Consider the following 69,573-nt stretch of genomic DNA (forward strand, 5'->3'; position numbering starts at 1 on the left):
CTGGCCGCATGGCGCACGAGGGCTGGCGGGGTGAGGGGGGGACGTTGGCAGCTAATGGATGCACCTGGGAGCAAGTGGTGCTGAAGTGAAAAGGGGTGTGGGGCAAAGGGGGTGGCTTTATTGCAAGCCATCAGGGCAATGGCTGTCGGGGATGCGGGGGCGGGGGGGGGGCTTCTGGCTGCCGGAGATGGTGGGGGGGACCATGTTCTGCATCTGGGAAGGAAATTGCATCTCTAGGCAGCTGCAAAGAAAGCATAGAAATGCAGAAAGGGAGGGGAGGGGGGATATTGGAAGGGAAGGGGCCTTGTGGAGGGGCTGACTAGCAGGCCAGGATCTTTGGGAGGAGGAGATATTTACACGCACAAACACCTCTTGGCAACCCCCTACTTCGGGCAGCAGGTTGGTTAAGTGTGTATCTCTGTGTGATGTTGTCTGTTCTGTCTGTGTCTTGGTGCTGGGGTGTGTGTGTGTATGAGTGTGTGTGTATGGTGTTGCCTCTGTGTGTGACATGATGGTATGTGTGTCTGGGTGTGTTGTGTGTGTGTGTGTGTTCTGCCTGAGTGTGTCTCAGTGTGATGTTGTCTGTGTGTGTGAGTGTGTGATGTTCTGTGTGTGTCTGGGTGTGTTGTGTGTGTGTGTGTGTTCTGCCTGAGTGTGTCTCAGTGTGATGTTGTCTGTGTGTGTGAGTGTGTGATGTTCTGTGTGTGTCTGGGTGTGTTGTGTGTGTGTGTGTGTTCTGCCTGAGTGTGTCTCAGTGTGATGTTGTCTGTGTGTGTGAGTGTGTGATGTTCTGTCTGTGTCTGTGTGTGTCTGTGTGTGTTGTGTGTGTGTGTGTGTTCTGCCTGAGTGTGTCTCAGTGTGATGTTGTCTGTGTGTGTGAGTGTGTGATGTTCTGTCTGTGTCTGTGTGTGTCTTGGTGTGATGTGTGTGTGTGTGATGTTCTGTCTGAGTGTGGCTCAGTGTATCTCGGTGTGATGTTGTCTGTGTGTGTGTATGTCGGTGCGTTGCGTGTGTGAGGTTCTGTCTTGGTGTGTCTCAGTGTGACGTTTGTGCGTGTGTGTGTGATGTTCTCTGAGTGTGACCCCCATTTTACACCCTTAGACAGGAGCCGGGACTGGGCGGACGAGGCTGGGGTTGCCAGTTGGGAACCGGAAGGGAGAGAGACGTGGCTGGAGTGACACGCACACGGGTGTTCTAGCCGTGATTCGTGGCAGGTGCTTGTGTAAATGACACACACACACATGCATGGGTGTTCTAGCCACGGATAGAGGCAGGTGCTTGTGTAAATGACACGAACATTGGTGCGCTCGCTGTGAACTGTGGCTAACGTGCGGAAATGGCACACGCCAACACCGCACCCCTGACCCCATCTTCCAGGAGCTGACAGAGAGGATAAGGGGTCAGGGCGGGGAGTGAGGGGGGATTCATGGGGGCTGGAGGCGAGGGCAGGGGGAAACTGATGTGGAGGAATATAGACCTAATGCATGGCGAGCGGGCAGGGAAGACACCCAGACATGGAGGCAGATCCCTGGGGTGTGGGAGAACCCAAAGAGACCCCCCCCCCCGGCTGAGGAGTTAATACCGATTCAAGGAGAGCAGGGTGGGTCGGGCTTGGATGCCTCTGTCTGTCTGTCCAGCCCCATGCACCCTGTCTGTCTATCCCCATACACATCTTCCTGTCTCTCCATCCATCCCCAAATCTCCATCCGTCCATCCCCATATACCTTATCTATCTATCTATCTATCTATCTATCTATCTATCTATCTATCTATCTATCTATCTATCTATCTATCTATCCCTAGCCACCCCATCTATCTATCTATCTATCTATCTATCTATCTATCTATCTATCTATCTATCTATCTATCTATCTATCTATCTATCTATCTATCTATCTATCTATCCTCCCCCCATGACAAGGCATCTGGGTCTCTCTCCTCCTCACTCCTTTCCCTTGTTTCGGGACATCACTCTTTCAGGGTGTCTAAGTGTCTCTCTACTGGGATGCTGGGCAGAGCTGGCTCGGAGGTGCAGCTCCACTGTGGGCCTCGGTTTTTGCCGGCAGCTGGTCCTTTGATCCACAGGCCTGGCTGAAGGCGACCGGCTGCGCTAACCAGATGCCAAGCCCCACTTTTCCTCTTCTGGTTTTCCCAGTTTCCCCCGGGCTCCATAGGCTTCTGCCCTTTGGTGCCTGGAAGAGTCACTGAAATTTGGGGCCAGGCCGGATGCGGCGGTACCAAGTGATCATGCTCCAGACACAGGAATATCGGGCTTGGGGTGGGTCTTGCTTTGTCCTTCGAGGCATTCGATGCCCGGGGGGAGCATTTATGGACCCCAATACCCTGCCCATCTTCATCTTCCCGTGCTGGTGGGGTGCAAACAGTGTTTGCCTTAGTTTCCCTCTGTTTTCAATAAGGCTAAGAGAGGGAAAGAGACAGGCCCAAAGTCACAGAGCCAATAACAGAACCCAGAAGTCCTGGCTCCCAGCCCCCCCCTTCTAACCACTAGACCCCACTCCCCTCCCAGAGTTGGGGAGAGAACCCAGGAGTCCTGGCTGCCAGTCTCCCACCCCCCCTCCACAGCAGCGCAGGCTGGGGCGGGGGAAATCCGGGAGGGACTCCTGCCAAGGGGGATGCAGGCATCCGCAGGGGGTGGGTGGGGGGGTGTACAGGCCATGGGAGTGGATCAGGGAAGGAGGTGGTGTTAGGAGCACAGGCTGGTGTGGGGGAATGGAATACTGTGATGGGGTTGGTGCTGGGTGTCAGAGGGGTGTGTGTGGGGGGGTGCTGGGTGTCAGAGGGGTGTGCGGAGGGGGTGCTGGGTGTCAGAAGGGTGTGCGGGGGGGCGCTGGGTATCAGAGGGATGTGCAGGGGGGTGCTGGGTGTCAGAGGGGTATGCGGGGGGGCGCTGGGTATCAGAGGGATGTGCAGGGGGGTGCTGGGTGTCAGAGGGGTATGCGGGGGGGCGCTGGGTATCAGAGGGATGTGGGGGGGGTGCTGGGTGTCAGAGGGGTATGCGGAGGGTGCTGGGTATCAGAGGGATACATGGGGGGTGCTGGGTGTCAGAGGAGTATGTGGAGGGTGCTGGGTGTCAGGGGTGTGGGGGGTGCTGCGTGTCAGAGGGGTGTGGGGCGGTGCTGAGTGTCAGAGGAGTATGCGGGGGGATGCTGGATGTCAGAGTGGTACATGGGGTGTGCTGGGTATCAGGGTTGTGCGGGTGCTGGGTATCAGAAGGGTATGCAGGGGGTGCTGGGTGTCAGAGGGGTGTGGGGGGTGATGGGTGTCAGATTGTCTCCTTGCCAATCCCCCGCTGACCTCCCCCCTTCTCCATTTCTCTCCCACCCCCAGGTCGGCTGACACCGCACCCCACGCTGAGGGGAGGCCGGGTGCCAGGTGGGCTGGCGTCACCCATGGAATCGCCCCTGGGGCTGCCAGTACGGGCGCCAGGACCCCTCGACCCGCTCGGCCTCCAGCCAAGAACCAGGGACTGAAGCCGAGGAAGGAGACACCTGCTTACAGAAGAAGATCTGTGCTCTGGGAGGGGAGTGGGGTCTAGTGATTAGAGCAGGAAGCCAGGGCTCCTGGGTTCTATCCTGGGCTGTGGGAGGTTATTGGGGTCTAGTGGTTAGGGAGTTTTAGGACCCAGGACTCCTGGGTTCCAGAGTCGATCCCCAGCCGTGAGTAGGGAGGAGGGTGCAAGGAAGTCTCTGTTGTCAAGTTGGGTGGGTGGCCCCACCCCATCCCCCTGTCAAGCTGGAGTCCTTGAAGCGCTGGAATGAGGAGAGGGTGGTGTGGTGTGAGAAGGGGGTTCAGATCCTCCTCACCACCGTCGGGGCCTTCGCAGCCTTCGGCCTCATGACCATCGCCATTGGCACCGACTACTGGCTCTACGCCCGCGCCTTCATCTGTAACACCACCAACATCTCCAGCGAGGAAATGCCCCACAAGGACAAGAAGGACCCAGGGGGCCTCACCCACTCCGGCCTCTGGAGGATATGCTGCCTGGAAGGTACCTTCATTTGAGGATCCCAGGCTGGGCACTGCTGTGGGGAAGCTTGCAGCATCGATGTCCCCACTGGGGCACTGCTGTGGGGAAGCTCGCAGCATTGGCGTCCCCATCTGGGCACTGCTGTGGGGAAGCTTGCAGCGTCGGTGGCCCCGTCTGGGCACTGTTGTGGGGAAGCTTGCAGCGTTGGCATCCCCATTGGTCTGAGCTGGGTACTGGGCGGGAGACAGGCCCCAGATTCTGATTTCTCCATCTCCGTTGCAGGCCTGAAGAGGGGTGTGTGTGTGAAAATTAACCACTTCCCTGAGGACACAGATTACGACCACGACAGCGCCGAGTATCTCCTGCGTATGTATCCATCGGGGTCCCCAGCTGCACTGCTGGCGTGACCCGCAATGGCCCTGTGCCGTGCTCAGGTGCCAGAGCGGGAAGCCTGCTTAGCGCACAGAGCGGCATCTTCCTGGGGGCTGAAATGCATGAGGGGATGCAGGGGCATCTCAGTTTTGGGGTTCCCGACAGCTGTAGTACAGGCGGGAAGTTGACTTGGAAAGGAATTGGAGTCTAGTCCGGCTTTGTCCCCATCTCTAGCTAAGGTTGCCTGAACTTTCCCATTCCAAGCCCCCTTTTTTTAAAGATGCTCATATTGTTCCCCTTTCAGGGTTAAATACCCCAGACCCGCTCTGTGCTCCCGGCCCAACCTCGTTTGCCGGTCCAGGCTGTGACTTAAAGCAGTTTGGAAGTGCAGAGGCTGTGGGCAGCATAGCCCAGGATAGAGCCCAAAACGACACAAACTTTGATGTCTTTTTTTGAACGTGGTACTGGCACCCACACCAGCTGGGGAGCCGGAGTGGAAGCGTGGCAGCGAAATTGCCCTTGGGCCAGTTTTAGTTCTTTTCCCCGTCTCTGTGCAAATCCATTTTGATGTGGCCGGGAGCAGCCTACCTGGAGCTGGCTTAGCTTTCGGGCTGTGTCTCCTTTTCCCTGCCTGGTGGTGGAAGCAGATGGTTCGGATTGCGGCGGGGGCGGGGGGGATTTCAGAAGGAAAACCTGGGAAATTCCGTTTCCACATGCACAAGAAAAAAACCAGTCTGTGAAGAAGCCATTAAACGTGCCAAGTCAAGGGCTCCGAAGTAGAGGTAGGAATACTTCCTTTCTGTCCATATAGATTGTAAGATGCTTGGGTGAGGTTCTGTCCCTTGGTTTGTGCAGGGCATGATGGAGTGCCAGTCCTGGTGACTCTGTGTCTGGGCAGTGCCCCGCATGACAGAGCCCTGAGCTCAGCGATTCTGTTTCTGGGCAGCGCGTGGCATGATGGGCCACCTGTCTCAGTCACTCTGTGACTGCAGCCCCTGGCACGGCTGAGCCCCAATTTCGGTTAAAGCTTCTAGTTGCTACTTAAAGATACAAATAAATGATAATAGTGAGGCAGGTTCAAGGTTTGATGGTCATCATTAGGTTTCAGAGTTAACAGACCACTCAGCATGAATAGGGGAAGCTCACGCCTCTAAGAGCTATTATCAAAGGCTCTCTGTATATGGATAGTGTGTAAACCACACACTCTATGCCACCCCACCTTTACCCTTCCATGGACTCAAGAGGTAATCCAATTAATGTAGGCACTCCCACCCTTACCCAGTTCCTAGAGCTCAGGGCCTAATCTTCTCCAGGTTTGCGGGGCCTTTTACTAGTGAAAGAGTCTTACACAGTAATATCCTTAACTTCTATTTACTAACAGTTACCAAAAGAGAATGCACACGGTAAGCATACAGTGATCACCACTCCCAATAAGGCAGACAAACTTTTCCTGGTGGCCAGTCAGGATCAGGTCGGCCGGGGACTCCAGATTCTGATCAGGTGTTGAGGTCTGGCAGCCCTGATCTTGGGCTGTGTCCTGGAGTTACGTTCTGAACTTTCCTTTGGACTCCAGTTTATACAGTGAAACTGGGGTCCTGTTTAGCTGTACCTTAACCAATTAGTTTAAATGAAAGTCCTCCAAACCAGTATTTTCACCAATCCTCGCCGGGGGTACCACAGGTGCTGGGAGGGGGACAGCCCGGGGGGGCGCTGCGGGTGCTCGGGGTGGCCAGGGGCCAACACGGCTGCTGATGGGGGGAGCAGCCCGGGGGTGCTGGGGGATGTGGGCGGTCGCGCATGGCCCAGGACCCCTGCTGCTGCAGGTGTTGGGGGGGTGTTGGCGGGGCTGGCAGGCTCCCTGTCTGGCTCCGCACTCTGCCTCCACCCTGAGCGCCGGCTCCGCAGCTCCCATTGGTCGGGAATAGAGCAGAGCCGTCTGCTAGGAGCTGAGGGATGGATGGATGGATGGGTGTGTGTAGGAGGATGGATGGATAAAGGGGTGCGGGGCTGGATGGATAGGTGTATATCAGGATGGATGAAGGGGTGGGGGGGATGGATAGGTATGTATGAGGATGGATGGACAGAAGGGTACATGTGGGGACAGATAGCAATATCTATCTGTCTGTCTTGAACAATCAATGTTTAAGTGATTTGATTCAACAGAGAAATACTGTATTATTTTATTTCATTCGGGCAGACACCTGGCCATTCAGTACGCCCTAGCCCTTTCTCCCTCCCATACGCTGAGCGAAATGAGCCCTCTGCTGAAGGAATAGCAAGAGGTGGCGTCCTTAGAGACTCTGTTTTTTCCAAGGGGGCAGAGTTAAGGGGGTTTAGGCATTTTTAACACCAGCCATTCCTGACTTTTGGCTTCCTTAATGTCCTTCCCCGGGCTGGGAAATCCCAGGCTCCCAATGGCTAAGAGCTTTAGAAATGTAAATGGACCCAGATGCTGACTGACTGGTGCATTTCAGACTGCTGAGTGACACCAGATGCTGATTGGCTGGTGACATTAATATGCTGGGAAATCCCAGATTCTCACTGGCTGGGAGTGTCAGAGCATTGGGACATCCACAGCTCTGGTTGGCTGCTGGCCTCACCGGGTCACTCTGCTTGCCAATTGGCCTGAGAATGATGGGAAACCTTGAATGCTGATTGGCTGGCAGCCTCAGAAGTTGAATGCTGATTGGCTGTGACACCAGAGCATAGGGAAATCCGTAACCTGTGTGATCCTGTCACGGAGTCCCCGGGCGATGCTCTGGATCTGCTCCCCACGCAGCCAGGCAGGACTCTGGGGAAGTCTCCTCTCTGGGAGCAGCCTGTCTGCAGGACACACAGCTCACCCGGCTCCACCTTCCTGGGTCTGACCTCGGAGCATTCAGCCTCCTCTGCCCCTCCGTGCGCTTTCCCCAGCGAGTCCGCCCAGGCAGGGTCTTGGGGAAGCCAGAGGGTCCTGCCCCCCAACTCCGCAGTCAGACGTGACTCTCAGCCAGCCAGTAAAGCAGAAGGTTTATTAGACGACAGGAACATGGTCTAACACAGAGCTTGTGGGTGCAGAGAACAGGACCCCTCAGCTGGGTCCATTTTGGGGGGCAGTGAGCCAGACAACCCCATCTGCACTTCACTCCATGTCCCCAGCCAGCCCCAAACTGCCTCCCCCTCCAGCCCCTCCTCCTCTGGGCTTTGTCCCTTTCTGGGCCAGGAGGCCACCTGATTCCTTTGTTCTCCAACCCTTTAGCTCTCACCTTGCAGGGGGGAAGGGCCCAGGCCATCAGTTGCCAGGAAACAGGGTGTCAGCCATTCTCTGTGTCCAGACCCCTGCACACACCTGCCCTCTAAGTCTCTGCAATGATCATACACCCTTACCCCACCCCCTAGATACTTAAGAACTGCATAGGGGAAACTGAGGCACCCCCACACTATTCAGAGGAAACATTAAGAACAGTCCCGCTTCGTCACATCTCCCCCCTTCGAGACTGAACTAAGCGGGGTCACTGTAGCCGGTGACCTGGGGAAGTTTGAACCCACCAGCGTTCCCATGGATGCCCCAGGATCTCTCCCATTTCTCGGTGGGAGTTACACCAGGCCCTTCCAGTTTTATGCCCTTCCAGTGTCACACCCTCCCTTAGGTCGGGGTGGTCGATAGCACTCGCATGCCGCATATGGGAAGGTTTATGCGGCCTGTGCCCTTTGGCCACCCCAAAACCCCCGGGGGTCAAACTGGGATCAGGTCTTCTCCCAGCGCTCCAGTCTGGAGGGCTGCAATTCGGGCTCTCTTGGTTAAGAGCCCCCATCTTGACCTGGGCCACATACTGTTCACTTACAGAACTAGCATGGAGACATTCCTCTCTCAACAACCTTGTCTCTTCAACAAGCTGGCCAAACACAGCCACTTGGTTAGAGGACTCTTTAACTTTCTTAACAGCTTTCACCCCATCTGAGACCTTCTCAAAGCTCTCCACACTGGATCCTTCAACAGGAAAGTCAGTGGATCCATTCACAACAGAAAATTTCTGGCTGTTAGGAACTGAAACTGTCTTGATTAAATCACTTTCACACCCTTCAGTTGCGGTAAACTGCTTGCAAAGACCATGAGGATTCCTTTCCCTAGGGCTTTTCTATGCAACAATTCACCCCTCCCAGAAATTCTGCTCTTACCCTCTTTACCTAGGGCTTGCTCTAGAGGAACACTTTCCAGAGCAACAACAGACTCTCTCTGGGTCTCTCTTACATCCAGAATTACCTCTGGCCCATCCGGCGGATTCCTACACAATCCCCTTTCAGGCAAACTTACAGACTTCCTAGATAAATGGTCAGAAGCATTCTCCTTCCCTTTGCCACACACAAGTTCAGGAATCTTTTCCTTCTTGCTACAGTAGGTAACACAATCAAATCACTTTTCTGCTCTCCTTGTGCCCTGGCTAGGATCTCACCCTGATCAGACAGAGTTGCTCCACCCTTTCCCAACAACACACTAGCAACAGGCAAAATACAAGCACCAGAATTGTCTGGCCTCTGGGGTTTTACATAGACACTAACTGGATGCGACCTAGTTACAGGGCCATTCTCCCGAGCAGACACAAACTTAGGACCCTTCCCTTCCTGGGCTTTAGCTGAATCCAGAACCAACTCTGAGACAACTGCAAGACCATCAACCATCACAGGCTGAAAGGCCCCTTCTGTCTGCTCCACAGACAAAGAAGAGCCGGACACACTTTCTCCTTTACCAGACACCGAGCTTGGGATCTCATTCCCCTTGTCCCAGCACACAAGGCTGGTCACAGACAACTGCTTGGAGATCAGGGTAGCTCCCTCCATAGGCAAGTCAATACCCCTGACAGACACAGGCACGTTTCCTTCACTGTCCCAATTCTCCACCCAGCTAACAGGTACGGTCCAGGGACACTCATCTTCCACTCTCCTCGCCTTCCCACCCTGCTGACTAGACACAGCCATCAGCTCACAAGGCTGCCTAGGCTCATCCAGACTTTCCTTACCCAGCACCTTGCCACTCCCCACAGATCCCCTGCCCTGCCTGTGTCTCCCCCCACTCAGCTGGGGTCTCAGCTCCCACTGTGCTCAGCGCTGCCCTTGCTGTCCCAGTGGGGGTAGGCAGCGAGCTCGCTGCTTTCCTCACTGCATCAGAGCCAGCCTGAGCCCCCTTTCTGGTGTGCAAGGGGGCAGGGAGCATCTCTCTGTCCCACCCAGCCCCAGGGGTCTGGTTACAGGCAGGCAGGTAGCCTGAGCCTAGCCGCTCCTCCCGCCTGCCAGCCTGGTCATCTGCATTTTCACTGACCATTTCCCTCTCCACCGATTGGTTCCCTGGATTCAAATTCAAACCCTTGGCCGTTACCGGAGCATGGCCTGGATCCTGTCCCAAAGAGACACAGTCACCCCACAACAGGGTCTCACAGCTGGTATCCTGGTGCACCCCAACAACCAGCCAGCCCCACCCCTCATGGGTCTGCATAGGGATCTGGGCCATAGGCAGGGCGAGGGGCTTCGTCCCTGGGACCCTCACCCAGCTCACCCAGCCCCTCAACATCTGAGGCTGCACCACCCGGGGCCTGACAACAGTTCTCTCTGTCCCATGGTCTCGCCACCCCAGAAATGTCTCCCCATTGACCATCACCTTCCGCTCCCACTGGAGGTCCGAGGGGCCTGGCCCCAGGAGACATATAGGTTGGGGTCAGGAGTGGGAGCCTGTCCACCTCCCCACCCATCTGGCTGACGGAGTCTGTGGCCTTGGGACCCAGCAAGGGAGCTAGACACCGGGGCTTTTCCGCAGGGTCCCCCTGGTTCAAATCTCCAGCCTGCTCAAAGGCAGTGGGGTGGCATCCACATCCCCCCCTCCTTAACCAGGGGCAGCAATTTAGTCTCAAGGTTCCCTGCGGAACTGGCCCCCCGGGGTCTGTCCCCACTCACCCCGGGGAGGTCCCCTAGGCCTCTCCGCTCCCCCACCACCAGTTTATGCTGCTGCTGCTTCTGCAGCTCTTTCTCGGGCTCTTGCTGTCTCTCACAGTCCTCTTGCTCTCTCGGACTCAGCTCCAATCCCGTCCGTCTCCGATCCCCCGATGGGGAACCCGATCATGAAGACCCCCGTCTGGTCGGGGACAGGAGACTTGGGGATGCCTGGCTCCCACTCCAGCTGCTCCCAGATCCTGCTATAGCCCCATTTGGGGTCAGGAATCTGCTCCTTAGAGCGGTCATCCTCCTCCAGCTGCACGATTAACTGTGCTTTGGTGAACTTTCCAATGCTCAACCCTCTCTTTTTGCACAGGGTTACAACGTCCTTCTTAAGGAGACGGTGACAGGCCATCACTCCGCTCCTCCCAAGTTGTTGGGGACTCACAGGCCTGTGTGCTCTCAGCTCCCCACGGTCTCCAGGGAGAACCCCTAGTGTGCCAACCCTTCTCGAGGTCACCACCTCTTTGCCAGGGTCAAGTGGCAGACTCCTCCTCCCCTGGGACTGCTCGCTGCAATCCCCAGGGGATCCCTGTTACTGCAAAAGTCCTTCTCTCTCCCAGGGCCAAGCCGCAGGCTCCTCCGTCCCTGAGACTGCTCACCGCAGTCCCCAGGGGGACCCCATTACTGCACAGTCCTTCTCGCTGGTCACACGCTCCCAGGGGTTAACCGCTCCCTGAAACCGCTCCTCTCTGAGCCTTCAGCACGCCTGGTCCTCGTCAATCCCCCTTCGTTTTACTGCTCCCCAGTCACTTACTACAGGAAGCGCCATCCGCGGGGTGCAGTACATCCCACCGCTGCCACCAGTTGTCACGGAGTCCCTGGGCCATGCTCTGGAACTGCTCCCCACGAAGCCAGTCAGGACTCTGGGGAAGTCTCCTTTCTGTGAGCAGCCTGTCTGCAGGACACACAGCTCACACAGCTTCCACCTTCCTGGGTGTGACCTCGGAGCATTCAGCCTCCTCTGCCCCTCCGTGCGCTTCCCACAGCGAATCCGCCCAGGCGGGGCTCCTGGGGAAGCCAGAGGGTCCTGCCCCCCAACTCTGCAGTCAGACGGGACTCTCAGCCAGCCAGTAAAACAGAAGGTTTATTAGATGACAGGAACATGGTCTAACACAGAGCTTGTAGGTGCAGAGAACAGGACCCCTCAGCTGGGTCCATTTTGGGGAGCAGTGAGCCAGACAACCCCATCTGCACTTCACTCCACATCCCCAGCCAGCCCCAAACTGCCTCCCCCTCCAGCCCCTCCTCCTCTGGGCTTTGTGCCTTTCCCAGGCCAGGAGGCCACCTGATTCCTTTGTTCTCCAACCCTTTAGCTCTCACCTTGCAGGCGGGAAGGGCCCAGGCCATCAATTGCCAGGAAACAGGGTGTCGGCCATTCTCTGTGTCCAGACCCCTGCACACACCTGTCTTCTAGGGCTCTGCAACGATCATACACCCTTACCCCACCACCTTAAGATACTTAAGAACTGCATAGTGGAAACTGAGGCACCCCCAGAATATTCAGAGGAAACATTAAGAACAGTCCCGCTTCGTCACAGATCCTTTCAGATCTTTGAGTAATCCTGCTGATTGGCTGGTAGGTTGAGAACGTTGAGCAATCCTGTTCTCCGATTGGTTCTTGACCTCAAAGCAGTAAAAAACTGGAGACTCTGATTGGCTGTTGACCTACCCTGTGTTGTAATTGTCTCTTGACCTCCGAGTGTCAAAAAAATCACAGATTCTGATTAGCTGTTGGCTTCAGAGGGCTGAAAGTCCTTGGATTCTGATTGGCCACTGGCCTCAGCATACTAGAATACCTGAAACTCTGATTGGTCCCAGAACGCTGCCACTTGCCCATTCGCCAATAGGCCAGGCTTGGGGATCCCTCCTGCCACCCAGCTTGACTCATCTCTTCTGCCCCCCTCCCGCCCCCAGGTGTGGTCCGTGCCTCCAGCATCTTCCCCATCCTCAGCGCCATCCTGCTGCTGCTGGGGGGGTTCTGCGTGGCCGCCAGCCGGGTCTACAAGTCCAAGCGCAACATCATCCTGGGCGCTGGGATCTTATTCGTTGCTGCTGGTGAGTGGGTGGGGCTTGTCGGGGGCGGGGCTTAGGGGGCGGGGCTTTTCCAATCAGGGCTTGCTTCCCACCCACCCTCTCTGGCTCAGTTCATGGGGCATCTTGGGCTGGGAGGGGGGAACCACTGGGAACCTGGAATACGCCCCCCCCCCCCCGCAAATGGCACCAAGTCAGGGGACTTGCCCAGGGCCATAGGAGTGGGAGGAGCCAATGGGCACAGCTGAGGGGGGGTGGAGAATCAGTGCAGAGGGGGCCCAGCTTTAGGGGAGTTTTCGCCTCCCCTCACCTTGTCTAGGATAAGTCAGTCTCCTCCAGCCATTGGGGGGTGCTGAACCTGGTCTGAGACTCCCCGGGGACTGGGAAGAAAGGAAGAAAGAAATCCAGACCCAATCTGTGGGGGGGTGGCGGAGGCTGGGCGTCTGGGCTGTGGGTCCGGGGAAGGCTTCCCTTGCCCCACACACGGGGACGATCCGGCTTTGGTGGTGTGGGGTGGGGGGGCGAGGGGGCTAGCTGGTCCCTGCGGGGGCTTCTGAGTGGGGGAAGGGCTCCGTGGTTGCTTCCCTAATAGCTCTCTGTGCCCTCCCCCCTCCCCCTCCTGCCCCCCCCCTTCCTGCCCTGGCTACTCACCTCCCCCCTCTGCCCTCTCCCCACCTTTCTCCCCCTCCTCTCTCCCTTCCCCCATTCCCCGCAATCTGTCCCAATCCCCTCAAAATCTGCCCCATCCCCATCCCTCCACCATCCATGGCCCCAATTCCCACCCGGCCCCTCCCCCGAACCCACCCCGTCCCCACCCCTCCTCCATCCACCGCCCCATCTCCTCCGCCCCTCCCCCGAATCCACCCCATCCCCACCCCTCCTCCATCCACCGCCCCATCTCCTCCGCCCTTCCCCTGAATCCACCCCGTCCCCACCCCTCCTCCATCCACCGCCCCATCTCCTCCGCCCTTCCCCCGAACCCACCCCGTCCCCACCCCTCCTCCATTCACCGCCCCATCTCCTCCACCCCTCCCCCGAATCCACCCCATCCCCACCCCTCCTCCATCCACCGCCCCATCTCCTCCGCCCTTCCCCCGAATCCACCCCGTCCCCACCTCTCCTCCATCCATGGGCCCCATCCCTCCCCCCAATGCCCCTCCCCAGGCCTCAGCAACATCATCGGGGTGATTGTGTACATCTCGGCCAACGCCGGGGACCCGGGCACCAAGCGGGACGACGAGAAGAAAAGCCACTACTCCTACGGCTGGTCCTTCTACTTCGGGGGCCTGTCCTTCATCCTGGCTGAGATGATCGGGGTGCTGGCCGTCAACATCTACATCGAGAAGAACCGGGAGGCCCACTGCAAGAGCCGCACCGAGCTGCTGAAGAACCCCTCGTCCTCCTCCAGCGCCATCCTGCGCCTGCCCAGCTACCGCTTCCGCTACCGGCGCCGCTCCCGCTCCAGCTCCCGTTCCACCGAGCCCTCGCAGTCGCGGGACGCCTCGCCCGTGGGCCTCAAGGGCTTCCCCTCCACCGACATCTCCATGTACACCCTCTCGCGGGACCCCTCCAAGGCCAACGTCAGCAGCCTCTACGGGGCCGAGCGGGAGGGGGCCGGCGGGGCCTTCCTGCAGCTCCACAACACCTTCCCCAAGGACCCCGGCGTGACGGTGACGGTGACAGGGCCCGGCACGGCCGGTGCCACCGGCACCCTGGGCAAGGACGCCTCCTCCAACACCAACACGCTCAACCGGAAGACCACGCCCGTGTAGGGGCAGGCGGCGGGGGGCTGGCGGCAGGGGCCGGGGCCGGGGGGAGCCGCGGCGCAGGGCGGGGCGGGAGGGCGGGAGGCTAATGAAGGGGCATTCTTAGCAACATGTCTTTCTAACCCTGTGTTCCTTCCCTCCTGTGTTCATTCGTTTGGTGATTCGTTTGGTGATTCGTTTGGTGATTCGTTCTCTTTTTAATTTTAACTTTTAATTTCTTTCTTTGTAAGATTATTATTCTTTCTTTTTAATACTAATTCTTTCTTTCTTTCTTTTCTTTCAATTTTTACTCTTTTAATTTCTTCCTTTATTTGTAAGATTATTTGGTATTCTTTCTTTCATTTTAATACTAATTATTTCTTTCTTCCATTCTAATGCTAATTTTCTTTCTTTCTTTCTTTCTTTCTTTCTTTCTTTCTTTCTTTCTTTCTTTCTTTCTTTCTTTCTTTCTTTCTTTCTTTCCCCATCATTACCCTCTTTTCCTTTACATTTCGTCACCAGCAGGAACCAATTCCCCAGCTGTGCTCCCGCCTTCGGGGGACGCAACACGCAGGGCACTATCCGCGGGGGGGGGGGCAGGATGTGGGTCACAGGAGAATGTGGGAAAAGTCCGGATCAGAATAGGAGCTGGTTGAAATGATTCAAGCACCGTCCTGAGAACAGGGGCCCTGCAGAGAGGATGCTGCCATGTCTCAGTGCTGGGGGTCACCTACCTTTGCCCTACACCCGTCCCCAGGTCGTATCCCTCCCTCTCAGGGGATCATGGGGGGTGTCTGTGTTAGAATGGGGGAGGCTTGTAATTTACCAGTGCCAAATTCACAGCTGGCAAGTTTGTACATGGAGGGGAGGAAATTGGAAAGGCGGGGGGGGGGGCCCTAGTGACCTAGAGATACCACCTCTCCTTTCTTCCCCAACCCACCAAGGGCTCATAGTCGTGCCATATCCAAGTGCCAAAGCTTTACCCCCCTAAGCACCCCCTGCTGGCGGGGGGTGGTAGCTCAGTGTGCTGGGTATTTTCAGCAGGAGAGGTGTCTCTGTTTTATTGCCCCCCATCTACTCTCCCCTCCCTCCCCCCTTTCCCTGCTCTTAACGGGAGCTCCCAGAGTCGGGGAAATTCTCCACCTGGGTTTGGGCCGTGGCTATTCCCTTTCCCTCTAGGGGGCAGATCGGGGGCATGGCTCGGGTCCCCCTGCCCTGTAGCCATTCCCTGTCCCCCAGGGCCCATACGGACAATTCTCCTAATCAGTCTAGATCAGTGCTTCTCAAGCTATCTGATGGGGGGGACCAGCAATTGTTTTTTCCAATGTGCTCGCAGACCGGCAGCCGATGGATTGCAGACCGGCACCGGTCCGCGGACCACCACTTTGAGTAGCCCTGCTCTAGATGACACGGTCCCTATTGGGATACAAAATAGCCATTTCCTACTGCAATATGGACCTACAATAGACAGCCCTGCTCGGCTCGATGGTCCATACACTAAACAGCCCTTGTCCGGTTATAGAGACCCTACCATAAACAGGTTGGCAGGCAATACCCAGCCCCCCCGGGGGTGATGGCCTACATAATAAACCAGCCTTCCCAGTCAATAAATAAATACGGGCCACAAAAGTGACTTCCCCTCTGAGCAATATGGTCTGTATATGAAAGAGCCCTCCCAAGAGATAGCGACTGCAGAATATCTACTGACCCCCAGCACAGGACCCTTCCAAGGTGACCAAATTTTCCCAGCGCCCCAGCCGAGCAGGACCAAGTAGCCTGTCCAAACGAGTGTCACATGTGGGAGTAACAGCGGTTCGAAACCTGGCACTGAGATGTGACTGCCACTGGGGTGAGGCATGGGGGCTGTTTATACAGCGACCCCTTGCCCAGTGCTGAAATGCAGGTGCCTCTGGGGTGGAGTGAGGGGGCTGTTTATACAGGGACTCCTCTCCCAATGCATAGATGCAGCCACCTCTGATGTGCGGGCCGCTGTTTATAAAAGGCTCCTTTAGCCAGCACTGAGATGCAGCCACTTCTGATATGGGGACGCTGTTTATAAAAGGCCCCTTTACCCGGCACTGAGATGCAGCCACCTCTGATGTGGGGCTGCTGTTTACCCAGGGGTCCTTTACCCAGCACTAAGATGCAGCCACCTCTGGGGTGATGGTGGTGGGGAGCTGTTTTTTAAGCAATCCCACACCCAATCTGAGAGACGCCGCCTTCTCACACTGATCCCTTGAGACTAATTTCCTACTCCTGTTTGTTTCCTCTGCAGCGAATTCATCCTGTTTCCATTGTCTTCCAATCCCCGCCTCCCCTTGCCAAAAAACTAGAAACCTCTTCGGAAAACCTCCTTGTCCCCCAGCCCCACACCTAGAGAGAGACCTATCTATAGCTAATCGGTGTTGAGCTTTTCTTAGGTTTTGGTTCTTATCGGTTCTGTTGATACCGGATTTTGCGCCATCAGGGAGAGGCCATGTTGGGTTGTGTTGCGATTTTATGGTTTATTGACATGTTTTTGCGCCGTGTGCATGTGTCGTGTGCGTGTGTGGGGGGATTTTTTTTAGCAGCCTCGAGGTGGGGAGGAGATGCACAGAGGAGAGCGGGAGAAATTCCATTGCCCGGAGACCAAATTGATTTGGTCTCTGCTTTATCCCCATTGCGATAGTGGCAAAGGGCCTTCGTGTGCGATTCGGCAATTCCAAGCCCGTCCTTATAGTCTGGCTTCCTGGAGAAGAACAGCGCTAGGCGCTGTACAAACAGAACAAAACGACAACCTCTTACAATCAGTGCATTAGGCTGCAGACGGCCGGAACGGAAGCTCGGACAAAGGATGTGGGAGTTTTCATACCCCCGTAGCCGGCAGTTTAACCTCTCCTTCTCTTTGGGTGGCATCCTCCCCTATTCCCAACAGGGCGATCTTACCCAGAAGTCCTTCCCGGGGGAGGAACTATCAGACGATCCTCTCCCAAGCTGTTGTTCTGAGTGGTTTTAGCTCGGGGTTAGTTATCTATCTATTTATTTATTTATTTATTTCTCTCTCTCTCTCTTCCCCCCCCCCGGGCCCTCCTCCCCGGTTTCAGTTGTTCATTTCACGGAGATTAGGGGGGGAGGATTTATGTGGGGGAGGGGAAGAGAGGGATCGATTTTGCTTTTCCGGTTTTTGTGCCATCCAGACGGAAAAAACGAAAACAAAAAGAACTTGAAAACTTTTATGAGAAGAAAAAAAAAGGACCAAAAAAAAAAAAAAGTTAAAAAAGTTACAGAAAAGTGACAAAAAAAGAAAACCATGAAGCAGTTATGTCAGCCAGTGGGAGTCACCTGTCTAACGTGCGTTTCGTACAAAAGGAAAAAACAAATATATATATATATATAAAAAAAAACAAAGAACATACTCCACCCTCCTCCCCAAACAAACAACAAAACCAACCCCCAACCCAGTTGTTGTGGTCCTGGTGATATAAAGGAAGAATACAACAAGCCAGTTCAATGTGAAAAGCTACAACGAAAAAACTCAGCCCAAATGCATGGATTTTTACTGGAGTCGCTCTTTAAAAATAAAGTACTATGGAAAATACAGGGATGGCGCTTATTTCATTGGTCTAGACCCCAGAGGTTAGTCCTATTGCTTGTATCATTTAGTGTTGCCCAAGATCGGGGCACTGACCGGACAAAGAGTCTCCGAGATTGGGGCCCCGTCGGGCCGGGCGCTGCCCAGACACAGTCACTGAGATTGGGGCCCTGTCGTGCCGGGCGCTGCCCAGACCCAGAGTCACCGAGATCGGGGCCCTGTCGCGCCGGGTGCTGCCCAGATCCAGAATCGCCGAGATCAGGGCCCTGCTGGGCCGGGCACTGCCCAGACACAGAGTCACCGAGACTGGGGTACCGTCGTGCCGGGCGCTGCCCAGACCCAGAGTCACCGAGCCCCGTCAGGCCAGGCGCTGCCCAGACCCAGAGCCACTGAGATCGGGGCCCCATCACGCCGGGCGCTGCCCAGACACAGAGTCACCGAGATCGGGGCCCCGTCAGGCCGGGCGGTGCCCAGACACAGAGTCACCGAGATTGGGGCCCTGTCGTGCCGGGCGCTGCCCAGACACAGAGTCACCGAGATTGGGGCCCTGTCGTGCCGGGCGCTGCCCAGACACAGAGTCACCGAGATCGGGGCCCCGTCGGGCCGGGCACTGCCCAGACACAGTCACCGAGATCGGGGCCCCGTCATGCCGGGCACTGCCCAGACACAGTCACCGAGATCGGGGCCCTGTCGTGCCAGGCACTGCCCAGACACAGAGTCACCGAGATTGGGGCCCCGTCACGCCGGGCACTGCCCAGACACAATCACCGAGATCGGGGCCCTGTCATGCCAGGAGCTGCCCAGCTACATAGAGAAAGTCCATTCAAAGAAGAGGCTTTCAGAAATGGTAGCTGATATATTTAGAATTGATTCTTTAACAAATCATTCAGCCAGGGCAGAGAAGTGGCCCCTCTGGAGTGAGGCACACAGGTGGGTTATACAAGGACCCCCTCGCCCAGCGCTGAGATGCGACCCCTCTGGGGTGGGGCACAGGGGTACAGGGAACCTCTCACCCAACAGCCCCGGTGCCAGCACTGACTGCAAAAGGAGAGCACCCCCTGACGAGCCCCCACCCCACTCCCTGCAGCCCCTGGTTTGGTCCCGGGGCGCCTGTCCTGGGTTGAACTCTCAGCCCCTGCGCTGGGCAGAGACACCGTTTAACTCCTGCCCTGCATCCTGGAGTGCCGTGGGGCACGGGGCAGGGAGCTGGCTGTGTAGGGGGAGCTCCTGGGACACCGTGGGGAGCAGGGCTGCGTGCTGGGGAGCTCCTGGGGACATTGTGAAGAGCAGATCGGGGCACTGGCTGTGGGGGGAGCTCCCAGGGTCTCTGTGGGGCACGGGGCAGGAGGGTTGGCTGTGAGGGAAGCGCCCAGGGGGCGCTGTGGGGCATGGGGCAGGGGGGCTGGCTGTGAGGGGGGCTCCCAGGGGGGCACTGCGGGGCATGGGGAAGGGGGTCCGGCTGGGGGGAGGGCTCCCAGGGGGCACTGCGGGGCGTGGGGAAGGGGGGCTGGCTGTGAGGGGGGCTCCCAGGGGGCACTGTGGGGCATGGGGAAGGGGGTCCGGCTGGGGGGAGGGCTCCCAGGGGGCACTGCGGGGCGTGGGGAAGGGGGGCTGGCTGTGAGGGGAGCTCCCAGGGGGCGCTGCAGGGCATGGGGAAGGGGGTCCGGCTGGGGGGAGGGCTCCCAGGGGGCACTGCGGGGCGTGGGGAAGGGGGGCTGGCTGTGAGGGGGGCTCCCAGGGGGCACTGCGGGGCGTGGGGAAGGGGGGCTGGCTGTGAGGGGGGCTCCCAGGGGGCGCTGTGGGGCGTGGGGCAGGGGGGGCTGGCCGGGGGGAGGGCTCCCAGGGGGGCACGGGGAAGGGGGGCTGGCTGCCAGTGGGCGGGCCCGTGGGCAGGTCCCCGGGCTGCGTGTGCTGCTTTAAAACACACGCACCTAAACCAGCGCCTTAAAAATAGCCTCCGTCACCCTGGAGACGGGTGATGGCCTCTAACAGGTGCGGGGCGTATTTACAGCCGGGGCCGCGGGTGTGAGCTACCGGGCGGCCTCTCGCTCAGCCAGCCAGGGGCCCGGCTTGGCAGCAGGCGTCCGACCTAAAGGGGCTGCGGGCACAGAGCGTCCGCGCGAGGCGGCGGGGAGAAGCGCCGGGCAGGGGCAGGGGCAGGGGCAGGGGTAGGGTTAGGGTTCTCAGAGGGGTAAGGCCCAGGAAGGATGATGTGGCCCAATTTTTTCCTCCAGCAGGAGGAGCAGCGCATGGCTGGCTTGCGGGGCCGGGTGGGCGGCAAGCGGCGCCCGGCCCTCAGCGACGCCCAGGAGGGCAAGATCAAGCTGGCCTTCTTCGTGGCCATCGTGGGGGTGACGCTGACCGTGCTGGCCGTGGGCACCGAGTTCTGGGTGGAGCTCAACACCTACAAGCAGAACCACAGCACCATGTGCGAGGCCGCCCACTACGGCCTCTGGAAGTTCTGCTACAAGAAGATCTGGGTGGAGGACGTGGAGGCGGAGAGGGCGACCTGCGGCCCCGCGGAGCTGCCCGGAGGTGAGGAGAGCCTGGCCCGTCCCCCTCCTCTTCCTTCGCACTCTGCTTCCTTTCTTCCCTCCCTCCCTCCTTCCTCCCTCCCTCCCTCTCCATCCCCCATTCACCCCCTCCCTCCACCCACCCCTAAACACCTATCTATCCCCATCCACCTCACCCACCCCTAAACACCGAGCTTTCCCTATCCATCCCCCCGTCTATCTATCTACCTATCCCCATTCACCCTCTCTATCTATCTAATCTATCTATCTATCTATCTATCTATCTATCCCCACACACCCCCTCTATCTAATCTATCTATCTATCCCCACACGCCCTATCTAATCTATCTATCATCTATCTATCCCCATCCACCTCACCCACCCCATAAACACCTAGCGTTCCCTATCCATCCCCCCGTCTATCTATCTATCTATCTATCCCCATTCACCCCATCTATCTATCTAATCTATCTATCCCCATTCACCCCCTCTATCTATCTATCTATCCCCACACGCCCTATCTAATCTATCTATCATCTATCTATCCCCATCCACCTCACCCACCCCCATAAACACCTAGCTTTCCCTATCCACCCCCAATCTATCTATCTAATCTATCTATCCCCATTCACCCCCTCTATCCCCACACACCCCCTCTATCTAATCTATCTATCTATCCCCATTCACCCCCTCTATCTATCTATCCCCACACGCCCTATCTATCTAATCTATCTATCATCTATCTATCTCCATCCACCTCACCCACCCCATAAACACCTAGCGTTCCCTATCCATCCCCCCGTCTATCTATCTATCTATCTATCCCCACACGCCCTATCTATCTAATCTATCTATCATCTATCTATCCCCATCCACCTCACCCACCCCATAAACACCTAGCTTTCCCTATCCACCCCCAGTCTATCTATCTATCTATCCCCATCCACCCCCTCTATCTAATCTATCTATCTATCCCCATTCACCCTCTCTATCTATCTATCTTCTTCCCCCCACCCCCACTCACTCCCTTTTCTGCCTTCACCCCAGTCCACCTCCCCTTGAGTCTGATAATGTTTCGCAGCTGGAGTTTCATAAATAACCAGATGCCCTCACCCTCTCACGCTACCCACACGGGTTCTGATCCCACTTGGGTCTGTGCAAGGGGGCTGGGAGCCAGGACTCCTGGGTTCTCTCCCCAGCTCTGGGAGGGGAGTGGGGCCTAGTGGTTAGAGCAGGGGGGGCTGGGAGCCAGGACGCCTGGGTTCTCTCCCTGGCTCTGGGTTGAACGAATTCGGGCGTCTCCAGGAGTGTTTTGGGTTCTGTCTCTGCGCTTATTTCTGACGCTGCAGCAGCAGCGACCGACAGCATCAGCTGAATTCCAGTCTGGGGGAGGGCGGGGGTGGAGCGCCGTCCGGAGAAGGGACTGGGGCCAGTTAAAGCGCCTCTTGGCTGGGAAGAGTGAAACTGGAGACCTAGAGCACCGGGGAGCAGTTCTGTGCCGTGGTCTGCTACCATCCCAACCAGGAAACATTCACCCAGCTGGGCATCCGTGCTCATTGAATCCAGTGAAATGATGGCCAACTGCCTAAGGGGGACAGGTCCCGTGCCCCATTCCCCACCCCCTGAGCCAGCCAGTCCCTGCCCTGGAATCATAGAATCATAGAATCATAGAATATCAGGGTTGGAAGGGACCCCAGAAGGTCATCTAGTCCAACCCCCTGCTCAAAGCAGGACCAATTCCCAGTTAAATCATCCCAGCCAGGGCTTTGTCAAGCCTGACCTTAAAAACCTCTAAGGAAGGAGATTCTACCACCTCCCTAGGTAACGCATTCCAGTGTTTCACCACCCTCATAGTGAAAAAGTTTTTCCTAATATCCAATCTAAACCTCCCCCACTGCAACTTGAGACCATTACTCCTCGTTCTGTCATCTGCTACCATTGAGAACAGTCTAGAGCCATCCTCTTTGGAACCCCCTTTCAGGTAGTTGAAAGCAGCTATCAAATCCCCCCTCATTCTTCTCTTCTGCAGGCTAAACAATCCCAGCTCCCTCAGCCTCTCCTCATAACTCATGTGTTCCAGTCCCCTAATCATTTTTGTTGCCCTTCGCTGGACTCTCTCCAATTTATCCACATCCTTCTTGAAGTGTGGGGCCCAAAACTGGACACAGTACTCCAGATGAGGCCTCACCAATGTCGAATAGAGGGGAACGATCACATCCCTCGATCTGCTCGCTATGCCCCTACTTATACATCCCAAAATGCCATTGGCCTTCTTGGCAACAAGGGCACACTGCTGACTCATATCCAGCTTCTCGTCCACTGTCACCCCTAGGTCCTTTTCTGCAGAACTGCTGCCTAGCCATTCGGTCCCTAGTCTGTAGCTGTGCATTGGGTTCTTCCGTCCTAAGTGCAGGACCCTGCACTTATCCTTATTGAACCTCATCAGATTCCTTTTGGCCCAATCTTCCAATTGGTCTAGGTCCTTCTGTATCCTATTCCTCCCCTCCAGCGTATCTACCACTCCTCCCAGTTTAGTATCATCCGCAAATTTGCTGAGAGTGCAATCCACACCATCCTCCAGATCATTTATGAAGATATTGAATAAAACCGGCCCCAGGACCGACCCTTGGGGCACTCCACTTGATACCGGCTGCCAACTAGACATGGAGCCATTGATCACTACCCGTTGAGCCCGACAATTTAGCCAGCTTTCTACCCACCTTATAGTGCATTCATCCAGCCCATACTTCCTTAACTTGCTGACAAGAATACTATGGGAGACCGTGTCAAAAGCTTTGCTAAAGTCAAGAAACAATACATCCACTGCTTTCCCTTCATCCACAGAACCAGTAATCTCATCATAAAAGGCGATTAGATTAGTCAGGCATGACCTTCCCTTGGTGAATCCATGCTGGCTGTTCCTGATCACTTTCCTCTCATGCAAGTGCTTCAGGATTGATTCTTTGAGAACCTGCTCCATGATTTTTCCAGGGACTGAGGTGAGGCTGACTGGCCTGTAGTTCCCAGGATCTTCCTTCTTCCCTTTTTTAAAGATTGGCACTACATTAGCCTTTTTCCAGTCATCCGGGACTTCCCCGGTTCGCCACGAGTTTTCAAAGATAATGGCCAGTGGCTCTGCAATCACAGCCGCCAATTCCTTCAGCACTCTCGGATGCAACTCGTCCGGCCCCATGGACTTGTGCACGTCCAGCTTTTCTAAATAGTCCCTAACCGCCTCTATCTCCACAGAGGGCTGGCCATCTCTTCCGCATTTTGTGATGCCCAGCGCAGCAGTCTGGGAGCTGACCTTGTTAGTGAAAACAGAGGCAAAAAAAGCATTGAGTACATTAGCTTTTTCCACATCCTCTGTCACTAGGTTGCCTCCCTCATTCAGTAAGGGGCCCACACATTCCTTGGCTTTCTTCTTGTTGCCAACATACCTGAAGAAACCCTTCTTGTTACTCTTGACATCTCTGGCTAGCTGCAGCTCCAGGTGCGATTTGGCCCTCCTGATAACATTCCTACATGCCCGAGCAATATTTTTATACTCTTCCCTGGTCATATGTCCAACCTTCCACTTCTTGTAAGCTTCTTTTTTATGTTTAAGATCCGCTAGGATTTCACCATTAAGCCAAGTTGGTCGCCTGCCATATTTACTATTCTTTCGACTCATCGGGATGGTTTGTCCCTGTAACCTCAACAGGGATTCCTTGAAATACAGCCAGCTCTCCTGGACTCCTTTCCCCTTCAAGTTAGTCCCCCAGGGGATCCTGGCCATCCGTTCCCTGAGGGAGTCGAAGTCTGCTTTCCTGAAGTCCAGGGTCCGTATCCTGCTGCTTACCTTTGTTCCCTGCGTCAGGATCCTGAACTCAACCAACTCATGGTCACTGCCTCCCAGATTCCCATCCACTTTTGCTTCCCCCACTAATTCTACCCGGTTTGTGAGCAGCAGGTCAAGAAAAGCACCCCCCCTAGTTGGCTCCTCTAGCACTTGCGCCAGGAAATTGTCCCCTACGCTTTCCAAAAACTTCCTGGATTGTCTATGCACCGCTGTATTGCTCTCCCAGCAGATATCAGGAAAATTAAAGTCACCCATGAGAATCAGGGCATGCGATCTAGTAGCTTCCGTGAGCTGCCGGAAGAAAGCCTCATCCACCTCATCCCCCTGGTCCGGTGGTCTATAGCAGACTCCCACCACTACATCACTCTTGTTGCACACACTTCTAAACTTAATCCAGAGACACTCAGGTTTTTCTGCAGTTTCGTACTGGAGCTCTGAGCAGTCATACTGCTCCCTTACATACAGTGCTACTCCCCCACCTTTTCTGCCCTGCCTGTCCTTCCTGAACAGTTTATAACCATCCATGACAGTACTCCAGTCATATGAGTTATCCCACCAAGTCTCTGTTATTCCGATCACGTCATAGTTCCTTGACATCACCAGGACCTCCAGTTCTCCCTGCTTGTTTCCAAGGCTTTGTGCATTTGTATATAAGCACTTGAGATAACCTGTTGATCGCCCCTCATTGCCAGTATGAGGCAGGAGCCCTCCCCTCACAGACATTCCTGCCTGTGCTTCCTCCCGGTATCCCGCTTTCCCACTTACCTCAGGGCTTTGGTCTCCTTCCCCCGGTGAACCTAATTTAAAGCCCTCCTCACTAGGTTAGCCAGCCTGCTGGCAAAGATGCTCTTCCCTCTCTTCGTAAGATGGAGCCCGTCTCTACCCAGCACTCCTCCTTCATGGAACACCATCCCATGGTCAAAGAAACCAAAGCCTTCTCTCTGGAAGCCGGATGGGAGCTGGCGCCCCCTAGAGGGGAATGGCCCCGTGCCCCATTCCCCACCCCCTGAGCCAGCCAGTCCCTGCCCTGGAGCCGGATGGGAGCTGGCGCCCCCTAGAGGCCCCATTCCACAACCCCTGGAGGTATCTCGGGGTTGTCGCCATTTGGATGTGTTTCCGGATCAGGTCAGGTGCATGTTTAAAGTGCGATAGCTGCTCTGGTCCATTTCCTTCAGCTCTCCCGTAGCAGGGCTTGGGGTGGAGAGAGGGGCAGGGCCATGGGGCTAGGGGCACAAAGCAGTTATGGCACCGGGAGCTGGCAGGGGACAAAGCAGGGGTGGGTGCGGGTGGGGCAGAGCTGCTGCTGGAGGGGGGGGACTGTGTTCTGAAAATCTTATACCTCCGTCCCTCCACACCCCTCCCTCCCTCCACCCACCCCATACCCCATCCTTCCCTCCCTCCCTCCACCCTACCCCCTCCCATCCATCCATCCCACCCCCAACCCTCCCTTCCTCCATCCATCCACCCCACCCCCACATCCACCCACCCCAGCCCTCCGCACCCCTCCCTCCCTCCATCCACCCCACCCCAACCCTCCCTTCCTCCATCCATCCATCCACCCCGCATCCACTTACCCCCATCCCTTCCTCCCTCCATCCACCCCACCCCGCTCATCCATCCCCCCTTCCCTCTATCCACCCCACATCCCTCCATCCATCTACCCCACATCCATCCATCCACCCACCCCCACCTGTCCATCCCCACACATTCCTCCATCCATCCATCCCTGAACAACCCTGTACATCCCATACAGACTCCATATAGCCCCATGCATACCCCTCTGTCCATCCATCCACCCCCACCCACCCATCAAACCCATCCATCCATCCATCCCTCCATCTATCCCCACACACACTCACCCACCCACCCACCCACTCACCCACCCTGTTACCTGGGGTTCTTTCAACCCAAAGTTCTTGGTACCTTTACTCTGTGCGAGGTGGTGTCAGAAATAAAGCAGGGGAGACACGGCCGTCCGACGATCGATGGCTGGCACAAACAGGACAACACAAGAGTGCTTTCACTTAAAGCTACACATTACTTAGTCTTAACCTCTTACACACGTCCGCAACAGGTTAGTAAAACACCCGCCAAAATCCCAGATTCATATTTACCCAGGGTCTTGAGACGGTCTCGACTGGATAACTGTAGATGTCCAGTGGCCAGCTGGTGGTCTCCAGGGGAACTTGAGAGGTGTTCAGGTGTTCAAATGTCCACAGAGCTCAGATTTCCTCCCCTTTTTATATCCAACTTGTTAGTATTAGGTAGCTTGCTCATTAACAAACCTGCCCAGCAGAAGCTAAGTTAAGGGTGGAGATTTCCAGCCTGTCTGGTGGGCAACTTTCCATCGGTTAACCAGCTGTAGAGTCATAGTTAACTATTGCCAGACTTCCAGCTTGCAAAACCACATGCTTCGGAACAACAACTCAAGCCAGGAGGGCAGAGGGTCATGTTTACTCCATGAGGTCACTCACTTCACCCTCCCGTCCTGCTCCATTACCTGTGCTAAGGTTTCAGAAACACCTCCTTTTAGCGGCTTTCAGTAATAAGCAGAACAACTGGAATTCCAGCCACTGGAAGTGGTTTAAACCTGTTACTGGGCTATCAAAAATCTGCTCCTACAACCCCACACACCCCTCCACCCACCCATCCATCCCATACACCCCCCTTGATCCATCCATCCCATACACACCCCTGCATCCATCCATCCACCTACCCATCCATCCCATACTCCCCCCTTCATCCACCCACCCATCCATCCCATACACACTCCTGCATCCATCCATCCATCCCATACACCCCCCTTCATCCATCCATCGCATACACACCCCTTCATCCATCCATCCATCCCATACACATCCCTCCACCCACCCATCCATCCCATACACCCCCCTTGATCCATCCATCCCATACACACCCCTGCATCCACCCACCCACCCATCCCATACGCCCCCCTTGATCCATCCACCCACCCATCCATCCCATACGCCCCCCTTCATCCATCCATCCATCCATCCATCCATCCATCCCATACACACGCCTGCATCCACCCATCCATTCCATACACACCCCTGCATTCATCCATCCCATACACACCCCTGCATTCATCCATCCACCCATCCGTCCATCCCATACACACCCCCTTCATCCATCCATCTCCACACACCCTCCAGATAGGGGTCATAAAATATTACAAAAAAATCCCACTTTGTCATGTCATCCATTCACCCCCTACCATCCACCCACACATCCTTACCCTTGTACCCCTCCATCCCACCCCCTTGCATCTATCTAATCTAATCTAATCTATCTATCTCAAGCTAATTCCCATCTGTGACGAAACCTGGGGAGTGTTAATAAATCTCCCTCCTTTCCCCAATTTCCCAGCCCTTTGGGGAATGCATCGGGACACTCAGGTGCAGAGGGTGAAATTCCTTAGTTAGATTTCTAGTGGGGGTGAATTTGGGGGCTGGGGTGAGTGAAGATTCGGGGGCTGGGGTGAGTGTGGGGGGCAGGTTTGGTGGGATGGGTGAGTTTAGCGTGGAAGGTTCATGCAGGAAGGTTTGTGGGAATTGGGTGTGTGTAGGGGGAGCCCAGGGCTGGGATAGCAGGGGGCTGAGGGTCAGGATTGAGGGGCACTGGAGATCTGGGGGTGCAGGGAGCGCAGGGCTGGGATAGCAGGGGGCTGAGGGTCAGGATTGAGGGGCACTGGAGATCTGAGGGTGCAGGGAGCCCAGGGCTGGGATAGCAGAGGGTTACTAATTCTCCCCACCTGACCCCTTCTCCACAAACTCATCCCAACTGCCCAGAGCATTCACTCATCTTGATTCCCCGTCCCCTTCTCGGCCCTGCCCCCAGCCCTGTTTACACATCTCCTCTTTCTCCCCCGTCACTCAAGTCGTTCCTTTCCCCCTTCCCAGAAGCCAACTGCTCCTACTTCAAGTTCTTCAGCACGGGGGAGAACGCCCACATCTTCCAGAGAACGACAAAAAAAGGTCAGGACCCCCCTGGATCACACCCACGGGCCCATCTACCCTGGTGTCCGGCCTCCTCCCTACCCTAGATCACACCCACGGGCCCATCTACCCTGGTGTCCCGCCTCCTCCCTACCCTAGATCACACCCACGGGCCCATCTACCCTGGTGTCCCGCCTCCTCCCTACCCCAGATCACACCCACGGGCCCATCAAGCCAATGTCTCTTGGGCTGTACTGGAGGCTGGCAGCGGGGCTTTTCCTCCCAGATTGGGGTAAGTCTCTGTCTCCCCGCTCCCCAGAACTGAACATCACGGCGGCCGTGATCTCTCTTCTGAGCATCACCCTGATGGTGATGGGCTCGCTGTGCATCACCATGGCGCTGAGCAAAGGGGTGGAGTTCCTGCTCAAACCCGCCTCCTGCTTCTTCATGATCTCCGGTAGGTACCGCCTCCCCCGCCCCCTGTGGGGCCCCCAGCGCCCCCCCGCGGAGCCCTCGCCCCGCTCCCCGCCGCCCAGAGGCCCCTGCGGAGCCCCCACCCCCCCTTCCGGCAGCCCAGCGCCCCCCGCTAAGCCCCCAAACCCCTTCCCGCAGCCCAGCGCCCCCCCGCTGAGCCCCCCGCCCCGCCCAGCGCCCCCCCGCTGAGCCCCCGCCCCGCTCCCCGCCGCCCAGCGCCCTCCGGGGAGCCCCCGCTCCGCTCCCCACCGCCCCCCCGAGCCCCAGCCCGGCAGACCAGCGCCCCCCCCCGAGCCCTCACACCCCTTCCGGCAGCCCAGCGCCCCCCTCGGAGCCCCCCGGCCCGCTCCCCGCCGCGCAGTGCCCCCCACGGAGACCCCCGCCCTGCTCCCCGCAGCCCAGCGCCCCCCTCGGAGCCCCCCGGCCCGCTCCCCGCCGCGCAGTGCCCCCCACGGAGACCCCCGCCCCGCTCCCCGCCGCCCAGCGCCCCCACTGAGCCCCCGCCCCGCTCCCCGCCGCCCAGCGCCCCCCCGAGCCCCCGAGCCCCCGCCCCGCCGCCCAGCGCCCCCCGCCCCGCTCCCACTCTCCCCCTCTCCCGGCAGGGATCCTGGTGCTGGTCAGCCTGGAGGTTTTCCGCCACTCGGTGCGGCGGCTCATCAGCAGCGACCGGAGCGTGCCCCTGGAGTACGAGTACTCGTGGTCCGTGGCCTGCGCCGTGGCCGCCGGCGCCGTGCTGATCTTCGGCGGCGGCTGCTTCCTTCTCCTCTCCCTGCCCGGCCTGGCCAGGGAGCCCGGCCACTGCTGCGTCCAGACCACCGCCACCCGCAGCGCCTGACGGCCGGGAGCTGGGGGGGCGGCGGGCGGGGGCCGGAGTCTCGGGGTGTGTGGGGGGGTCACAGACAAACGAGTGCTTCCTGCCCCACCTGGGGGGCGCCCTGCCTTGGATCAGCCCCCCCGCACCTACCGATGAACCTCTGGGGACTTCCCCCTTGCACTGGAAGGGGCCAGAACGCAGGACGGTAGGAAAGAGGGCGGCAGGCGAAGGAGGGGGTGGGGGTGGGGAGGGAGGGAGGGAGGGATCAAATTAATAACCTCAGCGGGTCTGTATTTAATCCTGGATTTTATAAATGGCTATTTGTAGCTGGAGGGGGTGTCTTTCTGGTCTCAGTGCCCCCCCCCCCCGGGTCAATCCGGAGTCAATCCCAGTTGCAATGGGAGAGGGGCTGAGTTCTGATCTCAGCCCCCTGGGGTCAATCTGGAGTCACCCCCAATTGCAATGGGGGCATGGCCAGGTTCTGATCTGAGCTCCTGGCCTCCTCCATTCAGAGTCACTCCCAATTGTAATGGAGACAGGGCAGGGTTCTGATCTCAGCCCTTGGGTCAATCTGGAGTTACCCCCTCACTGCAATGGGGGCAGGGCCCAGTTCTGATCTCAGCTCCTGGCGTCAGTCCGGAGTCACTCCCAATTGTAATGGAGACAGGGCCGGGTTCTGATCTCAGCTCCTGGGGTCAATCTAGAGTTACCCCGACTGCAATGGGGACAGGGCCGAGTTCTGATTTTAGCTTCCTGGGGTGTCAATGCAGAGTCCAGATTTACCCAGTGTAAACCGAGCTCAGAATTCAGACCGTGTTAAGAATTAAGAATTTCACGGCTCTTGGTGCGAATGTTGCCCAAGAACCATTGACTCTGTTTTCTGGACTGAAAATCCAGAAAACCTCCCTCAGTTTCACTAGGTGGGAAGGGCGGGGGGCGGTGAAATTGACAAAGGAGCCCCGGTTTCAGATCTCCACCAGGCCCCGTGGGCTCTGCATGGGGCCCCCTCGATGTCCCCACGGTGAGCTGGGTGGGCGTGTTTAGGAGCAGCCCCCCGACGTGGCCACTGGCAGCAGCTGTCTCCCCAGCCCCCCAGAGTCAGTCGGGCAGCGTGAGCCGCTCACCCAGCCTTGGCGTTCGACCCGGGCTGCTGCCTGATGCTGCAGGTGGCCCACGGGCATGGTCGGGGCAAAAGTGAGCGTGAACGGATAGCGATTCACTGGGGAAGGGAAGGCGTGAGAGGCGCAGGGCAGGGACTGGCTGGCTCAGGGGGATGGGGAATGGGGCACCGGGCGTCTCCCCTCTAGGGGGCACCGACTCCCATCCAGCCCCAGGGCAGGGACTGGTTGGCTGGGGTGTGGGGGGTGACGGAGCGAAGAATGGGACGCGAGGCCTCTCCCCTCTCGGGGGCGCCGGCTCCCATCTGGACAGGACATTGTTTCAACCTGAAGTTGAAAGTTTCAGGAAGAGGAAACTGAGCTAAATTTGGGAGGGAGGGAGGCAGGGGGGCAGAAAGGTTCAGGGGCTGGGGTGAGTTTGGGAGGCTCAGGAGTGAGATAGGGGGAGGTTTGGGGGAGGGGGAAGTTGAGGGGAAGGTTTGGGGGCCCCAGGGGTGAGTGGGTGGAGGTTTGGGGGGAGAGGGAAGATCTGGGGGCTGCAGGGGTGAGTGGGGGGAGGTTCGGGGGGAGAGGGAAGGTTTGGGGGCCCCAGGGATGAGTGGGGGGAGGTTTGGGGGGAGAGGGAAGGTCTGGGGGCTGCAGGGGTGAGTGGGGGGAGGTTCGGGGGGAGAGGGAAGGTTTGGGGGCCCCAGGGATGAGTGGGGGGAGGTTTGGGGGGAGGGGGAAGCTTGGGTGCCCCAGGTGTGAGGTTTGGGGGCAGGGGGAAGGTTGGGGTCCCCAGGGGTGAGTGGGTGGAGGTGGAAGGTTTGGGGGCCCCAGGGGTGAGTGGGGGGAGGTTTGGGGGGAGAGGGAAGGTTTGGGGGCCCCAGGGGTGAGTGGGGGGAGCTTTGGGGGCAGGGGGAAGGTTGGGGTCCCCAGGGGTGAGTGGGTGGAGGTGGAAGGTTTGGGGGCCCCAGGGGTGAGTGGGGGGAGGTTCGGGGGGAGAGGGAAGGTCTGGGGGCCGCAGGGGTGAGTGGGGGGAGGTTTGGGGGGAGGGGGAAGTTGGGGCAGGTTTGGGGGTTCAAGGGGGAGTTGGGTGAGGAGGCCGCAGGTAGGCCAGGCTGGCACCGGCGGGCGCGGCGGGTCTGTGTGGCACGGTGAGGACAGTGCGTCCCTGGGGCCCGGGGCCGCGGGCCGGGTTATTCTGGGCCAGCTCCGTTCTCCAGTTACACCCTGTGCTGTAAACAGGGGTCTCGGTGGCAGCCCCAGATACTCCTGTGCAGACAGCAACGCGCAGCCTGGCCCCCCGCCCCGTCCCCAGCTGGGCACGGAACCCAGGAGTCCTGACTCCCGGGGTGGGGGGCAGAGGGTTAGGGGGGCGGGGGCTGGAAGCCAAGACTCCTGGGTTATCTCCCTGGCTCTGGGAAGGGAGTGGGGCCTAGTGGTTTGAGAAGCGGGGGATGGGAGCCAGGACTCCTGGGTTCTCTGAGAGGGTATGTGTGCTGCAGGGCTGGGGGAGGGCCCCCCCCCGGCCATGGCGTTCCCAACTGGGCTCTGCAACGTGGCGGGCACGGCCTGGCATGAGAATGAGAACAAGAGTCGCTGGCTCTGTGCAGACTGATGTCACCCCCACCGCAATTCCTGCAGCGCCCTGTCCCCCCCCGCCAGCCCTGTGTGCCCCCCCCCCGGCAACCCCTCACCCCCAGTGGGCACCCCCTGCAACCTCCCTGCACTGGGCAGCCCCCTCACCCCGTGTGCCCACTGCAGCCCTGCACCCGCCCAGGGCATGGGATGGGGTGTGTGTGTGTGTGTAGGTCCCATTGACACCCAACACCTGCCTGCACAGGGATCTTCACACCCCACTTCCCAGGTGCACACACCGAGACTGTGTCAGGTTGTACGACCGCACAAAGACACACACACACCAGCCATAAGCCCCCTACAAACCTACACAAACATCTACACAACACACACCACAGACATATACACCCTCCCACCCACAGATCTACACACCACACAAACATCTACACAGCACAGCCATATACACCTTCCCCCCCACATCTACACAAACGCACACCACAGGCATATACACCCTCCCCTCACACATCTACACAAACACAGCTATATACACCCCCTCCTCCCCCCTATCTACGTAAACCCATGACACAACACAGCCACATATACTCTCCCCCCAACAGGTCTACAGACACACCACTGTCGTAAACAACCGTCCCCCCACAAACCTACACAAACACACAACACAGCCATATATACCCTCCCCCAACAGATCTACACACACACAGCTACACAAACACACAACACAGCCATAAACACACCCACACCACAAACACAATCCATCACACACAGATCTACCCCAACATCACACATACCCACAGCACAGCCATAAACATACCACAAATAAAACCAGTACACACAGGTTCATACAAATACACCCACCCACCCCCTCAAATAGGGACACACCCATACACAACACAGTCCTAAACACACCCCACACTGCATACACAAACTAGCATGCAAAGGTCTGTGCAAACACACAACAGAGCCATAAACATACCACACAGAGATATCTACAACAGCCACAAAACACAGCAGTAAACACCCCACACACAGAGATCTACACAAACACACAACAGCCACACCACACAGCCATAAACACACCACACAGAGAGGTCTACACAAACACACAACAGCCACACCACACAGCCATAAACACACCACACAGAGAGGTCTACACAAACACACAACAGCCACAAAACACAGCAATAAACACCCCACACACAGAGATCTACACAAACACACAACAGCCACACCACACAGCCATAAACACACCACACAGAGAGGTCTACACAAACACACAACAGCCACACCACACAGCCATAAACACACCACACAGAGAGGTCTACACAAACACACAACAGCCACACCACACAGCCATAAACACACCACACAGAGAGGTCTACACAAACACACAACAGCCACACCACACAGCCATAAACACACCGCACACATAGGTTTTGACAAACACACACACACGCCTAAAGTCCACGATGGAGCCATAAACGCCCCACACCCACAGTCCACCACACACTAGTCTACACAAACGTCACACGTACCCCCCCACAGCCATAAACACCCTCACCCCCACACCAACGTGCACACACACAAACCTACGCACAGAGATCTACACACAAATGCGGATGCAAACACACACACACCCCGCCATCCCATGGCTGGCTATTTCCCCCACTAAACCCCTTCCCTTGGCGCAGGGGTTGGCAGCTTATTTCCATTTCGCTGAGCTCAGGAGGTTTCTGCCAAAGGCGCAAGGTGCTGCGGAGTGTGTGTGTGTTGGGGGGGGAGCGGGAGGGGGGAAGGAGAGAATGCAGAAGTGGAAGGACGGAGGAATAGAGGCTGTCAAGGACATAGAAGAGTCATCTGCTGATTTGCATGTAAAAGGGGGAGGGGAGGAATCTATCCAACCCCCCCCACACCCCCTCTACCTATCTATCCCCAGCCACCCCCTCTATCGATCTGTCTAATCACCCTGGGGCCGGATGGGAGCTGGCGCCCCCTAGAGGGGAAAGGCCCCGGGCCCCATTCCCTGCCCCCCTGAGCCAGCCAGTCCCTGCCCTGGGGCCAGATGGGAGCCAGTGCCCCCTAGAGGGGAAAGGCTCCGGGCCCCATTCCCTGCCCCCCTGAGCCAGCCAGTCCCTGCCCTGGGACTGGATGGGAGCCGGCGCCCCCTAGAGGGGAAAGGCCCTGCACCCCATTCCCTGCCCCCCTGAGCCAGCCAGTCCCCGCCCTGGGGCCGGATGGGAGCTGGCCCCCCCTAGAGGGGAAAGGCCCCGGGCCCCATTCCCCTTCAAACAGGAGTGAGGTCTGCAGGGCAGCAGCTTGAGCATCCTGCCCACAACACACAGTGACCTGCAGTCACGTGCAGTCGGCTCAGAGCTGCTTGGGGGGAGCTTCTAGCCAAGGGGGCAGCCCTGCAGGGGGTCTGTGGGGTGGGGAGGGGAACTGCAGCTGTACTCTGTATGTGTGTCCTGCTGCCCCCCGGTGGCTGTGATCAGAACTGCCTCCACTGTGTGTGTGTGTGATGGACTCCTCAGGCCTCGGGGCTCTCTGGGCTCTGTACGGCCCCTGGGAGACCCCCCTTCAGTGTGACAGCCCCTCCCCCACGAGGGTCGCACTCGCTCTCCGGGGTTAGGCCCTCTGGCCCCGCCGCCTCCTGGGGCTGCACCTCTGAGCCTCCAGCCCGCCTAGGTCCCTGCGTGAGCCCCCTCAGGGGATCCCCTCACTCTGGCCCCTGGGGGCCGCCACCCCCAGAGGGAGCCATGCCCCCCCGACCTCCAGCCTGCAGGGACTCTCAGCTGGCGTAAAACAGGAGGGTTTATTGTACGGCTGAACCCAGCCTAGGCAGTTGTCAGGGGCCTCGGGCCTGGCCAGTCTCAGCACCATCCAGCTGGGTCTGTCCCAGTCCAGGGGGGCTCTGGCTGCTCTTTGTCCCCAGCCCAGAGCGAGCTGCTTCCACCCGACCCCCCCCATATCACCTCCCCACAGCTCCTCCTCCGCCCTGTGTCTTCATTCTGGGCAAACAGATCACCGGGGTCCTCTCTCCTCAGCTCATTGTCCTCCCACTGGTCAGAACCAGCTGATTGCCAAGCTGGGGTGGGCCTCTTAGTCACCAGATCACCGGTTGTGAGGGTTCCCCTTCGCCAGGCCGTTGTCCGGGGTTCCAGCTGCCAGGCGAGGTCACACCTGGTCCTCTGCAACAACAAACCCTCTCCCACCACCTTGTTACACACGCAGCGCACAGGGAAACTGAGGCACACACAGTATTCATGCAAAAACACTACCGCTTTGTCACAGTGTGTCCCTGGTGCCACCTGGTGGCTGGGCTCGGAACTGCCGTGTGTGTGTGTGTGTGTGTGTGTGTGTGTGTGTCCCTGCTGCCCCCTGGTGGCTGGGTTCAGATCTGCTGTGTCTGTGTGAATTTACATGTCTGCAAGCTGGGGCTCGCTTTGGCCAGCGACGCCAGCGACTCTGGTTTGCCGCATGGGGTTTCAGCATCCCAAATTACTCAGCTGAGGCAGTAACTGGACAGCCGTGCTCCTTCCCTCCCCCCGGCCTCTGATAAATATTGCGAGGGGTGCTGGTGGAGAATCACCTGAACGGGTCTGGAGCTTCCAGGCCAAAAGGGCCAATGCGATCCTGGGATTCCTAAATCTCAAGCAGGAGCAGAGAGGTGATTTTCCCTCGGGATCTGGCCCTGGGGTGACCGCTGCTGGGATCCCGTGTCCTGTTCTGGTGCCCACCATTCAAGAAGGACATCAATCTATGGGCGAGCAGTCAGAGAAGAGCCACACGGATAGTTAAAGGGGTAGAAAACCTGCCTGAGAGGAAGAGATGCCAGGAGCTCCAGCTGTTTAGCTGAACAGAGAAAAAGTCCTGGGGTGACTTGATCCCAGTCTATTGGTACCTATGTGGGGAACAAATATTTAATAACCGGCTTTTCAGTCCAGCAGAGGAAGGGCTAACACGATCCAACAGCTGGACAAATCTCCAGACTGGAAATAACATGTACATTTTTAACAGAGAAGACAATTGATTAAGGGTGAGGGTGGATTCTCCATTAACAACAGTGTTTCAAGTAGGATTTGTTCTAAAAGATCTGTGCTAGGAATTATTTTGGGGCAATTCTCTGGCCTGTGTTATACAGGAGATCACATTAGATGATCAAAGTGGTCCCATCTGGGCTGAGCATCCAGGAATCTGTGAACCCTCTGCCCAGCTCTGAGCCGAAGGGTACGCTCTCCTCCCCAGCATGGCTTCCCCCAGGGGCATTGACCCGTGGCTTTCGCAGCATTGCCAAGCCTGGGAGATTTTATTCCAAGTCTTGCAATTTTTGCTGCTTCCCTTAAAGCTTCCAGCTCTTGCTCCACAGGATCTTTGGGACAATTTTGTTTGCAAAAACAGGCAGTTTCTAGCATTCGTGGTTGAGTAGGGAAGTTGGCAAATGCGGAGGATAAAAAGAAAAAACCAGCCCCACAAGACCAAAATCGACAACATCAAAAAACCGAAGAGAAGGCAAATTAAAAGACTCTGCTTTGAAATAAAGTCTCGTGATATTTTTAGAAAATTTCACAGTTTTTCAAACACTCCCCCCATTTGGAAGCCAATCTCCTGAACTTTCAACCAGCTTCACCGCTTGCAAGCCCGTCTCGCCATTTTAAAACCACTTTCAAGGATTTTAAACTCGGCTCCCAAGTTTTGAACCCAGTCCCGCGATTATTGAAGTCCTTGCGATTTTGAAAAGAATCTCACAAATTTCTAAAAAAGAACAGGAGGACTTGTGGCACCTTAGAGACTAACCAATTTATTTGAGCATCAGCTTTCGTGAGCTACAGCTCACTTCACTTCATCGGCTTCATTGCAGCTCACGAAAGCTGATGCTCAAATCAATGTGTTCGTCTCTAAGGTCCACAAGTCCTCCGGTTCTTTTTGCGGATACAGACTAACACGGCTGCTGCTCTGAAACAAATTTTGAAACCACTTTTGTGATTTTTAAGCCAGGCTCTCGCGAGGTTTTTAGCCACTCGCACTGGTTTGAAACCACGCTCTTCTGGTTGGTTTGTTTGGCAACTGCACCCACGAGTTCCAGGCCCATCTTGCGATGTTTCAACCTGCCTCGCTGTTGTTTGAGAGAGTCTCAGGTTTTCTTTTCAAGCAGCTTCCCGGTTTATATTGCAGCCAAGCGCATGGTTTGGAAAGCGAGCTCAGAATGATTAAAGCCGCGCTCCTTAGTTTATAAACCACGCTCAGTATTGTCAAACCCAGTCTCATGGTCACAGAGCAGAACTGATCGTGTGTGTGTGGGGTGGGGATTTGTGGTTTTTGCAGTGCTCAGGGGCTGGCAAAGGGAGCTCTTGCTGCCCAGTAGGTCGCCTGCCTAGGAGATGAAATTTCAGAGGCATTTAGAAGTTTGTAAAGATTTCTCCCAGGGAAAATGTTAAGCTCTGCTCTCAGCAATGGTCCCCAAACCGGTGAATTCCTGGCCAGCCTGCACCGCCATCTAGTGGCAGGAGACGGCTGCAACTCTGCCAGGACTCAATGGCCAATTGGTGACATCTTTCTGCAAAGTTTCAGAGGAGCAGCCCTCTTCGTCTGTATTCGCAAAAAGGAAAGGAGGACGTGTGGCACCTTAGTGACTAACCGATTTATTTGAGCAGGAGCTTTTGTGAGCTACAGCCCACTTCAGCGGATGCAGCTGTAGCTCACGAAAGCTCATGCTCAAATAAATTGGTTAGTCTCTAAGGTGCCACACGTCCTCCTGTTCTTTTAGCTTCTGCAAAGTGGCCTGTGGTTTTTGGTGCGGGTGTGGGTGGGGCGGGGGGAGGCAATTCAGGACACTGAGGGGCTGATCTACACGGAGGCTGGGCTACCACACCAACCCGCTCGCTAGCAAAGAGCTCGAGGGCTGAACAGGCCTAGGATCTTAATCCCTTCTCCCAAATTGGAGAAAAGATGGTCGAGCCTTCTCCTCCCCCTGCCTTGGGGCCGGATGGGAGCTGGCGCCCCCCGGACAGGAAAGGCCCTGTGCCCCATTCCTTGGAGCCAGCCAGTCCCCCGTCCTGGGACTAGGAGAGACACCACTCCCTTCCCAGAGCCGGGGAGAGAACCCAGGAGTCCTGGCTCCCAGACCCCTTTGCTCTAACCATTGAGACCCCCAAGCAAGCAGGGAGAGGGATACAGGCTAGGGGGCCCATCGCTCTGACTGATGTAGATTCTGGCTATTCTGACTGATGTAGATTTTGCGGCAGATGAGAGAGCAAAGGTGTGAGGGCCTCAGGGAAAGATGAGCCATCGCTGGCTTCCTGTGGCTGCAGCCCCTGGCTCAGTGCCCCATTCAGGGCCTGGGGGAGCTGGGCACCAGGGCTTTGGTGGCGGCATTGAGGGGCACCTCTACTGCCCCCATCATGGCATCTGCTCTCACCGTCCTCCTCCTCGGTGAGTATCGGAGACAACCAGGGTGTGTACCCATGGAGGGATGGGATATGAGACCAGGGCGTGAGCCCATGGGGGGTGTCATGGACTCACAGGATTTGCACTGTTTCTCAGGTCCCCCTTCAGTGCGACAGCCCTTCTTGGGGGTCCACTTTCTCTCGGGAGTTAGGCCCCTCCACCTCCTGGAACCGGACCTCTCCGAGCCTTACCACGCCTATCTCTGCCCTGGGCCCCCGCAGGGAGTCCACTCGCTCTGGACCCCTGGGCCCCCACGCCCAGAGGGAATAATGCCCCCCTGATCTCTAGCCCGGAGCGACTCTCAGCCAGCTTAACACAGGAGGGTTTATTGAGCATCTGAACCCAGCACAGGAAACTCTCCGGGCCTCAGGCCTGGCCTCCCTCAGCACAGCACATCCCAGTCTCCCCTGCACCCAGGTGGGCTCTGTGACAAAGCGGGACTGTTCTTAATGTTTCCTCTGAATATTGTGGGGGAGCCTCAGTTTCCCCTAGGCAGTTCTTAAGTATCTAGGTGGTGGGATAAGGGTGTATGATCCTTGCAGAGCCCTAGAGGGCAGGTGTGTGCAGGGGTCTGGACACAGAGAATGGCCGACACCCTGTTTCCTGGCCAGTGATGGCCTGGGCCCTTCCCCCCTGCAAGGTGAGAGCTAAAGGGTTGGAGAACAAAGGAATCAGGTGACCTCCTGGCCCGGGAAAGGGACAAAGCCCAGAGGAGGAGGGGCTGGAGGGAGTTTCAGTTTGGGGCTGGCTGGGACATGGAGTGAAGTGCAGATGTGGTTGTCTGGCTCACTGCCCCCCAAAATGGACCCAGCTGAGGGGTCCTGTTCTCTGCACCTACAAGCTCTGTGTTAGACCATGTTCCTGTTGTCTAATAAACCTTCTGTTTTACTGGCTGGCTGACAGTCCCGTCTGACTGCGGAGTTGGGGGGCAGGACCCTCTGGCTTCCCCAGGATCCCACCTGGGCGGACTCGCTGGGAGAAGCGCACGGAGGGGCAGAGGAGGCTGAATGCTCCGAGGTCAGACCCCGGAAGGTGGAAGCCGTGTGAGCTGTGTGTCCTGCAGACAGGCTGCTCCCAGAGAGGAGACTTCCCCAGAGTCCTGCCTGGCTTCATGGGGAGCAGATCCAGAGCATCGCCCGGGGACTCCGTGACAGTTGGGTTGTTTTCCACCCCGCTGTGTCTTTCGTCCTCTCCTAGCTCACTCTCCTGGCTTTCCATCGGGTGCTGCAGTCAGGTGCGTGGCACCCACCCCACCTACCCTGCCTAAGGAGAAGGGACCCAATGCGGGGCCGGCCCTGGCCAGATTGTAACCACCCAGGGTCCAAGCAGCAGGCATCGGGGGGTCGCCTTGCAGCCAACGCAACCGCTGGTCCAGCCCCCGACACCATCCCCAGAGGCCGTATTTCACCCCCGTTTCCATCCTGTCTCTCCCCCACCTTCCGTCTGTCTGTTCGCTAGGAACAGGGTCAGCGTCCTCCGTACACAGATGGGACTCCATTCCAGCCTGGGACCACCCTTCCCCAGGTCAAAGCCTTTGTCCTCCAGATGTTCCTCCAGGTGTTGAGTTGTGGGGAAGAGAAGCCCGAGGTTTATGTCCCTTCCCCTCTTTTATATTTTCTTCCAGCTTGCTGGAAAGATCTTTGCTCTGACCGGGGGATCAGGCAGTCCCCAGTGGCCAAGCAATCTCCATTGTACCCAGTCTCTGGGATGGTGGATTCTTTCCTTGAGGGGTGTTCATGAGCCATGAACGGTGTCTGGTTGGTCCTCTGTTGCAATTGAAAGGGTGGCTGTGGGAGTCTCTCAGCCTCACAGATGCGGGACCAGGGGGTCTCAGAACTGAGAGGGGGGGAGGGGACATGCTGATGCGGCTGCTTGTGTTATTTTGCATCCCGTTAATCTCCAGATTTGTAATAAACACAGAACCACAAACCAGCCTGTGACGGTCCCCTGGTGTTGTCCGGACCGGTGATCTGCTCGGTCTCTCCAGTCCTCGGCTCCGGGACCCAGCCTCACCCTGCCCCGCTGTGAGACCCCCACTCCCGGGCTGTTCCCACTCAGCCTCTGGCGTGTGAGCTGCACCCAGCCACGGGAGCGAGCGCTTTGGGCAGCCGCTGCCTGGACTGTGCAACCGAAGGACACCAGCCGATATCTCCGGCCTCAGACACCCCCCAAGGAACCTCCGTCTTGCAGTGCCCAGCTACGCCCGCTGGACGCCGCAAGCGTCTATGAGTGTCAGTGGGGCTCCCGTGGCTCCGGCCTTGGTGACCCAACACGCGCTGGGTGTTACTAGCCCCCCCCGTCCTCCTCCCTTCCCCAGGGTCTCCCCTCACCTGCCATGGGGGAGCCTTCAGCCTCCCTGCACTCACGCTCCATGGTGGGGCTGCTGCTGGCCCCTCGGGAGCTCCTGCTGGTGCTGCAGCCGGGGCCGCCCATCTCCTGCTCTGGGCAGGCTGGGGGCTCTCCAGTGGCCAGGCAGGGGGACGGCCCCTGCTGGGCCCTGGGGCTGGGCTCCTGGCTCCTCTGCTTCCTGGAGAGGAAGCCCCAGAGCCGCCATGCCCGGCTCCTGCCCTGTCCTGGGTCCCTCCCGCACAGCTGCCCCCGGGCCACCTCCACGCTGGCCCAGACGGTGCCTCAGGGCCTGCTCTGGGAGCTGGTGTCTCCTCCTGCAGACCACCAGGCACTTCCCCCTCTTGGCCAGGCCAGAGCCTGCGTCCCCCCCGAGCGGGGACAGAGGGGCCGCTCTCCTCCTGGGGCAGCCGGCAGCGGCTTCCCACGGGCCCTGGAGCCACCTTCACGGCCTCCGTCTGCAGCATCTGCCTGAGCTTCTCCACCCTGGGACTCAGCGGGGAGCAGCCATGAGTCTGGGGTCTCTCACTAACAGGCCTCCCTGCTCCCCCGATCTCCCCTCCGCTGGGGCAACTCCCCCTCACCGCACGCCCCACCCTGGGGCACAGGGACTGCAATCTACCCCACGGGCAGGAGCTCCCAGGACAGGCTGCTCCCAACGTTCCCATCAACACTGAAGCACTGGGACACCGGGGGAGTCTCATCCTTTCAGAGCAGTGGGGTTTGCAGTGAGTTTGGACCAGCAGCTCCCCGCTCCGCCCCAGGCCACACTCCCTGCCAGGCTAGAGAAAGAACAGAACCCGGGAAGGAGTCTGAGCTTGTCCTGGGAACCCCCAGCTAAAGTTCCCAAGGTCCCAATCACATGAGTCCCCCCACTTCTCACCGATTTCAATGACTGGGGTTTCTGGGTGTTCAGCATCTGGCAGGGTCTGGCTCCCCCAGAGACTCAGCCCTGGAAACAGTCTCCTACAAGGGGAGGCTGGGAGCCCCATGGCTGGGACATTTCCCCCACACTGGAGATGGCTCTGGAGAAAACCCGGCAGGAAACGCGCTGCCCTGGCCCAGAGCGAAGGGCTGCAGGGGGCTGTGTTAGCAAATCTAGTCTCCTCAGGAGGAGATTCCCCCCATTTCAGCTCCTCCCCAGGCAGAACAGGGATATGCTACATGCCACTCACTTGCTCGAGATGGCGTGGAGCTGGGGGGCAGATGCTCAGAGTTGGTCCGTCCCAGGCCCTCTTCCTCGCTTTCCCGCAGCGATGTGAGCTGGGAAAGGGGCTGCACTGGGGGTGCAAGGCCCTGCCAACAGGGCTGGGTGCAGAAACCGGGAGACGGACCGTGGCTGTGAAAACAATACGATGTTTTATTGCCAAGGGATGGAGAAACTTTACCTACATGGGTCACTAGCTGGGCTTGAACCCAGAATGAAAAGGGGATGGAATTTTCATGGCAATCGTGGTCAGTGGCAGATTGAAGACCAGAGCCCGTGCTCTCCTGGCTCCCAGCCTGGTGCACCTTCCCCAAGGCTGCAGGGTGCGTTGAGGGTGACCTGTCCCCACTCCCCACAGAGACAGAGACAAGCTGGGAGCTGCATGATGCTTGGCCAGGCTGGGTTTCCTGGGTTTTGCAAAGCCCCCTGCTTACTTTGACCGCAGTAGATTTCACGTGCAGATTAGAGACAACGTGTGATGGACGCAGGAAGAGACGAGACATCGTCAACTTCCTGTAGCTGGAGCCACCAGCCGAGTTTCTTATTTGGGGCTTGGTGGAACTGGGCACTGGGGTGTTGGAGACAGGGCTGAGGGGCCCCTTGCTACCCCATCATGGCATCTGCTCCCATCATCCTCTACCTCTGTGAGTACCAGAGATAACCAGGGCGTGTATCCATGTGGGTTGCTGGGGGGTATCTGAGACCAGGGCATGTGTCCGAAGGGAGTGGGGGGCGCAAGTCTGAGACCAGGGCATGTGCCCATGGTGGGAGGAATCTGAGACCAGGGCTTGTGCCCATTGGGCGAGGGGAACTGAGTCACTCTGGCTTCTGGTCCCTAACGGGCCCTCTCCTTTCCAGGCTGCTGGCTGGCCAGGCAGAGCAAGGTGTCCGGTCGTGAGTATCTGTGGGGCAGGGCGTTCAGGACGGGGAGGGGAAGGGGGAGAGGAAAAGAGGAGCTGAGCCCTGAACCTTCACCCCCCAAATCAGTTCAACCTCCTTGTGTTTATCCCAGGGGGCTGAGATCAGAACCTGCCCCCACTGTAGTCAGGGGTGACCCCTGATTGATCAGGGAGGGGGGGTTTAGGGTGACCAGACCTCCCGTTTTTAAAGGGACAGTCCTGTATTTAACCCTCCTGCAGGTGTCCCAAGTTTTTCTTAAAAACAGGCAAATTGTCCTGTATTTTCTGTCTCCCCCTCACATCAGTACTGGCCAGATCCCTGCTCGCCAGCCGCCTGCCCACCAAGGGTGAGTGGCGGGCCCAGTGGCCGACGATGGGGTGGGTGTGCAAGGCTGGTGGCAGGCTGAAGATGGAGCGTGTGGGGCCGGCCGCTCCCCTGCCGGTCCATCAGCGCAGCCCCCACGGCGTGACGGCTCTCGATCAGCAGGGCCCTGCCCCCCCGTCCTGTTTCCGCCCGGCGCGAGCTGCGGTGGCTGGTGGGGGTGGGCAGGTGCCAGGCTGAGGCCGGTTACGTGTTACCTCTGCTGCCCACCCATCAGACCTCGACGTGCTCCCGCTCTCGCTGTCCTCTCCCTGCTTTGCCCCTTCACCCCCCCACCCCGCCCCCGCCCCGCTGCTCCTCCATATCCCCCCGGCGGGGTGCAGCCCAACCCAGCGCTGTGGGGAGAACCAGCCCCTGGTCGGCTCACTGAACTCACCTACAGCCTGGCCGGCAGGCTCCTCCCTGGAGTCCTGGCTCCCAGGCTGCAGGGCCCCATTAAATAGATAGAGGGGTACAGAGGTTTGCTCTAGATTTAGGTCCTCGGGCAGTTTCAGTCGCAGATCCCAGGAATCTCTGGGATCTCGGAGAGGTTCCTCTGGCTGGGTTTTCCCCCAGGGGCCCCATCTCTGGGACTGTGGAGCAAGGACGGGGCGCAGTGACTGTGCCGGGGTCTGTCTCACGGCCTTTCTCCTTCTCCCTGCAGAGCTCAGCTACCCCAAACCCTCCATCTCCCTGAGCCCCAACGGGGGGGGGTCACCCTGGGGGGAGCTGTGACCATCCAGTGTTGGGCTCCATTCCAGAACGTGAGGTTCCTTCTGTACAAAGATGGAAAGCCGAACACGCGGCAGGACATGGAACCGGCTGGGAATCTGGCCGAGTTTTCCATTGGCAGCGTGAGCCGGAGAGATGCAGGGACCGACAGCTGCTATTATCAACCCAAAGGGTACCCGTTCATGCGGTCGCAGCCCAGCCACCCCGTGGAGCTGGTGGTAGCAGGTGAGGGGCCCGGCTCAGTGACCCCGCTCCCAGCCCCACACCCAGCCAGACCCTCGGGGCAGGGGCATGTGCAAGGGGGGAAGCAGGCACAGGGCCCCCCCGAATCAGTGGGGCCAGAGCACAGAACTCCTCCGGGGAGCAGAACCAGCTCCTCTGGCTGCGGGGGGCACACAAAGTGCCCCTCCAAAAGCAGCCACATTTTTATTCCTGTGCGTGCCCCTGACCAGGGGGTCTCTGAGCCAGGCTCTGCCCCTGAGCCCTGGGCCCAGCAGAGGGGACGCCTGGGTCGGGGGCAGGGACGGAACCACTGGTGGGTTCCCCAGCAAGGGGCAGCAGCAGCTGCTGGAGGTTCAAGGCCGAGGGAGGGGGGATCCCTGCCCCAGGGGGAGCTGCACAGCAGGGGCTTTTCCCAGGGGGAGGCTCCCCCGGCTGCTCCCGCCCCGGGGGCGCACAGAGGAGTCGGGGCCCAGGGGCTGCCCCGCCCCCAGCCTGTGACTGTGTTCCAAGGCTGGCTGGGTGATGCCCACCTGGGCTGGGGGCTGTCAGGTTAAAGCGCAGTGGGAGCTGCACACGGTGGCTGCTCAGAAGCGGCCTGGAAACAGCTGCTGTGGGGAGACCCCCAAGGATTCCTGGGCAGCAGCGGAGGTGGGGGCAGCTCGAGCCTGGGGCGGGATTTTTTTGTGGTGGGGAGAGAAAGAAAACAGCCGGGGACAGCGGCTCCTCCCTACACCCCCAGCGCTCCTGGGGGAAAGGGCTGGTAGAGTTTGGAGGGAGGCTGCCCAGCGCCGGGAGAGAGACACCAGCAGCCAGCGAGGGAGCAACCGGCACCAGAAATGAAGGGACCCAGCGAGCGGGGAGCCAGTGGAAAGGGGCCCGGTGGCCGAGCTGTGTCGTCGAAGGGCGCCCGGCTGAGAGCTGGCAGGGAGAGAGTCCCGTTGAGCAGGGGCAGAGATGGCAGGAACAGCGGGAGGCAGACAGAGGAAAGACAGAGGCAGGGGGGGGAAAGTTAAAGGACGAACCCAGTCATGAAACACGAAGAAATGAGTCTCTACGTTACCTAAGCAATAGTTAGAAAACCGCAAGAGAAGTCAGGCATGAATGAAACGTCATGGAAATGAGCTGCGAGCAAAGAGAAACAGGCTGAAGAAAAGAGGAGGAAGTGAGCTGTAGCGAAAGTAAAGCCAATAGTACGGACAAAACGTCCGCCCAGCACCTTCAGGTGCAGCGAGAGGAAGGAAACGTAGCGCGGGGGGTTCTGGCCTCGTGCCTCGGACGTTCCAACTCCAGACCCTGGTGCTCCACGAATGGAAATTGTCGCCCATAACGTGGGTTGAAGTCAGCCAATGGTGGCTCCTGTTTAAGCGAGCTCAGCAATCGTTCCCAGTGGGACCCGACACAGCGAACTCTGACTCATTTGGAGGGAGGAATAGCTCAGTGGTTTGAGCATTGGCCTGCTAAACCCAGGGTTGTAAGTTCAATCCTTGAGGGGGCCATTTAGGGATTTGTGGCATAAATTGAGGATTGGTCCTGCTTTGAGCAGGGGGTTGGACTAGATACCTTCTGAGGTCCCTTCCAATCCTGATATTCTATGATTCTATGATTTGTGATCATTCCCCACTGAACTGATTTCTCCTTCCCCAGCTGATGGAGATAAAACGCAATTGGCCTCTAGGTCGCCTCGGCCCCTCCTTGCCCTGCCCCAGCCACCCCTCCATGGGCTCCTGGCAGATGGATCCGTGCCATTGCCCTGCTGAGGGGTGGGGGGCCCCCGAGGCTCTTGTGTCGCTAGCCCAGCTCTCTCGCTCTTGGATTTGGGGGAAAAACATCCAGGAGACTCTCTCCCCCGTCACTGGGGCCGGGCTGTGGGGACGGGGTGCAGTGACCGTGCCGGGGTCTGTGTCTCACGGCCTGTCTCCTCCTGCCTGCAGAGCCCAGCTACCCCAAACCCAACATCTCCCTGCTCCCCAGTGAGGGGGTTACCCCGCGGGGAGCTGTGACCGTCCGGTGTGAGTGTCGGTGTCGGGGAGCGAGGGTCTTTCTGAGTAAATCTGGAGACCCGGACGCACAGCACGTGACAGATTCCGCGGGGGACTTGGTTGAATTTCTCATCCACAACGTGAGCCGGAGAGATGCAGGGAGCTACAGCTGCCGATATAGCACCAAGGGGGGCCCGCCCGTCTGGTCGGAGCCCAGCGACCCCGTGGAGCTGGCGGTAGCAGGTAAGAGGCCCGGCTCAGTTTTCCTGCTCCCAGCCCCACACCCAGCTGGGCCCTCAGGGGGTCTTGGCCCCAATGGGACACTCAGAGCCAGACTCTGACCTGAGCCCTGGGCCCAGCAGAGGAGATGCCCAGATGGGGGCACAGAGTGGGGACGGAGTCACTGGGGGGGTTCCCCAGCCAGGGGACAGCAGCAGCTGCTGGAGTTTCAGGGCTGATGGCTGGGTGCTCGATTCCCTCCCTTCCGCGTCCCAGCCGATGCTCTTTTTCATCCCACAGAGGGAACCAACCCAGCTGGGACCCAGCAGCCTGATCCCCCCATGACGGAGCCGGCGGGAGAAGGTGAGCCGGAGAAATGGAACAATTCATCCCCCAGGGAAGAGGGCTCCCCGCTCAGACACCCACAGGGCCATTCGGGCCGTTTGGAGGGGGATGGTCCCTGCAGACAGAACTGATGGGTTCAGTTCTTCTATACAGAGGGTGATGGACAGATCCATGGGGACAGACGGCCACAGATCAGTGAGAATATGGGTCCTTGGGAATGTAGGGTGATGGAGAGAGGGGAGCACGTCTGGTGAGGGATAGAAAGATGGACTAAGACCTTGTCTACATGAAAACGGGACCCAAAATGACGAATCCCCTGTGGTTCCCAACCCCCACTAATGATCTCAGAGCGAGTCTGGGCTGTTGGAATTCGCGCCCCCTGGTTCGATACAGCCCTGTTGGGCAGGGAAGATCCCCTTTAGCTCTGTAGATACAGGGACATTCCTCCTCTGAAATAGGCACAGCCAAACCCAGACCTGCTCTGCAGTGACTCCAGGTATGAATGGCACCTGACTTGGGCAAGGACCGTCTCTGTGTTGTGTGTCCGAACAGCTCCGAGCACACGGGGGAGCTGGCCCATGACAGGGGCTCCTGGTAATTAATACAAGTCAGTAATGATTTTGGTTCCAGTTTCCGTGGAGCCAGGCAGGGCCTGTATCTGTGCTCAGGGTCTTGCTGGGCTGATCTTCCCCATTCTGGGATCCCCAGGGGTGCTGAACCGACCACCCCCCACATTGCCCTGCCCCTGACAGACGCTGGTTCTATTCCCGCAGGGGGAACCAACCCGACTCAGCTGGGAACGGTGCCAGCTCCCACCTGCCCAGGCAGCGTGGGGCCAAGTTGGGGGCAGAAAATGACCATCAACCCCCCCACGAAACAGCTTTGTGCACCCTAAGGAGCCGCCCCTGGGGGGAGCCACAAAGGGCTGGCTGGGTGTGATGGGGGTAGATCCCTACAGCGAATGTCCCATCTGAAACCTCCCATGGGACACATTTCTTATGTGGGGGGGTTTCATTGGACAGATGCCAGATTGGCTTGGCAGGGGCAGGGCCCGGGAGAGCTTCTCCCCAATGCACAGTCCCACCCTGGAGCCCCACAGACCGGGATGTCGTGCTGCCCATCGGCACAACAAAACCACCCCTGTCGGGCACCGCTCAGTGCATATCCCACTGGGAGAACAGGGCCAAGGAAGGAGACCCAGGGATAATGATCCCTTGTATCCCGTCTGTCGGCCTGAGTCTGCAGACTGCCCAGGGGAATGGCTCAGAAGCAGAGCTCCGCCTTCGGTGGGGTGCTGCCCAGTGGGGCATTAACCCTGGAACCTATCAATCCAGATAGACATTGTGTTAACACTTGAACCCACCAATTCAGAGTGACACATCGTTGACTCTGGAACCTAATGACGGCTGTCACAATGACAGCACCATTACCTCTTCGGCTGCTGATCACTTCACCAGGGCATGGTTCTCCCAATGATCTCAAAGTGCCCTCCCCAGCCAGAAGTCCCCTCCCACTGCCATCCGCCCACCCCTATGGTTTCTGCGTAGAAGTGAGCTGAAGCTGCTGAGAAATTCCCAGGACAGGGGCAGGACCCGAGGGCAGGGGGGCGGGTGCTGCAGGATCCGGGCCCAGCTGGCTTCACAAGCATGGGGCCTGAGGTAGACCCCCCCCACACACCCTGCCCCTACCCCAGTACAGCCCTCTGCCTTTGGGAGGGAACCCCCTGACCACTATTACCCAGATCCCTCTGCACCTGCCCCTCCCCCCATTAGCCCCAAAGCATGTTCTTCTGTGGGTCCCTGGGTCCTAGAGGGGGAGGGCCTGGGGCAGCAGGTAAAGAACCAGCCGCTCATGGCGCTCACGGCCTGGTGCTGCTTCCCAGGTGGATCGGAACCAAGCGCAGCACCGGATCTGACCCGCCCCATCATGGCCGGGGTGAGCGCGGCGGCCGTCGGCCTCCTCCTTCTCCTCCTGGCCTTCCTCTGCTACAGAAGCACCCGAGGAAGTGAGTGCCCCGCCCAGCGAGGGAAGGGTTAAACCCGCTGCTAAGCCGGGCTGGGAAGGGGTCACGGCTTGGATGGGAGACAGGGAAGGAAACCCAGGGGGTGGGGCAGGGGCCCAGCAGGGGGCGCTCTCCCTTGGCAGAGAGAGCTGGCCCCAAAGCCCCTGGGCAGCACTAGGGGGCGCTGTGCTGCAGTAAGAAGGGCAATGGGGGCACCAGGGGGCGCTGTGCTGCAGTAAGAAGGGCAATGGGGGCACTAGGGGGCGCTGTGCTGCAGGGGGCAGGGACCTGTCTCTAGGGTATCCAGGTTCAGCAGCTGGAAGGGGTGGGGCTCCCCCTGGCAGAGCAGTGGGGGGGATTCTGTCCTGGGCCCCCTGTCCCGGCTGCTCTATAGGGCTGGGGGGCAGGGCTGGTACATGGGGATCCAGGTCGACTCAGGGAAAGCACCAGACCCAAGACAGAGCAGATGAGACCCCAGCTCCGCTCCCCACCCCCGATCTACCTACCCCAGAACGCAGGACTCCTGGGTTCTCTCCCTGGCTCGGGATGGGGAGTGGTGTCTAGTGGTTACAACAGGGGGGGCTAGGAGCCAGGACTCCTGGGTTCTCTCCCTGGCTCAGGATGGGGAGTGGTGTCTAGTGGTTACAACAGGGGGGGCTAGGAGCCAGGACTCCTGGGTTCTCTCCCTGGCTCAGGATGGGGAGTGGTGTCTAGTGGTTACAACACGGGGGGCTAGGAGCCAGGACTCCTGGGTTCTCTCCCTGGCTTGGGATGGGGAGTGGTGTCTAGTGGTTACAACAGGGGGGGCTAGGAGCCAGGACTCCTGGGTTCTGTTACTATCTTTCTCTCTCTTACTCCCCATAGGGAGTCCGAAGCTGCAGGCACAGTCTGTAAGTCACACATGAGGGGGCAGCCATGGAGCAGGGGGGAGGGGTGGGTGTCCCCAGGCAGGAACTGTGTCCTTTGGGGGTGGCATGCTGATGTGGGGTGCAGCACTGACTCACTGAGTGTCTTTGGGGGCACCCTTGCCCCGCTCTGTGCCTCAGTTTACCCCTCTGCACCATGAAGCTAGTGACCCTGCCCCACCCCAGTGCCAGTCTGCGAAGGCCTCAGATGGGGGCTGGGCCCAGGGCTCTGATCTGGACCCAGCCCCTCACCCGGGGTGTGTCTCTATTCCACAGACGCCCTCGTGGGCGAAGGGAAGCAGCTGGATGTCCTGGTAAGTGCCCCCCACTCCTTGACCCCCACCCCAGCACCAATGCACCATCCAGTCTCCCTCGCCCCCCTGCCATCCAGCCCTGCACAGGACCCACCAGAGCCATGTTCTGATACCAGCCCCCAAGACTCTACCTGGCCCCCCTGTACCCCCTCAGGGCAGACACCGGAGCTGGGGATCAGCAACAGGGCTCCCCCAAAGAGGGGCGGGGGATCCAGAACACAGAGAATAAGAGCCTGACCCTGCACCCCCCAAACTCACCTTGACCCCCTCAAACCATCCTTCAAACGTTTGCATTTGTCTGAGGTTTGCAGAGGGTCAGTGGAATTCCATGGGGGGCAGGTGCCGGGTGTGTGTGGGGGGAATTTCCCGGATCTTTGCCCCATGGGGCCCTGTGGGCTGGAGTGGGTGGATGGATGGTGTTGCTGGATTCCCTGGTGGGGCTGTGGGGGAAGAGCAGCTCTCGGGAGCCCCCTGCTGGACAGGAGAGAGCGTGTCAGAGCATCTGTTCCTAGGGGGAAAGGGGGCTGTGGGGGACATTGCTGCCCCCTGGTGACTGAGGTCAGAACTGTCTGGTGTGTGTGGGTCGGTCTTGGCACACACACGCACACACAGGTATGTCTCTCTCCCCTCCCAGCCCCAGGAGCCCGACCCCGAAGCCGAGGGACTCACCTACGCCGAGCTGGACCACCAGGGACTGCAGGCCAAACGAGGGGGCCCGGCCCCTGCCCCCGAGCCCGTCCTGTACGCTGCCATCAATATGAGCCAGGGAGCCCACAGACAGAGCCCCCAGGGTGCAGGGGCGCCCCCCCACCCCCATAGTATGAACCCAGGGGGAGTCATCGCCGCAACGGGGCAGGGAGCGTTGGCCATCAGAGGGTGACAGAGTGATTCCCTCCCCCCAGAGACTGGGCTCAGCTTATAGCCCCCACCCCCGTAGCCCTCCCTCCAGGGGGTGCTGCCCCACCCAGCCCCACATGTGGGGGACTGGGGGGGCTCAGCACCGGGAGGCAGAGAGGACCCCTCTGGGGTAGGGTGTGGCCAACCCCCCTTCGTTCTACCACTACCCAGTCACCTACTGCAGGATGCTCCATCCAAGGCTGCAGTTGATCACACCGCTGCCACCAGTTGTGACAGAGTCACAGGTCTGATGTTCTGGAACTGCTCTTTATGCAGCCAGCCAGGACTCTGGGGTGGCGCGACTCCCCTCAGGGCACGCTATCCAGGGCAAAAAGCTTCCTCGGCTACGGCCTTCCTGGTCTGACCTCGGAGCATTCAGCATCCCTGTTCCCACCGTGCGCTTCCCCTTGCTGGGTCTGTGACGTTGCACTCCATGTTTTATGTGGAAATATGCTCATAAGTGTGAATATGATGTAACTGGAATATGCTTCATGAAAAAGGTCTCTTGTAAGGTATCATTACAAAACTTATAATCTACTGAGTGTGGTCATCCGATTTGTACATATGTATCATTCTTGTATCTCAAACTAGAAATATGAAGTATAACTCCGAAATCCTGTTGTAATTATGCAAAGTGTGGGCCGTTAATGGTGGTTTAGAATCTTGATGGCTCCCATTAACTTAGGACAATTGGTTGTAAATGGCTCTGTTTACTTGCAAGCCTTCCTGCCTTCTCGTGAGTCAGGCCAGGAAGAATGGAGGCTTGGGGTCTCACAGGACATGTGACCATATCCCCTGGTACTGGAATCCATCTTAAACCTGGTGGTTTTCCATTTAGAAGGAGGGGTGGCGACCAGGGAGACAAAAGATTCCCGCCTTGGGCCAAAGGTATAAAAGGGGGTGGAACAGAACAAAAGGGGCTGCAGTCATGAGAAATCCCCTAGTCACCACATGAGCTGGAAATAACAAGGACAGTAGTAGGGGAAAGGATTGGGCCCAGACTAGGAAGGAGTCGAGTCTGTGAAAGAAGCTTATTGGAACATCTCTGAGGGTGAGATTTACCTGTAATCAGTTTCTTAATGAATTAGGCTTTGACTTGAGTGTTTTGTTTTATTTTGCTTGGTAACTTACTTTGTTCTGTCTGTTATTACTTGAAAGCACTTCAATCCTACATTTTATACTTAATAAAATTACTTTTGTTTATTAATGAGCCCAGAGCAAGTGATCAATACCTGGGGGAGCAAACAGCTGTGCGTATCTCTCTATCAGTGTTATAGATGGTGGGCAATTTATGAGTTTACCCTGTATAAGTTTTATACAGAGTAAAATGGATTTATTTGGGGTTTGGATCCCATTGGGAGCTGGGTGTCTGGGTGCTGGAGATAGGTGACCTGCTGAGCAGTTTTTGGTTAAAGTCTGCAGCTGGGGGGGCGTGGACCAGAGCTGGGTCTGTGTTTGCAGCAGCCATAGCGTGTCTGGCTCAACAAGGCAGGGTTCTGGAGTCCCAAGCTGGCAGGGAAAACGGGCTCAGAGGTAATTTCAGCACGTCAGGTGACAGACAGTCCCAAGGGGGTTTCTGTGACCGAACCCGTCTCCGTATATTAACACAGAACTTTGAGTAATTCATTTAAATCACACGACAGAACTGTATTTCCTGCACCTGTCAGAAGCCGTGCAAAGGCCTGGGGGAGCCAGGGGTAATGGCGGAGCTGAGGGAGAGGAAAGGAGCCTAGGAGTGAACCTGGAAGGTGTTGGGTGTGGGTGGGAGAAGGTTTGGGATTTTTTGGCAGGAGAGGATTATTAGGGATCTGGGAAGCCTCCCCCATGCGGACCCTGGCTGGCCTCAAGCCTTTCCCATTCAGTCAGGCACCTCAGCCCCCGTCCCCGCAACCCCCGTCCCCATGTGTCCCTGCAGCCCCCTCCCCCATCCCCAGACTCAACGCTGTCACCCCACTAACTCCTGAGCCCCAGTCTGTGACCCCCCCATCAGCCCTGGGTGCCCCTCTCTGCCCTAACCTGGCTCTGCGGGCAGGTGCTGTGATGAACTTCTCCTCCTGGGGGGTTCTGCAGCCCTGGGCAGGCAGAGAATATTTTTCCCCACAGAAAATACATTCTGCCCCAGAAGTGCTGCAGTTCCGCCTCTGCCCACCAGGGGCCGCTGTGGCGCCAGAACAGCGGGCTGTGTTCATGCTTCTGGTCGTTGTGGTGCCACAGTGGCCTCTGGTGGGCAAAGGGCGGAACTGCAGCACGTCTGGGGCAGACTGTATTTTATGTGGGGAAAAAACAAAATGATGCAGGATGGATGAATCCTGCACGTCCTAGGGTCGCCAGACCTCCAGGCTTGGCCTGTAGTTTCCCAGAATTATAGATTAATCTTTCATTAAAGATTATGTCATGTGATGAAAACTCCAGGAACACAGCCAACCAAAATTGGCAACCCTAGCACATCTGTAGATGCGCAGAATTGCCCCAGGAGTACCAGACTGTGGATGCAGTGAGGTGTCTGTTAGCCCTGGCGCTGTCCCTGGGGCTGGCAGCTAAGGGCAGGTTACAGACACATGGGGAGGGGTTTGTGTCTCCCCATCTCACTCCTGTTTGTGTGTGAACGCAGAGCTCCCTGCGCCCGGACCCTCCATTTCTGTCAGCTCCAGCGGGGTGATTGTCCCGGGGGGAGCTGTCACCATCTGTGACAAGGTGTGTGTGTGTGGGGGGTTTCCTGGTTTTTCCTTGGTTTTTCCAATGGTTTGCATGCAGAGGGGGTGGGACTCAGTTTCCCTGGGTGTTACTGGTTTAATGAGGTGATGGGAGAGGGAGTTTGTTGTTACAGGGGACCAGCGACAGAACTTGGGACTGCAGCCAATGGCCTGGCGAATGGAGACCCCAGTGACTGGAGACCTGGTGACAGGGAGGCCCAGCTCGGGAGTCACAGCTGATTCTGGCCAGTGGGAAGACAATGGGCTCTGAAGAGAGGACCCCGGTGACCTGACCAGCTGGTTCCAGCCAGAGGATGGAAGAGAGGAGAGGAGGCCCAGACGACCCTGTTTATCTGGAGAGAAGACAAAGGACAGAGCGGGGCCTTGGGGTCAGTGAGATCAGATGCCCAGCTGGGAAGCAGGGGGGCTCAGGACTGGAGAGAGAGAGTAGACAGAGCCCACCTGGATGCAGGGGAGACTGGGATGTGCTGTGCTGATGGAGGCCATGCCTGAGGCCTGGAGAGTTTCCTGTGCAGAGTACAGACATCCGATGCAGTGAGCTGTAGCTCACGAAAGCTTATGCTCAAATAAATTGTTTAGTCTCTAAGGTGCCACAAATACTCCTTTTCTTTTTGCGAATACAGACTAACATGGCTGCTACTCTGAAACCCCCCAGGGACCGCACGGCCAAGAGTGGGCAAGACCTGGGAGTCCGTGAGAAGGTGGTAGCAGAGGATGGTTGGCGGATGCACACGGTAGACGGTTGTCTGCGAGCAGAGACGCTTTGCAGGGAGTGGCTGCCAGCGATAAAATGAGGGAATTGAAAGGAACCAGCGTGGAAATGGCCTAGAACCAGCTCCATAAGAGGGACCTGGCACGTCTCTGCAGGGAGAGAGGGCTGAGCATTGGGAGGCTCACTCAGGAGCAGCTGATTGCTCAGCTTGTAGGGAATGACCAGTCTGAGGAACAGGCTCCAGACCCCAGAGGGCTCCCGGGGTGCCCAGAGAGCTGGGGAGTAGCCGTGGGGACAGTCCGTGTAGCAGCCGGGAGTCTATCAGACCCGACTCCCCAGTCAGTGCAGGGGGACCCCAGTCAGGTTTCTCCCTGGAGGAGCTGCGGAGACGAGCTGGAGGAGCGGAGGCCGGCGGACCGTGCGGAACAGCGGAAGCAGGAGTTGGAGCTGGCGGAGTGGCGGGCCAAGAGGGCCTGCCGGGGGCGTAAGTGGGGAAGGGCCCTGAGACGCCAGTGTTGTGGGGAATCTAGACACCAAACTGCTGCCCCAGTTTAAGGAGGGGCTGTGGGGGGGTATTGATGCCTACTTCACAGCCTTTGAGAAGGCTTGTGATCCGAACCAGGTTGACCCCGCAGACAGGCTTCGCTATCTGACCCCCCTGCTGGGGCCCAAGCCAGGCCCAAGCCAGGCCATCGAGGTGTTCAGCCAGATGGATGGTATTGAGACAGGGGGACTATGCCCTGTTCAAACAGGCTTTGCTGCTGAAGTTTGAACTGACCCCCAAGGCATACAGGAAACCAGTATTTTCCCCAGGAATTGAAATGGGGGAGGGGGAAGAAGGGGGTTGTTCGAATTTACAGGTGGGGGAGTGAGGGCCCATGAAGGATGAGACCTTGAGGGTGAAGGGGGGCTGTAGGGCACCATAGTAAAAACTGAAAAATGTTTGATGATCATTTTATTAGATTTAACTCATAGTTTAAAATCGTCACACAAATTAACGTTGGCTACTCAAGCCTTTTGTGAAGCACTACGTCTACATCCTTCTTGGTTTCTTGTTATAATTTTGCACAACTCTGTGAATGAACTTCTTGAATGCAATGTGTTCATCTTTGGTGGCTTCTCGTGTGTCTGGTACTGCCATTCCTTCAACTGATATGCTCATTAGTTCATAGACTCATAGATATCAAGGTCAGAAGGGACCATTATGATCATCTCGTCTGACCTCCTGCACAATGCAGGCCACCGAATCTCACCCACCCACTCCTGCAATAAACCTCTCACCTATGTCTGAGCTACTGGAGTCCTCAAATCATGGTTTAAAGACTTCAAGATGCAGAGAAACCTCCAGCAAGTGACCCGTGCCCCATGCTGCAGAGGAAGGCGAAAAACCCCCAGGGCCTCTGCCAATCTCCCCTGGAGGAAAATTCCTTCCCAACCCCAAATATGGCGATCAGCTGAACCCTGAGCATGTGGGCAAGACTCACCATCCAGGCACCCAGGAAAGAATTCTCTGTAGTAACTCAGATCCCATCCCATCTAACATCCCATCACTGGCCATTGGGCCTATTTACCATGAATAGTTAAAGATCAATTAATTGCCAAAATCAGGTTATCCCATCATACCATCTCCTCCATAAACTGATCGAGTTTAATCTTGAAGCCAGATAGGTCTTTTGCCCCCACTGCTTCCCTTGGAAGGCTGTTCCAGAACTTCACTCCTCTGATGGTTAGAAACCTTCGTCTAATTTCAAGTCTAAACTTCCTGATGGCCAGGTTTTATCCGTTTGTTCTTGTGTCCACATTGGTACTGATCTTGAATAATTCTTCTCCCTCCCTGGTATTTATCCCTCTGATATATTTATAGAGAGCAATCATATCTCCCCTCAACTTTCTTTTGGTTGGGCTAAACAAGCCAAGCTCCTTGAGTCTCCTTTCATAAGACAGGTTTTCCATTCCTCGGATCATCCTAGTAGCCCTTCTCTGTACCTGTTCCAGTTTGAATTCATCCTTCTTGAACATGGGAGACCAGAACTGCACACAGTATTCCAGGTGAGGTCTCACCAGTGCCTTGTATAACGGTACTAAAACCTCCTTATCTCTACTGGAAATACCTCGCCCGATGCATGCCAAGATCACATTAGCTTTTTTCATGGCCATATCACATTGGCGGCTCATAGTCATCTGGTGGTCAACCAATACTCCGAGGTCCTTCTCCTCCTCCGTTACTTCTAATTGATGCGTCCCCAGCTTATAACTAAAATTCTTGTTATTAATCCCTAAATGCATGACCTTACACTTCTCATTATTAAATTTGATCCTATTCCTATTACTCCAGTTTACAAGGTCATCCAGATCCTCCTGTAGGATATCCCGGTCCTTCTCTAAATTCGCAATACCTCCCAGCTTTGTGTCATCCGCAAACTTTATTAGCACACTCCCACTTTTTGTGCTGAGGTCAGTAATAAAAAGATTAAATTAGATTGGTCCCAAAACCGATCCCTGACGAACTCCACTGGTAACTTCCCTCCAGCCTGACAGTTCACCTTTCAGTATGACCTGCTGTAGTCTCCCCTTTAACCAATTCCTTATCCACCTTTCAATTTTCATATCGATCCCCATCTTTTCCAATGTAACTAATAATTCCCCATGTGGCACTGTATCAAATGCCTTACTGAAATCTAGGTAAATTAGATCCACTGAGTTTCCTTTTTCTAAAAAATCTGTTACTTTCTCAAAGAAGGAGATCAGGTTGGTTTGGCACAATCTACCTTTTGTAAAACCATGTTGTATTTTGTCCCATTTACATTGACCTCAAAGTCCTTAACTACTTTCTCCTTCAAAATCTTTTCCAAGACCTTGCATACTACAGATGTCAAACTAACAGGCCTGTAGTTACCCGGATCACTTTTTTTCCCTTTCTTAAAAATAGGAACTATGTTAGCAATTCTCCAGTCATACCCCTGAGTTTACAGATTCATTAAAAATTCTTGCTAATGGGCTTGCAATTTCATGTGCCAATTCCTTTAATATTTTTGGATGAAGATTATCTGGGCCCCCTGATTTAGTCCCATTAAGCTGTTCGAGTTTGGCTTCTACCTCAGATATGGTAATATCTACCTCCATATCCTCATTCCCATTTGTCATGCTACCATTATCCCTAAGATCCTCATTAGCCTCATTAAAGACTGAGGCAAAGTATTTGTTTAGATATTGGGCGATGCCTAGATTATCCTTCACCTCCACTCCATCCTCAGTGTTTACCGGTCCCACTTCTTCTTTCTTTGTTTTCTTCTTCTTTATATGGCTGTAGAACCTTTTACTACTGGTTTTAATTCCCTTTGCAAGGTCCAACTCTACTTGACTTTCAGCCTTTCTCACTTAATCCCTACGTGTTCTGATCGCAATAAGGTAGCTTTCTTTGCTGATCTCTCCCATCTTCCACTCCCTGTTGCTTTCTGCTTTTTCTTAATCACCTCTCTGAGATGCTTGCTCATCCAGCTTGGTCTACAACTCCTGCCTATGAATTTTACCTCCTTTCTTGGGATGCAGGCTTCCGATAGCTTCTGCAACTTTGACATGAAGTAATCCCAGGCCTCTTCTGCCTTTCGATCCATACGTTCTTCAGTCCAATCCACTTCCCTAACTAATTTCCTTAATTTTTGAAAGTCAGCCCTTTTGAAATCAAACACCCGAGTCACAGATCTATTTTTGTTAATCCTTCCATTCAGTTTGAACTGAATTAGCTCATGATCACTTGACCCAAGGTTGTCCCCTACAACCATTTCTTCTATGAGGTCCTCACTCCTCACCAAAACCAAATCTAAAATGGCATCCCCTCTTGTTGGTTCAGCAGCTCCTTGGTGAAGGAATCCATCAACTATCGCATCTAGGAAAATCTGAGCCCTGTTATTATTACTCGCACTCGTCCTCCAGTCTATAGCTGGGAAGTTAAAGTCTCCCATGATCACGCAGTTTCCATTAGTATTTACTTCATTAAAAACCTTAAAGGGGGCTCGATCCATGTCCACATGAGATCCCGGCGGTCTATAGCCCACCCCACGCGCTATCCCAGGGGAGGATCTAGTAGTTTTCTTTCCCAATGTGATTTTTGCCCAGACGGACTCTGTCTTATCCATTCCATCGCTTCTGATTTCTTTACATTCTACCTCCTCATTGATAGACAGTGCTACTCCACCACCTTTGCCTTTATTTCTGTCTTTCCTAAACAGCACAGACCCTTCAATACCCGTACTCCAGTCATGACGACTGTTCCACCATGTTTCTGTCATCCCTAGAATATCTGGTTTCACTTCCTGGACCAGTAACTCTAGTTCTTCCATTTTGTTACCCAGGCTCCTCGCACTGGTGTACAAACATCTTCATTTTTGCTGTTTGGCCTCGCTCACATTCTTTACCTGACTAGGCACGGTCATTCTACAGCCAGTGTGACCTATTAGACTGGTATCCACACTGCTCTTCCTCCTTTTGTCCATTCTCCTACCCATGGCTGTATCCTTTCTTACTTTGTTTTCTTCCCTCTCAATCCTAAAATCCGGCGTGGAGATTATGTGGACATCTCCCCCAGATTACTAGTTTAAAGCTCTCTTAACCAGTTGTGCCAGCCTCCATCCTAGAAGTCTATTTCCTTCATTACTCCGGTGAAGTCCATCCCGAGAGAACTGTCCTCTGTCCATGAATGCCTCCCAGTGGCCATATATCCCAAAGCCCTCCTTATAGCACCACTGCCTGAGTCACCTGTTGATAGTCATAATGTTGTCACACCTTTGTTGCCCTTCTCTAGGAACAGGCAGAATCCCACTGAACATCACCTGAGCCTTGATTTCCTTAAGTGTCTTCCCCAGCCTGACATAGTCTCCCGTGATACGTTCCAGCGAGAATCTACTGGTATCATTTGTTCCCACATGAAGGACGATCAGTGGATTCTTTCCCTCTCCCTTTAGGATCCTCTTCAACCTCAGGTCCACATCCCGTATCTTAGCACCTGGTAGATAGCACACCCTTCTATTCTCTGGATCAGCTCTGGTTACAGGCCTGTCCATTCTTCTCAGTAAGGGGTCTCCGATCACAGAGACCTGCCTTTTCCTGGTGATGATTCTCCGGTCTGTTCCCTGTTCCCTCTGGCTGCAAGTTCTTTCCATTCCTATTCTCCCTTGTAATCCTCTTCAACCCATCCTGTATCCTCCTGGGGCTCATATTTTGTGTCGTCTCCATTGACTCTTCCCCTTTTCCTATAGGACTAGCCGCTCTTCTCTTCTTCCTTGCCCTTCCACATTCAGTGACCAGCTGCTGAGCCCCTTCTTCATTTTCCAACTCTGCAGACCTGTTCCTGAGCTCTATTTCTCCTTCACTAGCCCGTCTTTTCCTCTGCCTGGTTCTCTTAGTCACATGCTTCCACTGTCCATTTTCTTCACCCAGCAGTGTCCCCTCCGAGTTCTTCGGTCTTGCTTCCATCTGCAAATCTGAGCTTTTCCCTTCAACCGCCTCATGTCTTTGCTCCATAATCCGCCCAAACCCCCTTCTAAACTCAACCAGACTTTCCACCTGCATCTCCAAACCTCGGATCTTCTCTTCCATCAGCTCTATCAGACGGCCTTTCATGCAGACGAAACTCTTTCCAGGTCCCCACTCCAGGATCATGTACATACCGCAGCTTCCACATCCCGTCATCTTCATTGTGTCTTCCACTACTTGGGTCACTCCCACTGCTGCCTCTGTATCTGTCGTCGCCTTCCCACCTAAATCCTGTTCATCTGGGAAACAGAAACCCCACCAAAACCCCACCCCCCACAGCAAAAACAAACCCCAAACGAGCACCGCAATGCAAACTCCCCTGTTTACAGCTCTGTTTGCCGGCTCCTGTGCCGCTGAAGCTGTCTGTGCCGCTGCCTGACTGGCTGGCTACCTTTATAGGACCCCTACTCAGAGAAGCCCTGGCCCCCTATGATCAGACAGAAGGCGGCTTCTTTCAGAACACAAAATTCGACTCAGTGGTGAAGAAGAACGCTCCACTGTAGCTGTTGTGACAGGGAGTAGCAAGAGATGAATTCCTACTTCTCTCAGCCCAGGAAATGTAGCACAAAGATCGGGTCGAGCCACGAGTGAGGATAAAAAAGAAGTTGAAGTCAAATCTTCATTCATTCATCGTATGATATTCCACTGTACGTTCAAATTCTCTATTCTGTCCTGAGCACACGGCAGCCGCATTGCTGGTCGTGCCTCACTCCACTCAACTCTTGGTGTTTTATAGGACAGGGATCTGTAAAAGCTACGTAGAGGTTGAGTAGAATCTGGAAGTCATTGCTGTAGATTTTTAAGAATCGAGTCTGTGTACTTTTTCAGTTGCTTAACAAACACTTCTTGTCCTCTTCACTTAAGGATTCAATATAAATGCCTTCATCAGTCAACTTCTGGACTGAAGTCTCATAGACTCATAGATATTAAGGTCAGAAGGGACCATTATGATCATCTCGTCTGACCTCCTGCACAATGCAGGCCATCGAATCTCACCCACCCACTCCTGTAATAAACCTCTCACCTATGTCTGAGCTATTGAAGTCCTCAAATCATGGTTTAAAGACTTCAAGATGCAGAGAATCCTCCAACAAGTGACCCGTGCCCCATGCTGCAGAGGAAGGCAAAAAACCTCCAGGGCCTCTGCCAATCTGCCCTGGAGGAAAATTCCTTCCCAACCCCAAATATGGCGATCAGCTGAACCCTGAGCATGTGGGCAAGATTCACCAGCCAGATACCCAGGAAAGAATTCTCTGTAGTAATTCAGATCCCATCCCATCTAACATCCCATCACTGGCCATTGGGCCTATTTACCATGAATAGTTAAAGATCAATTAATTGCCAAAATCAGGTTATCCCATCATACCATCTCCTCCGTAAACTGATCGAGTTTAATCTTGAAGCCAGATAGGTCTTTTGCCCCCACTGCTTCCCTTGGAAGGCTGTTCCAGAACTTCACTCCCCTGATGGTTAGAAACCTTCGTCTAATTTCAAGTCTAAACTTTCTGATGGCCAGTTTATATCCATTTATTTTTGTGTCCACATTGGTACTGATCTTAAATAATTCCTCTCCCTCTCTGGTATTTATCCCTCTGATATATTTATAGAGAGCAATCATATCTCCCCTCAACCTTCTTTTGGTTGGGCTAGACAAGCCAAGCTCCTTGAGCCTCCTTTCATAAGACAGGTTTTCCATTCCTCGGATCATCTTAGTAGCCCTTCTCTGTACCTGTTCCAGTTTGAATTCATCCTTCTTGAACATGGGAGACCAGAACTGCACACAGTATTCCAGGTGAGGTCTCACCAGTGCCTTGTATAACGGTACTAACACCTCCTTATGTCTACTGGAAATACCTTGCCTGATGCATCCCAAGACCATATTAGCTTTTTTCACGGCCATATCACATTGGCGGCTCATAGTCATCCTGTGGTCAACCAGTCCTCCAAGGTCCTTCTCCTCCTCCGTTACTTCTAATTGATGCGTCCCCAGCTTATAACTAAAATTCTTGTTATTAATCCCAAATGCATGATCTTACACTTCTCATTATTAAATTTCAATCTATTCCTATTACTCCAGTTTACAGGGTCATCCAGATCCTCCTGTAGGATATCCTGGTCCTTCTCTAAATTGTCAATACCTCCCAGTCTTTGCTTCTTCCCATACTTTTTCAATGGATATCTCGGATTGATCCAAATGTATCTTCCATTGCTGGACAAAGACCTACTACTGTTGTAGCAGATGCCTGGATGGCATTGTTTAATGACCCAAGTGTTTTCAACAGTAGACTTACAAAGAGAGAGAATGGCAATAGTCTTCTCTGAATGTAGTAGCAAAAGTAATCCACCAGCCTCACTACTTAGATCCATCCTATCTTGGTAGATACTTTCCAAAGCCAGTAATAACGGCTGGAGTAATTTTAAGACAGCAGCCAACGATCACTCATGAGAAAGCCAGAGGGTTTTTCCAGGTTGGACTAATTTGAACTTCAGTCTCGATGTATCTTTTATATTTTCCAAAATATTCAGTCTTTTTGGACTCTTGCTGAAAAAAGAATATAATGAAGACATTAAATTTATAGCTTTTTAAATGTCTTTTGAAGAGTCTGCAGCTAGTAATGGTGCTAGTTGGAGTAGATGGCCTATAGGAGAGATTAGGGTTATACTTTTCTCTGAGCAAAGCTTGTTCTCCACCATGTTTTCCAGAGAAGTTTGCAGCTCCATCAAATGCACAAGCAGCCATCTGTTTGGGGTCCAACTGACAAGCATTTAACTCTTTTAAGATGTGGGTTGTCACAGCTGCAGCCAATGTGTCTTCTATAACTTGAACGTCTAGAAATGCATCTACTGGCCTACCACTGACATCAAGATAACGTACACAATGACTTAATACTTGATGCCCACTTGCATCGGTGCATTCATCAGCCATGTATGCACATTTTTTGAATGTGGTGAGAGAGTTCTTCACTTTTTCAACTGTTGAGTCTTTCTCTGTTGCACCGCATGCTTCTAACCAATCAGCTGAGTTTCTTGCAGAAAGGTAGTGAGCATCTGCCCGTCCACCACTGTTCAACTGACAGTGCACTTAACACTGGCCTCCAGTTTGTAGTGTGTGGTATCTCTTGCTTAAATAGAAAGTAGGATGCCACGGCCATGTTTGTTCGAATGAACTGTGTTGTGTTTCCAGCATTCTTAGCAGCCTCATTAAGTACTTCTAAAAATTGGCTTTGAAAGTGGGCTTATAAGGCTTTCTACATGTTGATGCAGTCCAGAGTCCTGGTGTTTTGCAGCCTTTTCACGTAGTTTGTCAGCATTGGCTTTGCTGATCGGTCTGGCAAACCCAGCTCCTCCACTTTTACCAGTTATAGCATTGGGAAGCTTTCCTTCTTCGTAAGCCTTTTTGGAAGAGGTGCGCCAGTCGCCATCTTTTGTAATTTCAGTAAATGGGAACACTCTGGCCGACAAACATCGGGAACTCCCTTTAGGTTTTGGAGACACCGTTTCTTCAGTAGGTGACTGTATTTGTGCTTTGAGCTGGACGGATGAAGATACACCACTGGAACCTTCAGACGACATGTTGATATATTCTTGGTTCTTGGTGTGTTCTTCACCTGAGTTGGTTTTTGAGGCCTTTGAGTGGAAAAATTGTTGCACTGTTTTTTATCTTTTCAATTTCACTTTGACCTGCAACATATAAAAGAGATCTGAATAAATTAAATGTTTTGCTAGGATAATGCAAATTTACCATAAGGATCATGCAAATTACACCAAAACACATCACAGTTCTAGATTCCTAAAACAAATATAAATTAAAAAAAAAAATTATTTAAATTGATTTTTGAAAAGTAAGCCATGAGGGGATAAGAGGGAAGGTCCTTTCATGGATCAGTAATTGGTTAAAAGATGGGAAACAAAGGGTCGGAATAAATGATCAGTTTTCAGAATGGAGAGAGATAAATACTGGTATCCCTGAGGGGTGTGTGGGGGGGGTCTACCTCAGGCCCCATGCTTGTGAAACAAGCTGGGCCCGGATCCTGCAGCACCCGCCCCCCTGCGCTCGGGTCCTGCCCCTGTCCTGGAAATTTCTCAGCACACCCTGCCCCCACCCCGGTACAACCCTCTGCCTTTGGGAGTAAATCCTCTGACCACTGTTACCCAGATCCCTCTGCACCTGCCCTCCCACTAGCCCTCCCACTAGCCCCATAGCACGTTCTGCTGTGGGTCCCTGGGTCCTAGAGGGGGAGGGGCTGGGGCAGCAGGTAACAAACCAGCCGCTCACGGTGCTCACGGCCTGGTGCTGCTTCCCAGGTGGATCGGAACCAAGCACAGCACCAGATCTGACCCGCCCCATCATCGCCGGGGTGAGCGCGGCAGCCGCCGGCCTCCTCCTCCTCCTCATGGCTTGGATGGGAGACAGGGAAGGAAACCCGGGGGTGGGGCAGGGGCCCAGCAGGGGGCGCTCTCCCCTGGCGGAGAGAGCTGGCCCCAAAGCCCCTGGGCAGCACTTGGGGGCGCTGTGCTGCAGGGGGTGGGGGCTCAGTAGGGGGGGCTGTGGTGCAGGGAGAAGGGGAATGGGGGCTCAGTAGGGGGTGCTGTGCTGCAGGGGGCTGGGACCTGTCTCTAGGGTATCCAGGCTCAGCAGCTGGAGGGGGCAGGGCTCCCCCTGGAAGAGCAGTTGGGGGGGAGACTCCCTCCTGGGCCCCCCATCCTAGCAGCCCCATAGGGCTGGCGGCCTGGGCCCGGGGCCATGATCTGAAGCCAGCCCCTCACCGGTGGATTTGTCTCTGTTCCATAAATGCCCCCATGGGTGAAGGGAAGGAGCTGGATGTCTGGGTCAGTGCCCTCCACTCCTCAACCCTCCCCCCAGCACCACTGCACCATCCAGACTCCCCCCGCCCCGCCATCCGGCCTTGCAAAGATCCCACCAGAGCCATGTTCTGACACTGGCCCCCCAGACTCTGCCTGCCCCCCCTGTACCCCCTCAGGGCAGACACCGGAGCTGGGGATGAGCAACAGGGCTCCCCCCGAAAAGGGCGGGAGACCCAAAACACAGAGAATAAGAGCCTGACCCTGCACCCCCCAAACTCTCCTTGACCCCCTCAAACCATCCCACAAACGTTTGCATTTGTCTGAGATTTGTGGAGGGTCAGCCAAATTCCATGGGGGGCAGGTGCTGGGCGGGGGGATTTCCCTGATCTCTGCCCCACGGGGCTCTGTGGGCTGGAGTGGGTGGGTGGATGGTGTTGCTGGATTCCCTGGGGGGCAGGGGGAAGAGCAGCTCTTGGGAGCCCCCTGCTGGACAGGATAGAGCGTGTCAGAGCAATTGTGCATGGGGAGGGGTTGGGGGGGCATCGCTGCCCCCTGACCCAAGCCGGTGTCTCTCTCCCCTCCCAGCCCCAGGAGCCCGACCCCAGCACCGAGGGATTCACCTACGCCCAGCTGGACCGACAGGCGCTGCAGGCCAAGCGGAGGGACCCGGACCCTGCCCCCGAGCCCCTCCTGTACGTCACCATCAACATCAGCAGGGGGCCCGACGGGCAGAACCTCCAGGGTGGGTGGGCGCCCCCCACCCACCCCCATAGCTTGAACCCAGGGGGAGTCATCGGAGCAATGGGGCAGGGAGCATTGGCCACCACAGGGTGATCCCCCCGACAGAGAATGGGCTCAGTTTATAGCCCCCCCGTAGCCCTCCCTCCAGCTGGTGCTGCCCCACTTGGCCCCATGGGTGGGGGGTCAGGGGGTCTCAGCACTGGGAGGGGGAGGGGACATGCTGAGGCGGCTGTTTGTGTTATTTTGCATTGTGTTAATCTTCAGATTTGTAATAAACACAGAACCACAAACCAACCTGTGACGTTCCCCTCGTATTATCTGGACCATTGATCTGCTCGGTCACTCCAGTCCTCGGCTCCGGGACCCAGCCTCACCCTGCCCCGCTGTGAGACCCCCATTCCCGGGCTGTTCCCACACAGCCTCTGGCGTGTGAGCTGCTCCCAGCCACGGAGCGAGCACTTTGGGCAGCCGCTGCCTGGACTGTGCAACCGAAGGACGCCAGCCGATATCTCCGGCCCCAGACACCCCCCAAGGAACCTCCATCTTGCAGTGCCCAGCTACGCCCGCTGGACGCCGCAAGCGTCTATGAGTGTCAGTGGGGCTCCCGTGGCTCCAGCCTGACGCCTTGGTGAATAGACGTGCACCGAGTGTTACTAGCCCCCCGCGTCCTCCTCCCTTCCCCGGTGTCTCCCCTCACCTGCCATGGGGGAGCCTTCAGCCTCCGCGCTCTCACACTCCACTGAGGGACTGGGACACCGGGGGAGTCTCATCCTTTCAGAACAGCGGGGTTTTCTCTCAGTTTGGACCAGCAGCTTCAATTCAGGTATCAATTCAGTTCACTAACGACAGACAATATTTCCTTTGTTTAAGAACTCAGATTTAAATGCAAAACATTTTTGATAAATACTTTTCTTATGCTTTTCTTTCTGGCTCTGCCGCGGCCTTGCTGTGTAACCACCTCTTGCTTCTGACCTCTATTTTCACCACCTCTGTTCGGGATAGAGACACTTCTCTAACTTTTTTTAAGGTCAGGCTTGACAAAGCCTTGGCTGGGATGATTTAATTGGGGATTGGTCCTGCTTTGAGCAGGGGGTTGGACTAGATGACCTCCTGAGGTCCCTTCCAACCCTGATATTCTATGATTCTATGATTCCTAGCAGTAGTGTGATTTGAGTAAGTCATGAGCGTTAGACACCTTTGAACTCAAAAGGACAATGGGTGATTGTTGTTTGCGGCAAGAATCCCTAGTGATTTCCTGCTTCTCCCCCATCCAAAGCCAATGCCACATCTTTGGGTTTGGAATCAACTATTGGAAATTGTCAGTGTCCCTCAGTCTCCTACTCCCTTCAATTCTTCCTTGGATTTAGAGGCTTGGCTGCTAACAGGACTGGAATTTGTTACTGGGTTCCTGGCTGTTCCTAGTCAATGAGGGTCTCAGTCTGGCCTCCAAAATTCAGAATCCCAGAACTAGCCATCAGGCTGGATTGATTTAAACCATTGATTTTAATCCGGTTTTACAGTTGTACCTTTTAGTTTAGTTTTAGTTATTTTCCTAATGATTGGTTGATCCTCATTAGCTGTGAACCATTCAAAAGGTTGATTTGCAACTAAATACAGTCTTTACACTTTTTCTTTTGCTAACCCTGATGGTAAACTATCTCTATTCACGTTTATTTAAGGAGTTATATGGAGTAATTTACATTTCTTCAGTCTAATTTTGACATGTTTATTACGTTGGAAAATGGCTAATGATGCATTCATTTCCTCGACGATGGTGATATTTTTACTTCCGATTTGTCCAAGCCCTGTTTGGATGGAAATTCAAATGCACTCAAATGTACAGAAACAGCCTTTTCAATGTGTTTGTTAGTTAAATAAAACTACCTTAAATGTGCTGAATACATAATAACAAAACCGTGGTTCCCACTTAAACCTAACTGATGTAAGAAGCCTGAGCTGGAGCCTTGTGAGGTCTCCGGTAATTCAGCAACCCACCCATCGCTCGCTCACTCCACTAACCCTGATCCTCAATCCTAACCCTGCCGCCTGCCTTGGTCATCTCTCCCCTTGAAACCTGCAGGTCGACTCGTTCTAACCAATGGGGCTGAATTATGCAAATCACCTGGGGAGAGCTGGCACTGACTGGCTGAGTTAACTCTGATGTCACAAAGCGCCTCCGCCCACAGCACCAATTTAATGGGCAGGGTGCCGAAAATCAAGCTTTTCTGGGGTTGCCGTTTTCCAATTGTCACCAAAACCAACAAGGTTCTTCCCGCCGACGCCCAGGAATTTTGGAATCAAATTAATGGAGTCTTCAAAAATGATCGTGTTCCAGACAGACAAAGAAACGCCTTTGAACTGAGCGTTCGGCCTCGCTGCACTCAGCCAACAGGGACCTGAGTAAGAACCCCAAGCTCAGCCCAGCGGAGCAGAGACCCTCATCCGGAAGAGGAGCAGCAGAGAGAAATGAGACCAGAGAAGAGAAAAGACAGGAGGAAGGGAAGTAAAGGCAAGCGAAAAAGGACAATTTCCAAACGCCCCAGTGAATCATAGATTCCAAGGCCGGAAAGATCCACTCTGATCATCTCATCCGATCTTCTGTATTACATGGGCCAGGGAACATCTCTCAAATTTTAGAAATGCCAGTTATAGAGGATCCATCACAACCCTGGGTAAATTGTTCCAAACCCTGTCAGTTAAAAATATTCACCTTCTTTCCAGTCTGAATTTGTCTAGCTGAATTTGTGAGATCTTCTTATCCCTGTGTCTGCCAAAGTGAAGAGCCCACTAGGCAGTATTTGTTCCCTTATGCTCATCCCTTAACCTTCTCTTTGTTCAGCTAATTAGATCAAGCTCCTTGAGTCTATCATTCTTAGGCAGGTTTTCTATCCCTTAATCATTCTTGTGGCTCTTCTCTGAACCTTCTCCAATTTACTGGCATCCATCTCAAATCGTGGAAACCAGAACTGGACACAATATTCCAGTAGTGGTCACACCAGTGCCAAATGCACCTCTCCACTTCTTGCTGAGATTCTGCTATGTATGCATCCAAAGATCGCATTTGCCATTTCGGCCAAAGTGTCCCACTGGGAGCTCCTGGTCAGCTGATGAGCAAACATGACCCCAAGTCTTTTTGAAGGGTCACTGCTTCCCAGGATGGAGCCCCCCCATCTTGTACATATAGCCTAGATTTTTTGTTCCTAAAGGTATAACTTTACATTTGGACATACTAAAATGCATGTTGCTTGTGCTCAGCTTCCCAAACAATCCAGATGGCTCTGTATCAATGACGTGTCCTATTTGTTATTTACCACTCCCCCAATCTGTCTGTCATCCTAAGGTTTTATCCGTGATGATTTTATATTTGCTTCCAAGTCACTGATCAAAATGTTAAATCGTGTTGGGCCAAGAACCGATCCCTGCAGGACCCGACTAGAAAGACACCTGTGCGATAATGATTCCTCATTTACAATTACATTTTGAGACCCATTAGTTAACCAGGTATTAAGGGGCAGATTGCTAGGTGGGACATTTTCCTGCCAACTTACCTTGTGTTTTCCGAGCTAGCGCTTGGCGGGCAATGTTTGGATCGGACTGAAATGTTCCAACCCTCACTGAGAATCTTACCTTCTCCACAGGGGGTGTCTGCTTTCTACAGAATCAAGCTGGAAGGGAGAAATCACAAAAAGAAGCTCCTCCTTAGCACTCGGGGGCGTGAACACAAATCCTCCAGGAGAGACGGCGAGAAGGAGGCTTGCTGCAGCAAGCACCAGGCGTCTCTGAGGTTCCCCCGCCCTACCCCCCTGTACTGCATGTCTGATGTCACGGGAGCTCTGTGAGGTCACAGCCGCCTCACCCCCTTTGCCCAATAGGCTGCGTTCCTGCCGAAGGCCCTTGTGATGTCACTGCCACGCCCACCTCTCCCTTGCAGGGCTGGGGTCTGCCCCTGGCCAGCCTGTTTGAGTGTCTCAGCTACTTCCCCAGATCACCCCACTCGCTCACGATTGATTGTAGGGAACAAGCAGACGAAGCAGTGAAACCGCAGGATCTGTTCCTGCTCCCGCACACTTCATATAGTCCTAGATTTGTAGGCCTGACGTGGCCACCATTTGATCTGCTAATCTGCCCTGTATTTCACAGGCCAGGAAGTTTCACCCACTTACCCCCATATTAAGCCCAGTCGCTCGTGTTTCACTGAAACACGCCTTCCAGACAGACACCCCGTCGC

At 55.8% G+C, this 69,573-nt stretch overlaps 3 protein-coding genes across 4 annotated transcripts; all 3 read left to right on the forward strand.

The window, feature by feature from the left end:
* The first annotated feature begins 3,772 nt into the window (after window positions 1-3,772).
* On the forward strand, window positions 3,773-17,682 carry CACNG8 (calcium voltage-gated channel auxiliary subunit gamma 8). The gene is made up of 4 exons (XM_073322114.1): window positions 3,773-4,009; window positions 4,271-4,354; window positions 12,242-12,382; window positions 13,523-17,682. The coding sequence occupies exons 1-4, from the start codon at window positions 3,856-3,858 to the stop codon at window positions 14,128-14,130; spliced, it is 987 nt and encodes a 328-aa protein (XP_073178215.1). The 5' UTR covers window positions 3,773-3,855; the 3' UTR covers window positions 14,131-17,682.
* Window positions 17,683-18,401: 719 nt separating this feature from the next.
* CACNG6 (calcium voltage-gated channel auxiliary subunit gamma 6) lies at window positions 18,402-29,320 on the forward strand. Of its 2 annotated transcripts, XM_073322147.1 has the most exons (5): window positions 18,402-18,604; window positions 19,909-20,209; window positions 27,949-28,023; window positions 28,304-28,441; window positions 29,061-29,320. In XM_073322147.1, exons 2-5 carry the CDS (start codon window positions 19,924-19,926, stop codon window positions 29,291-29,293), a joined length of 732 nt encoding a protein of 243 aa, XP_073178248.1. In that variant the 5' UTR covers window positions 18,402-18,604; window positions 19,909-19,923; the 3' UTR covers window positions 29,294-29,320. The 2 variants fall into 2 exon arrangements, with proteins under 2 accessions (XP_073178248.1, XP_073178247.1); XM_073322146.1 differs by lacking the exon at window positions 18,402-18,604 and having other exon boundaries at window positions 19,880-20,209.
* Window positions 29,321-41,807: 12,487 nt separating this feature from the next.
* Window positions 41,808-52,003, forward strand: LOC140902225 (T-cell-interacting, activating receptor on myeloid cells protein 1-like). The gene is given in 9 exon segments (XM_073322081.1): window positions 41,808-42,609; window positions 42,824-42,859; window positions 43,890-43,930; window positions 43,933-44,182; window positions 46,111-46,401; window positions 46,678-46,740; window positions 48,605-48,727; window positions 49,906-49,943; window positions 50,578-52,003. Coding segments are annotated over 9 exon segments (1,119 nt in total). The 5' UTR covers window positions 41,808-42,578; the 3' UTR covers window positions 50,824-52,003.
* Window positions 52,004-69,573: the final 17,570 nt, after the last annotated feature.

This window comes from Lepidochelys kempii, chromosome 23 (assembly GCF_965140265.1).
Source record: "Lepidochelys kempii isolate rLepKem1 chromosome 23, rLepKem1.hap2, whole genome shotgun sequence".
NCBI classification, from domain to species: Eukaryota; Metazoa; Chordata; order Testudines; family Cheloniidae; genus Lepidochelys; species Lepidochelys kempii.

What these genes read in the sequence shown, in the direction of transcription:
- CACNG8 (XM_073322114.1), top strand. Translation starts at nt 3,856, where the DNA reads ATGACCATCGCCATTGGCACCGACTACTGGCTCTACGCCCGCGCCTTC. An exon ending in GAGGATATGCTGCCTGGAAG is followed by an intron (nt 4,010 to 4,270) that starts GTACCTTCATTT and finishes TCTCCGTTGCAG; the next exon opens with GCCTGAAGAGGGGTGTGTGT. An exon ending in CAGCGCCGAGTATCTCCTGC is followed by an intron (nt 4,355 to 12,241) that starts GTATGTATCCAT and finishes TCCCGCCCCCAG; the next exon opens with GTGTGGTCCGTGCCTCCAGC.
- CACNG6 (XM_073322146.1), top strand. Translation starts at nt 19,882, where the DNA reads ATGATGTGGCCCAATTTTTTCCTCCAGCAGGAGGAGCAGCGCATGGCT. An exon ending in CCCCGCGGAGCTGCCCGGAG is followed by an intron (nt 20,210 to 27,948) that starts GTGAGGAGAGCC and finishes CCCCCTTCCCAG; the next exon opens with AAGCCAACTGCTCCTACTTC. An exon ending in CTGCTTCTTCATGATCTCCG is followed by an intron (nt 28,442 to 29,060) that starts GTAGGTACCGCC and finishes CTCTCCCGGCAG; the next exon opens with GGATCCTGGTGCTGGTCAGC.